This window comes from Mixophyes fleayi, chromosome 8 (genome assembly GCF_038048845.1).
Source record: "Mixophyes fleayi isolate aMixFle1 chromosome 8, aMixFle1.hap1, whole genome shotgun sequence".
Lineage (NCBI taxonomy): Eukaryota > Metazoa > Chordata > Amphibia > Anura > Limnodynastidae > Mixophyes > Mixophyes fleayi.
The window spans coordinates 88651245-88709856 of NC_134409.1; the positions used below are offsets into that span (position 1 = coordinate 88651245).

Here is a 58612-nt window from a genome sequence, read left to right on the forward strand (position 1 = left end):
GCCACTGTGTATGTTTCAGGGGCAAGCCCTGATTGGTTGCTCTAGGTATAAGAGGCAGGGAGGGCTTAGCCTCCCTGCCGGTTATAGTGTTCTGTCCACAATACTGCTGCCTGCTTCTTAACCCTGTTGGTGTTTAACCTCTGATTGTTCTCTTGTGTATGACCCCTTGCTTGGATATGGACCCTGCCTGTTTGCTCGTGACCCTGACCCTTCTTGCCTGTATCTTGGACCTGCTGCCGTGACTGTGCTCTCTGACCTCGGCCTGTTTATTGGATTTGCTGTCTGCTGCTGGCCCTCGACCCCTGCCTGGACTTCTCTACACTTTCCTAGGTTCTCCCCAGCCGGTGCACATTTCACGATCCTCTGTTAGTCTGCGGCCAAGTCTGTCGCCACCACTAGGGGCTCCAGTGAACACCAGGCTTTCAGAGCAGACTCCGGGTTTTGTTGTACCGGCTGAAGGGGTTCCTAACACTGACATCCGCAGGTATAGATGGCCACCAGACACTTCAGGAGATGATTTCAATAGTCTTGGTAATTCCAGGATGTCCAGAAATCTGGTTGTCATGTCACTCTGAGAGAACCGCTTTCCTGAGGTGGATAGGTACAAAAAGTTAGTCTGCAGGAGTTTAAGGCGGTGCCATTGACTGAACTTGTAGAAGAGTTTTCCCTAATTCTTGCGTGAAGGCAATCAATACAGATGAGGACGGGACAATAGGACACGGCTCTGAGACAGGAGTCTGGTAGGAGACAAAGCTATGAGATAGGGCACCCGCACTAAGGTTCTTCGAGCCAGGCCGGAAGGTGATAATGAAATGGAAATGGGAAAAGAAGAGGGACCACCGTGCTTGTCTAGAATTCAACCTTTTAGCTAATTCAATGTAAGACAAATTCTTATGGTCAGTGTATATTGTGACAACATGCCTTGCTCCTTCAAGCCAATGGCGTCACTATTCCAATGCCCACTTGATGGCCAGTAACTCTCAATTGCCCACATCGTAATGTTCCTCAGCAGAACAAAATCTTTGGGACAAATAAGCACAGGGATGAAGGCGATGGTCCCCCGGGTCTTTTTGAGAGAGCACAGCTCCTACTCCTACATCAGAAGCGCCAACTTCGACGATAAATGGAAGATCAGGATTAGGATGTTTCAGAACAGGAGCAGACACGAAAACACGTTTTAAGGCTTCAAAGGCAGATACTGCGGCAGGCAGCCAGACATTCGGATCAGCTTCCTTGCGAGTCAGAGCTGTAATGGGAGCAACAAGGATAGAAAAAGAACTAATAAATTTCCTGTAATAGTTAGCGAATCCTAAGAACCTTTGAATGGCTTTAAGATTTGAGGGTTGCACCCAGTCGAGGATAGCCTGTACTTTTGTCGGATCCATAGCAAAGCCTTCAGGATAAATAACATATCCCAGAAAAGTGACTTTAAAGCCTTAAAATTCGCACTTTTCTAATTTGGCATATAGGTGATGATGACGCACATGCTCTCGATGATGCTTTAAGGAGCGGGACTAAATCAGTATGTCATCCAAATAGACAACTACAAAGGAGCCCAAGAACTCTCGAAGAACATCATTAATCAAATCTTGGAAGACAGCTGGAGCGTTGCTGAGGCCGAAGGGCATGACGAGGTATTCATAGTGGCCTGATTGTGTATTAAAGGCCGTTTTCTATTTGTCACCACTTCGGATTCGTATCAAACTGTATGCTCCACGCAGATCTATTTTAGAGTAATTTTTTGCTCCTCTAAGTTGGTTGAAGATAACTGAGAAGTGACAAGGGGTAAGTATTTTTGATGGCTATTTTATTTAACCCCCTGTAATCAATACAAGGCCTCAGCCCACCATCCTTTTTGGCCACAAAGAAGAAGCCTGCCCCGGCAGGTGTCTTGGAAGGTCTAATGAAACCTTTCTGTAGGTTTTCTTTTACATACAATTCCATGGCTTGGGTCTCCGGTATAGATAATGCGTATAATCTTTCCTTGGGTAATTTGGAACCTGGGACAAGATAGATCGCACAGTCGTACTCCCGGTGAGGAGGGAGAATATCTGCTTCCTTCTTGGAAAAAATGTCAAGAAATTCCCGGTAAGGAAAGGGTAGCTGCTCTGAGCAAGCATGAGTAACCCTGAGCGGAAAGGAAAAACAAGAGGAGGAGCACCGGGAGCTCTACCTGGTTATCTCACCTTTAGTCCAATCGATACTGGGATTATGGAGGGCCAACCACAGATAACCCAGGATAAGAGGTACCGAAGGATAATGAATTAGGTACAGAGAGATGGTCTCGGAGTGAAGAGCACCCATCTTCAGCTGTAGAGGAGGTGAGCAATGATGGATCTAACCTTTGTTCAGACGATTCCCATCTAGCCCGTGCACAGCGATAGTAGTTTCCAGAGGAACAGCTGAGAAACCCAGGGACCGGGCAAGTGTCAAGTCTAAAAAAGTTTCCAACGGCACCACTATCCACAAATGCAGGAACAGAGATTTCCTGTCCACCGTACAAGAGTTGGGCAGCTATTAGTAGGGAATCCTTCGGAGAGATTACCTGTAGGCCTAAGTGCACTCTCTCCATGTTCACTTGGCCTGGTCTTTTCCCAGTCTGATGGGGCAGGGTACAGAGCAAATGGCCCTTCTCTCCGCAGTATAAGCAGAGGCCCAGATTGCATCTCCGGGTGCGTTCTTCCGAAGACAACCGATATACTCCCAGTTGCATAAGTTCCGCTTGATCAATGGGAGAGGTTTGAGAAGGCACAGGAGAAAAGGCCGAAGGATTTTCCTTCTCAGCTCTCCTTTCTCTGTATCTTCTGTCTATTCGAATGGCTAATTGCATGAGTTCCTCAAGCGATCCAGCAGTAGGATACTGGACAAGCGCGTCCTTAATTTGTTCGGAAAGACCCAACCGGAACCGACTACGAAGAGCTGGGTCATTCCATTCACAGTCCGAGGACCAAAGCCTGAAGTTGGAGCAGTAATCTTCAGCGGAACGTCGTCCTTGCGTTAAGGACCGCAGCTGTGCTTCTGCAGAAGCCATTCGATCCGGGTCATCGTAGATCAAGCCAAGAGCTTGAAAGAATGCATCCACAGATTGCAGCTGAGGACTGTTAGGATCCAGGCTGAATGCCCAAGATTGAGGATCCCCTTGTAGAAGGGAGATTATTATTTCCACTCTTTGCTGAGGTGATCCAGACGAAAGTGGCCTTAGTTTGAAATAGAGCTTGCAGCTTTCGCAAAAGTTGCGGAAGAGTCTGCGGTCTCCCGAAAAGCACTCTGGTAGGTTAATTTTGGGTTCCACCACAGAAGGCTGAGCGGTTTGTGAGGCTCTTGACACTTGTTCTTGGGAGGCTTGCCACTGAGACAACTCTTGGACCATTTGGGACAAGGTCTGGATTTGTCCTGCCAACACTTGAGCCAGACTAGGTTCCATAGGACTGAATAGACAGTTCACTCACTTAAAGTGTAAATTTTTGGCCAGTTATAATGCTAGGAACCCCTCCAACCAGTACAGCAAAACTTGGAGTCTGCTCTAAAAGTCTGGTGTTCACTGTTGCCCCTAGTGGTGGGGACAGACTTGGCCGCAGACTAACAGAGGGTCGTGAGATGTGTACCGGCTGGGGAGAACCCAGGAAAGCAGAGTGAAGTCCAGGCAAGTGTCGAGGGCCGGCAGCAGACAGCGTATCCAACAAACAAGCCGAGGTCAGAGGGCACAGGCAAAACAGCAGCGTAAGAGTCCAGGCAAAAGATTAAGGGGCACAGGCAATCAATCGTAGTCAGATATCCAGGCAAGGGTCGGCGACAATAATCAGAATCCTAATGGTTAACAGAGAGCAAGGGATACAGCAGGCTAGTATGCAGCAAAGTAGGAACTATAACCGACAGGAAGGCTTTGTCCCTTCCTGCCTAAAATACCAGCATGGCCCAATGGGAGTAAAGCAGCCACAGGAGAAATAAATGAACCAGCTGGCCCCTTCTCTATTTGCGCGCGCGCCCATCTGTCCTGAAGGCCGGAGCGCGGCGCTGCACAGTGAAAGCGTCCCGACCGTTGCCTTGGCACGCGAGGGAAGAGATTCTCATGACAACCCTATGGACTAAAGATGGACAGGACACTGGATTGATGGCAAATGTAGCCCCTTTAGTGGTTCATCTAAAAGGTGGCAGGCAACCTCCAAAATTACCACAGTACTCATTAAATCCGGAGGTGGAATTAGGGATGTATCCTGTAATGGAAAGGCTGTTGCAACAAGGGACCTATAGGGGGTACACTATACTTGGACAAGATTTCCCCAGTATCTTCTCCCAGGCTTTACATGACTGTTTACAATCCTTCCAACTAAGCAATGGGTCTGTTCTAATTCAAAATGTAGATGATTGTATGCTGTGCTCTGATCCGTTTATGTCATCTGTGTATGATACTAAACTGTTGTTGCTCCATCTCTCACAAACACAAAGTTACAAAGGATAAATTACATTCATGTCAGACAAAGGCTAAATATTTGGGACACTGTCTGAGCCAGGGGCTAGGACACCTGACAACAAACAGGATTTAGGCCATATAAAACATGACCCTGCCGCAGAGCCAACAGCAGATCCGTACCTCCTTAGGGATGTGTGGGTATTGTAGATCATGGATTCCAGGTTTTTCTATTCTGGCATTGCCACTGCAGGAGATAGTGTCATCCTCAAAGCCTGAGCGTGTTACACATACCAAGGACTCTGTTAAATTCTGCTCAAACTAGACATGTCTCCTCAGCAAGGTTCACAAATTGGGAACTAGCTCTGATGACACCTGCAAATATTACCATTAAATGGTGCAATACAGTAAATCCAGTTACATAACTACCATATGTGCCTCAAGATGCACAAAGGGTGGAAGGAGAGGAGACTCTAGCTGAAGGTGAATTTTGCAAGTTTACTGATAAGCATGATTGTATGGAATATTTGAACCAGAATTTTCCTGTGAGGCCTGGCATACATGACACCCTCTGAGAAAATGTATATTTTACGTTTTACATGGATGTGAGTGAGACAGGAGAAATATGTATCGGTTATGCTCTAGTAGATGATGAGGATGTTATAGAAGCTGAGCCCCTTGGTCCACCTCACTGAGGCCAAGTGACTGAACTTGTGGCACTGAGAAGAGCGAGTGAGTTGGCAGAGGGTGTCAGCTAATATATACACTGACTCTAGTACATTTTTGGGGTTGTGCATGATTTTGGAGCTCTTTGGCATCTTAGAAACGTTATAACAGTGGCAGGCACACCAGTAGCACACTAACAGCACATAAAAGGACTTTTGACAGCAATACAATTACTTAAGGCGGTAGTCAGGATCAAGTGCAAAGCCGATACACATGGAGAAGACCCGCTATCAGTGGGCAATAGCAGGGCAGACAAAGCTGCCAAATGGGCAGCAGGGTTATCTGTAAATATGTCAACTGACAAGTTGATGGTTTCCCAAACGACAAGCAAACAAAAATTAATTGAAATGCAATATTTGTGTTCTCTACAGGAAAAGGCAGTCTGGAAGCCGAAGGGATGTGGTCAAGAGTCCTCTGAACTCAGGAGAGGTGGAGAGGCAGCACATAATCTGACTCATCTGGGTAAAGAAGGTATATGTAAGCTGGTGTGCACCAGCCTTTTCTTCTCATGCCAGTAAGAAGGCAATGTTTTGTCTTACTTGTTTGAGGAAAAATGTCGGGAAGACAATACCAATGGAGCTCTCCCATATACCTTTCCAGGTAATACAAATTGACTTCATCCAATTACCACCTTGCAGGAATCTCAAATATGTATTAGTATGTACTGATATATTTTCAAAATGGGTAGATGCATTTCCAGCTGTCACTAATACTACTGATTTTACTGCTAGAAAAATTGTTCAAGAATTTGTATGCAGATATGGTATCCCTAGAATTATAGCAAGCGATAGAGGTACTGATTTTACTGGTGATATCTTTCAGATCATGTGTAAGCTCATGGGAATTGATAGCAAACTCCTTTCTGACCACAAGGCAGTGGTAAGGTGGAAAGGGTAAATGGTACCATTTAGAACAAACTGAGTAAGTCAATGGCTGAAACGAGAGTGGTGTGGCCAGACGTTTTCTCACTAGTCCTCCATAGCATCAGAACCACTCCCAGACCTCCTCTTAATTTGTTCCCCTTTGAGATACATTATGGAAGACAACCTCATTTGATAATAGGTCCACAGGATGATTTAAAATGCAACAATGAAGTGACTTTTCAATATCTCCTAAAAATGAGCAAGCAGCTAAGACAACAGCAACAGTAACTGAAAATGCTATCACCTGGTATACCAGACAGAAACTGTTATGATGTTGAACCTGGGGAATATGTCATGAGCTGCAATTTCTTAGGCTCAGGTTGTTTAACAGAAAGGTGGGAAGGCCCATACCAAGTGTTGATGACCAGCACCACATCTCTGAAAGTAGCAGAAAGAGACACTTGGGTCCATTCTACTCACTGCAGGCAAGAAAACAATCCGGAGAAGGTAAAAAAAACTTGTAAACCTGTTCCGGGAGACCTAAAGACTGCAATTACTGACACCTGAGCCAAGTATGTTGTACAGACTATCATCCCAGCATGAAGTGGCGGTTCTTCTACTCTTCTTTTTCCAGGATTTTTCTTATTTGTATTCTTATCATTACATTCTACTCTTGCGATGGTTGACAGATGATGGAGAATGGGTCCAGTAGTGATACTGATGAAGTGGAATTGGAGGAGAAGTCGTTACAAAAATCAGTACAGCTTGTGCCAAACTCAGTTCAGGGGTAATGAAAAGGTCTACTAACTCTGGAACTCGAAGACAGTGTGAGGGGCTATTGTCTGAGGAATATTGTATCTGTAAGTACTGTGACTCCCTAGTTGAAGAGAGGTGCATCCAGCAAAGCCAGTCCAATAGTAATTTTGATTTGGGTGGGCATCCATTAGATGATTATCACTCCCTAGTGGGTAAAGACTTAAACCAAACTGAATGCTGGGTGTGCTCTCATGTGCCTCAGGAACAATATAATGTAGGATTAGTACCATTAAACTAAACATCTCTGAGGTCCTCAAATTACGGGGAGGCAGGCCCATAGAAGGGAAATATAATATCACTAGGTCCCCTAGTCTGAAGCTTCGCAATACTCTTTAGAATGGTCATTGTTATGTCTGAATTTTTCACATGTAAAGATACTGGAGAATTAGGAAGCTGAACTACCTGATCAGACAATAGCTAGCCACATCGGTATTGATGGGAGACTTTCAAGAATACCAATAACCAGAAAAACTGATGGACATTATAGACAGGGGCATGTCAACAAACATAAGAGCGTATTCATTGAGAAAGTTCCTTTAGGTTATTTTCAGAATGTTATATATGCCGAAACTTGCCTTGAACAAATGGAGACACTAGGCATGGGGAGTTTTGGCAAGATTTTATGCAATGTTATCAATGATCATACTGTACCTTATGTCCTCCCAGATTATGTATATTTTGTTTGTGGAAGAAGGGCTTACACCTGGTTAACACTGAGTTCCAAGGGTTTATGCTTTCTAGGTAAATTGGTTCCTGAGGTTATGACCATAACACATGATAAAATGATTGATATCCATAGAACAACATCACCCCCATAGGTACATACACAGTACGAACATCGTGGCAAAAGAAACATGATTCCAGGTGAAGAACCTGTAGCCACAAAGTTAATTAGTGAAGCTATAGGATTTAAAATTATGGTTGCATTTGTCCCCACCAAAATCGCTCGGGAAACTCTAAATTTTAAGTACATACAAGACCTGGCTATATTAACTGACAATATCACCGAGATGTATGACGACACTTTCAGGAATACAGATAAGGAGCTACAGGTTTACAAAAAGGAGTTAGTTCAACATAGGTTGGTGTTAAATTATCTCACATCTATTATTGGTGGATACTGTGTGACGTTAGCCACCCAATTTGGTGTCATATGTTGCACATACATCACCAAAAATACAGATGACCCTAAAGAAGTAATTGGCTGGAAGATGGACAAAATTTTACAGTTAAAATGGTGTCAAAGTCGAATAATTGGATGAAAGTATATTATTTAATATTCGTCTACCGTGCAATTGCGATCAGTACGACACGTGTCATGGCGCAATCGTACAGTAAATAATGCACGCATACACTTACACATTCACTTGTATATAGTTCATTTTTATAATAGTTCCAATCCATAGTCGTTTATGATCAGATGTTGTTGAGTTTATAGTTAAATATTATAAGGTTATATGTACATGCTAGTGAGATCTAAGGTTCAGGTCACCGGAAACATATCATGTCTGGTATCATTCTAATCCCCTATTTATCTGTAGACGTCCGGTTCAATCGTCGAAAGGATCGCACCTTGCGTATGCTAGATATGGGTTATAGGGAACAAATGATAATGAATGGTATTGTGTGTGTAAGGTAAATAGACCAGTTTTAACTAGTTCTTCTGGAGAGCTGACCCCCACCCTTGGATGGCAACATTTGAACTGGCCAATGACCTGCATTACACTGGACCTTCCAGAAGCCTGAACCTACGGAAACATGCCAAATCATCTGTATTGTTTTCACTGTATCACTGACTCTATATAAGTAGGGGCTCAGGGACCAGCATCCAGTCACTTTGACCACAGACTTCAGGACTGAATGACTGTATAGCTGAATCCAGCAGAGCTCAGCTCAGTGCAGCGTATGCATCGCCTGTACTTATTTATTTCATTGTTATTCTTTTGCTTTTGCTAATAAATCGGTTTGTGCTTTGGAACCACACAAATCACATAGACAATGATTATTGGTAAACGATAAAATAACTTTAATAATGGGAATTCCTGGAAGAACCATAATTCTTCATTGTATGAAATAGGAGAAAAGGTAGCAGGATGGTTTTCATAGTTGAACCCTGCAATGGTTCTCAGGTATAGGGGAATGGGTACAAGAAATGATCACTAGCATAGGTAAGCACCTTATTATTATATTTGGTGTCATTATAATAATTAGCTTGCATGTCAGATGGGTTTTTACTGTGTTGAGGTATGGAAAATGTTCTACTGAGGTAAATACTGAAAATGAGAATGTAATGATGATGAGAGGTACAGGTACCACGGTTAATGATGAACTGCATTACAATCCTGAAATAGAAAGAATAATTAGGTGATAGCTTTGTGAAATTAAATATTTGGATGAAGTCATTTCAAATTAATAAATATCTATTTAATTGGGTTTATGATAAAATAAGCAAAGAGTACGCTACGGCGTGGTAGGGATAATTACGCAGTCATCCTAGCGAACACTTATAAATATATTTACACTCACTTCTACATTTTGTCACGGCTAACAGCTATTGACATAAGCTTGCAGAACAGGTAGTAGAGGTCTTCGCTTTTGGCAGCCGCCTTTCCCGTAGAGCTTGTTGCGCTCACAGGTACTCAGATGCCCCCAGGACTTATGCTTTGCGTAGTACAAGCTTATGGATATAACCGTAGCGCTGGCAAGGGGATGACGGCAGCAGGTAAGCGAAGTCAGAGACAGGCCGAGGTCATAGGGCACAAGCAGGCAGTGAGGTGTGGTTCAGACAAAGGGTCAGGTCTGGCAAAAAGACATGATATCTGAGTCACAGACAGAAGTCACGGTCACCAGCAAAGAATCACGGTCCAATAAACAAGCCAAAGGTCTTTCACAGAAGGGTCTATACAGGAGTACAGTAGCAGGTCAGCAGCCAAGGAATCGAACGCTATAACTGGCAGGGAGGCTAAGCCCTCCCTGCCTTAAATACTGATAGTGGCCATTCAGGAGCAAGCTATACAAACTAGATAATGGAACCCAGCTGCCACAAGGAACAAACTGCACATGCGCCCGAGTAACATCTTGCCGGGTCACAGCTCTTAATAAAATAATTATGTGAGGGAACAGTGTCTACCAAGGCTGAAAAGCCTACCGAGTTTCCCTGTACGTGGGTAAATATTTACACCCAGGCAGATATCCAACTTAACCAATCGTAGCTTATATTAATGGAACATCAACAACAGACACAAAACCAACAAGGAATAACAATTACAAATATGCACAATGGACAAGAGAGTAGTACATACAATACAATACCGGTCCTATTATGGCCATCTTGGGAAATCCAACTATAGGCTTAGGCTTTCCTGGGATTGCAAAGCCCCAGTGACTGCCAGCAGGGCAGCGATCCCGCTTTACTGTCTCCTCGCTTTTGGCAAGCACACGGAAGAGGAACAAGGGTCGTCACAGTCCTTCTCCCGAACTCTATCCTGCGTCAGCTGGCAGTATCCATACCTCCTACACCAGCCTTATCATTTCTCCATCAACACCCCCCTGACACTCCACTGCTCTTTCCACAGAATAGCTTCAGGCTGTAGGGGTGTGTTGACTGTCTGCTGTGTCTTAGGATATTAAGGCATAGGAATACAATAAACATTTACCTTAAGGTGCTTAAATTAGACACAGAAAGCCACCATGTCTGGCTTGTGAATACACTACTAAACATTATCTTGTTTGTCTACAGATGTAGCTAAAGCACAATATTACAGTTTCTAATTTTTAGCCAGTAACATGTGGTTAACTAGCAATGTAAATAGCAGGGCCAAATATACACAATCTATATAAATGGTTACAGCATAACAAGCAATGGTGACTATTCACTCCATTGTGTTTTAAACATAACACTTGCCTGACTAGATTTTAACAGAAGAGGTGACACTACCCCTAGCTAGATCTCCTGTTGTTTAGGTAACAAAGATAGCTTCTGTTAAACAATAGTCTGGTCTACCTGATAATATAATTATTTATGTATTGTTTCTGCAGACCTAGATTACACATATACTTACTCTTTTTGCATAAGTAAACAATACAAAGCCCTAGAAAAAGCATGAATACCTCCCCTACAGTGTAATAGATAATATGACACAATCTCATATATTACCAATCTTAAAGTTAATATTAAAACACATTATGGGAGTGAACACAGACATGCTATGGGAATGAAAACATACATATGGAATACACAGTCATAATGTGTGCTAGGACAGACACTCTTGGGGGACATTGGGATAAAAAGTACATGTTTAACGGTATTATGAAAAATTGTAACACACGTCTGGGACAGTCTGGGACTGAGAAGGCGTCCCGACTGTTGCCCTGGTTGAGGAGGAACGGACGTCCCGGTCGTTATGACGATGGCCGGACAAGGGGCAGTAAGCACAAGTGAGCAGCGGTTGCTTGTAGTAAAGCCGCGGCTCGTAACACATTTGTAAATAGTTCACTTTAATAAACTTCAGTGTCACAATTATCCACTTTTTACCATCAGAAATCTGCTACTATCGGTTAAGCGATCGCATCCCATGTATGCTAGTTATGGATGATAAAGGATTAATGCTCCAAATGATATTGTGTTTGGAATGCTAATAGGCTGGTTTGAACCAGTACTTTGGCGGGCTCCTGAGGGAAGACACATAGGCAACAGTTGGAGTGAGTTGTCCCCCACCCTTGGACAGCATCGTTTGAACCGAACTATGACTTGCAATGTACTGGACTTACCTATATCTTAAACCAATGGAGAATGCTTATACAATTGTCTTGTTTACTTTATGACATCATCACTGTTTTTTATGTACCACAAATTGTATATAAACCAGACACTCATTCAGTCTACTTTGACCACAGGCTTCAGGACTGAATGACTATTTGCTGAATCCAGTGCGTTTCATATGTATCGGCTGTACTTTATTTATTTTTTTTGTAATTTGTTACATCGTGCTATTAAATCTCTTTTGTGCATTGGAACCACATTAATCACAACGGACAATTATTATTTGGTTGCGACCATACAAACATTACATTCCCTTCACCACTAAGGGGATTAATTGTACCATTGTGATCATTACCTTCAATGTTGCCTTATGATTGCTTAAATTGTGTAGTGTATTTTAGATTATTGTGTAGTGTACAATATGTATAGTGGGTGATTCCTATTCATATAATTTTGGATGACGGTGCTAACTATTAGCCTCAGGTTTTTTTCATTGGATCAACAAGTCATGATATTTCTTCAATGAGTGACATCATTATGAGGTTCTCGCTTCTCTTCAGTGTATAAATAATAACCTAGTTCAGTGGTTCCCAAACTTTTGCAGTTCGCGGCACCCTTAGAGGCTCCAAATTTTTTCAAGGCACCCCTCCAAAATAATTATTGAGCAGTCCTGTTTTAGAAGTAGTTGGGTCAAAAATTGTAATAAGTATTTAGGTTAGGAAATACTTATTTAGTTGTATGCAAAAATGCCCCCTCTGCATCCAGACACTCTGCCCCCTCTGCATCCAGACACTCTGTCCCCTCTGCATCCTGACACTCTGCCCCCTCTGCATCCAGACACACTGCCCCCTCTGCATCCAGACACACTGCCCTCTCTCTCACTACCCTCTCTGCCCTCTGTCACGCTGTCCCACCTCCTCTGCTCTCTGTCATGCTGTCCCCCTCCTCTGCCTCTGCCCTCTCTCACGATGTCCCCCTCCTCTGCACTCTGTCACGCTGACCCCCTCCTCTGCACTCTGTCACGCTGTACCCCTCCTCTGCCCTCTCTCACGCTGTCCCCTCCTCTGCCCTCTATCTCGCTGTCCCCTCCTCTGCCCTCTGTCACACTGTCCCCCTCCTCTGCCCTCTGTCACGCTGTCCCCCTCCTCTGCCCTCTCACACGCTGTCCCCTTCTCTGCCCTCTCTCACGCTGTCCTCCTCCTCTGCCCTCTCTCACGCCGTGTCCCCCTCCACGTCCCTCTCACGCTGTGTCCCCCTCCACTGCCCCTCTTCTCTGCCTCACTGTGCCCCTCCTCTGCCCCGCTGTCACACTCCTCTGCCCCGCTGTCACTCTCCTCTGCCCTGGCTGTCACCCTCCTCTGCCCCGCTGTCGCTATCCTCTGCCCCGCTGTCACACTCCTCTGCCCTGCTGTCACCCTCCTCTGCCCCTGCTGTCACCCTCCTCTGCCCCTGCTGTCACCCTCCTCTGCCCCGCTGTCACACTCCTCTTTTTCTGCTGTCCCCCTCCTCTGCACTCTGTCACGCTGTCCCCCTCCTCTGCCCTCTCTCACACTGTCCCCTACTCTGCCCTCTCTCTCGCTGTCCCCTCCTCTGCCCACTGTCACACTGTCTCCCTCCTCTGCCCTCTGTCACGCTGTCCCCCTCCTCTGCCCTCTCACACACTGTCCCCTCCTCTGCCCTCTCTCACGCTGTCCCCTCCTCTGCCCTCTGTCACACTGTCCCCCTCCTCTGCCCTCTCACACGCTGTCCCCTCCTCTGCCCTCTCTCACACTGTCCTCCTCCTCTGCCCTCTCTCACGCTGTGTCCCCCTCCTCTGCCCTCTCCCACGCTGTCCCCTCCTCTGCCCTCTCTCACGCTGTCCTCCTCCTCTGCCCTCTCTCATGCTGTGTCCCCCTCCATGCCCCCTCACGCTGTGTCCCCCTCCACTGCCCCTCTTCTCTGCCTCACTGTGCCCCTCCTCTGCCCTGCTGTCACACTCCTCTGCCCCGCTGTCACTCTCCTCTGCCCCGGCTGTCACCCTCCTCTGCCCTCTGTCACTCTCCTCTGCCCCGCTGTCACACTCCTCTGCCCTGCTGTCACCCTCCTCTGCCCCCGCTGTCACACTCCTCTGCTTCTGCTGTAACTCTCCTCTGCTCTCTGTCCCCCTCCTCTGCCCCACTGTCAAACTCCTCTGCCCAGCTGTCACCCTCCTCTGCCCCGCTGTCACTCTCCTCTGCCCTGCTGTCACCCTCCTCTGCCCCGCTGTCACTCTCCTCTGCCCCGGCTGTCACCCTCCTCTGCCCTGCTGTCACCCTCCTCTGCCCCGCTGTCACTCTCCTCTGCCCCGGCTGTCACTCTCCTCTGCCCTGCTGTCACTCTCCTCTGCCCCACTGTGCCCCTCCTCTGCCCCGCTGTGCCCCTCCTCTGCCCCGCTGTTACTCTCCTCTGCCCCGCTGTCACCCTCCTCTGCCCTGCTGTCACCCTCCTCTGCCCCTTCTGTCACCCTCCTCTGCCCCGCTGTCTCTCTCCTCTGCCCCTGCTGTAACTCTCCTCTGCCCCTGCTGTCACCCTCCTCTGCCCCGCTGTCACTCTCCTCTGCCCTGCTGTCACCCTCCTCTGTCCCGCTGTCACTCTCCTCTGCCATGGCTGTCACCCTCCTCTGCCCTGCTGTCACTCTCCTCTGCCCCGCTGTCACACTCCTCTGCCCTGCTGTCACACTCCTCTGCCCCGCTGTGCCCCTCCTCTGCCCAGCTGTCACTCTCCTCTGCCCTGCTGTCACCCTCCTCTGCCCCTTCTGTTACCCTCCTCTGCCCCGCTGTCTCTCTCCTCTGCCCCTGCTGTAACTCTCCTCTGCCCCTGCTGTCACCCTCCTCTGCCCCGCTGTCATCCTCCTCTGCCCCGCTGTCCCTCTCCTATGCCCCGCTGTCACTCTCCTCTGCCCCGCTGTCACCCTCCTCTGCCCCGCTATCACCCTCCTTTGCCCCTGCTGTCACTCTCTTCTGCCCCTGCTGTAACTCTCCTCTGCCCCTGCTGTCACCGTCCTCTGCCTCTGCTGTCACTCTCCTCTGCCCCCGCTGTCACTCTCCTCTGCCCCTGCTGTAACTCTCCTCTGCCCCTCTGTCTGCCCCGCTGTCACGATCCCTGTCACTCCTCTGCCGCGGGCCAGCCATAAAAAAAAGAAAGAACACAGTAACTTACCAATCCGCAGCTGTCACTGAATATCGACGTCAGTGACAGCTGCGGGAGAGAGGAGGCTGCTGGGTCCCGGCGCCCGACGGATTGGTAAGTTACTGTGTTCTTTCTTTCTTTTTTATATGGCTGGCCCCCAAGTGGCAGGGCCGCGGCACCCCTAGAAGCCGTGGCGCACAGTTTGGGAACCACCGACCTAGTTAATTATCTACTTGCTGATAACTTTTGGAAACGCCAAAAAGAAAGCAAACTGTACAGTCATGGCCAAAAATTTTGAGAATGACACAAGTATTGGTTTTTGCAAAGTTTGCTGCTTCAGTGTTTTTAGACTATTTTGTCAAATGTTGCTATGGTATACGGAAGTAAAATAACAAGGATTTCATCAGTGTCAAAGGTTTTTATTGACAATTACATAAAGTTTCTGCAAAGAGTCAATATTTGAAGTGTTGGCCCTTCTTTTTGAGGACCTCTGCATTTTGCCCTGGCAAGCTGTTAATCAACTTCTGGGCCACATACTGACTAATGGCCGACCTATTCTTGTCTAATCAATGCTTGGTCTGGGGAGTTTCCTGGCCAGGGACCCAAAATTTCGATGTCTTGATCTCCGAGCCACATAGTTATCACTTTTGCCTTATGGAAAGGTGCTCCATCATGCTGGATAAGGCATCATTGTTTGTCACCAAACTGTTCTTGGATGGCTAGGAGAAGTTGCTCTTGGGGGATGTTTTGGTACCATTCTTTATTCATGGCTGTGTTTTTAGGCAAAATTGTGAGTGAGCCCACTCTCTTGGCTGAGAAGCAACCCCACACATGACACAGGACTGATGGTAGCGCTTACCTTTCCTTCTCCGCACAAGCGATTTTCCGGATGCCCCAAACAATCTGAAAGGGGATTCATCAGAGAAAATGACTTTACCACAGTCCTCAGCAGTCCAATCCCTGTACCTTTTGCAGAATATCAGTCTGTCCCTGATGTTTTTCCTGGACAGAAGTGGCTTCTTTGATATCCTTCTTGACACCGGGCCATCCTCCATTCACCTCACTATGCATGCATATGCACTCACACCTGCCTGTTCTCATTCCTGAGCAAGCTCTGCACTGGGGGTGCACCGATCCCACAGCTGGCAGTTCTGGTGCTTGCTGGACGTTCTTGGGAGCCCTGAAGCTTTCTTCACAACTATTGAACCTCACTCCTTGAAGTTCTTGATGGTCCGATAAATGGTTGATTTAGGTGCAATCTTATAAGCAGCAATATCATTGCCTGTGAAGCCCTTTTTGGGCAAAGCAATGATAACTGCACGTGTTTCCTTGCAAGTAACCATGGTTAACATAGGAAGAACAATGATTTCAAGCACCACCCTCTGTTTAAAGCTTCCAGTCTGTTATTCTAACTCAATCAGCATGACAGAGTGATCAGCCTTGTCCTCATCAACACTCTCACCTGCGTTAACGAGAGAATCACTGTCCTGATGTCAGCTGGTCCTTTTGTGGTAGGGCTGAAATTCAGTGGAAATGTTGTTTTTGCGATAAAATAAATTGTCATGGCAAAGAGGGACTTAGAAATTAATTGCAACTCATCTTATCACTCTTCATGACATTTTGGAGTATATGCAAATTGCCATCATAAAAAACTGAGGCAGTAGACTTTGTGAAAAATAATATTTGTCATTCTCAAAATTTTTGACCATGATTGTATATTAGACAGGCATTTGTTAGAATTGTTAAACCTTGTTACGAGTCACGGCGGTGCCTAGCCGCCGCGACTCTCTCCTCCGCGTCTCGGCCGTCGCTATGACGACCGGGACGTCACTTTCGGGTCCTGTCCCGGCCTAGGCAACGGTCGGGACGCTGCAGGGCATAGCACCGCGCCCCGGCATTAGGTGCAGCCGGGCGCGTGCGCTAATTCAGGTGGCGCTCAGGAGGACAGCCCCTAGGGCTAATTGTCCCTGCTTCCATTGGCCAGTTTTGCTGTATAAGGCAGGGAGGGCTTAGCCTCCCTGCCGGTTATAGTTCTGCCTGTCAGTTTATAGCCTGCTCCTGTACCTTTGTTCCTGTAGTACCTGTTTGATTGGATTACCCGTGTGTGACCCCTGGCCTGTTTCTGGATTTCGCTGTCTTGCCTGTGTCCCTGATCATTTGGCCTGTACCACGGATTCTGCTTACCTGCCTGTGACCCTGACCTTTTGGCGTGTTGACTATTCTCTCCTGCTAGTGACCCCTGACCTCGGCCCGTTCTCTGGATTACACTCTGCCATTACTCTCCGTTCTGGGTTCCCCGCAGCCAGTACCCATCTCACGACCCTCAGCTGTCTGCGGCCAAGTCTGTCCCCACCACTAGGAGCTCCAGTGAATACCAGACTCCTGAGTAGACTCCGGGTTTTGTGGTGCTGACTGCTGGGTTTCCTAACAAATCTATTGATATTTCCCCTATGTGTAAAAGTGCCATTGGAAAAACCTGTGGATTTATGAAACTCCGGTTAGTACTTAAGTTGTGTTCAAATTTGACCATCCCTAGACACATTTGATTATAGATACCCTAAGTACTAAATTGCTCCACTATCAGTATTTTGTTTATAATCTGTTTTTCCTTCATCAGTGACAGCATCTACTTTAAGCTACAAATGTTATAGTTTACTGCCATTGACAAAGTATCATTGGGAACTGAATTTTTGTTGTTGAATGTACTACATACTGTAAAGCACCCACTCCTTTTCTGCCAATGATGGTGACTTCAATCAGAGCCGGATTTACACCTCATGGGGCCCTAGGCAAGATATCGTTTTGGGCCCCCCCCTTCACACTCACAGTGGCCCCTCACACGCACAGTGGCCCCACACACGCACAGTGGCCCCTCACATGCACATAATACACACACACAGTGGCCCCTCACACACATAATACACGCACGCAGTGGCCCCTCACACACACAAACATAATACACGCACGCAGTGGTCCCTCACACACACACACACATAATACACGCACGCAGTGGCCCCTCTCACACACACACACACATAATACACGCATGCAGTGGCCCCCTCACACACACACACACATAATACAAGCACGCAGTGGCCCCTCACACACACACATAATACAAGCACGCAGTGGCCCCTCACACACACACATAATACACGCACGCAGTGGCCCCTCACACACACACATAATACACGCACGCAGTGGCCCCTCACACACACACATAATACACGCACACAGTGGCCCCTCACACACACATAATACACACAGACAGTGGCCCCTCACACACACACAATACACAAAGACAGTGGCCCCTCACACACTTAATACACACATACAGTGGCCCCTCACACACACACAATACACACAGACAGTGGCCCCTCACACACACATAATACACACAGACAATGGCCCCTCACACACACAGACAGTGGCCCCTCACACACACACACACAATACACACAGACAGTGGCCCCTCACACACATAATACACACAAACAGTGGCCCCTCACACACATAATACATACAGACAGTGGCCCCCTCACACACATAATACATACAGACAGTGGCCCCTCACACACATAATACATACAGACAGTGGCACCTCACACACATAATACATACAGACAGTGGCCCCTCACACACACACACACATAATATACACACAGTGGCCCTTCACACACACATAATACATACAGACAGTGGCCCCTCACACACACATAATACACACACTATTAATATACTACCCTACCCCTCCCCCAACTTACCTTTTTCCATCTAGGAGCTGTGGACTGGAGTCTTCATCCCCTTCACACATCGAACGAAACCTGTCATGTGGTGCATGTCCCATGTGACACAGAGCAAACCACCCACCACACTAGACCCGTGTGGCCCCTCCCCCGACTCTTCCTACCTAGCTGCACAATGACACATGTAGACCAGTAGGTACTTCCAAGGCCACGTAAACTTTTGGTTTATTTGTACACTTTAAAACTTCACAAACATTTTTAAATACTCATATGCAGATCTGACCCCAAACAATCAAGTAATTTTGCTGGCTAATAAAGACTGTGAATATGCCTTCTCCACCATTTTATCCAATTTAAAAAATACCGACCTGTGAAACAAAATCTAATTTTTACATGTTTTTGTTTACATGACTATTGCATTGTGTAAGTATAAAAAAAACCTTGAGCATTTGGGAGAGAGCATAGATAAATACTGCATGAGCAGTGACTGTGTTTTATGGTAATCCTACATTCTGCTTTACACTCAGACCAGAAAAGCACACAAAACATAAATAGGAGGCCGCTTGAGAGTAAATATAGTGGAAAATGCCGGATGACTCTGAAGCAGTGTTACAGCATTTGCATTCAATGAGCCTGATGCTGAATGGTATGTACGCCAATTTGTGTAGCATTAAATATGAAAATTGTTCTGTGCATCTCAGAAAACAAGTTGCACACATATATGCGCACAATTTAATGTACACTTACGCTTCCTTATGACTGAAAAGTTGGGACAGTGGATGGAAGGGGCAGTCTAATGTCAGCTGATTACAGTAATTTAAGTACAGTAAAGGCATGTTCACAAAAATTCGGCTGATGTAAACCAGCCCATATGCGCATATACACCAATTAGGACAGAGCCATAGCTCTTTCACTAATACTTCCTTCCTTGTTCACGGCTATATTACAAGATTTAGCAGACATTTGTCTATGTGAATTTGTTGTCTTTTGCTGGCAGATTGAAATTCTGTATAGGTATGTCAAATGTAATTATTTTTAGTATACTGAACAGCAATTGTGTATCTCGCTAGCAAACGTTGGCAAATGCTTCTGCTTAGGAAAATTATTGACACTTTTAAATTTTGTATTGTAAACACACTACTTTGTCTTGAAATGTTTATAAAAAGTTTTTTGTCCATTGTTCTCACCAGGCTAGTCCAGACAGGCCATCTAACAGGGGAGGTTTTGTGGAAGGACAGCTCATCTTCACTCCGCTCTCCAACCCCCCTAGTCCAGCACTGACCAATGGTTAAGGAGAATAGACCCAGGGGTTTGCAGAGGGAGGGGAAAGACTGTGGAAATTAGACCCAAGATATAAGGAGTCACTCAAAGGGGGAAGGGTGTTCATTCTGGGATTTCATTCATGAAGGTGCAAGATCGAGTTTTGAGTTGTCGTTCTCTAACTAGTCTATATATGTAGCTGAGAGAGATCCATGGGTCGTGAAGTCTGGACAGCCAGGTGACTATATCTCCTTAAGCTATTGGGGTAAGGGACAGATAATGTGGTAAACCTGCCTGGCATTTATTTACTGTGTGTACATAATATTCTAGTGTTGTTTGTATGACAATAAATATACTGTTGTATTTTTATAGCTGCATTTTGCCTGAGTGACCATACGAATCCTAGAAGGTACTGGGTAGACTTCCCTGGCATAGGAAGGCACCCGTGGGTGGCCAGCTAGCGTGAAGTGGGTAGCATTGGGCCAGATAAACCCGGTATCTTCACAGCTACGATGTAGATTGTGCAGACTGACCTCGAGCCTATGATCAGCATCCACACAGCAATACCAAAGCTGATTCAATTGTTGGCTGTGTTACATTTTTGTGCGTCAGAATCATTCCATCCACAGTAGTGGTGGCAGGAGATATGCCGCAGACTGCTTACAATTATGTACTCAAATGGGTACTACGCAGTGTCGGACTGGAACATCAACTGCCTACCGAGCGATACCATGGTAGGGGCCCACCAGAGGGGGTGTGGCCAACCACCTGAGTGTGTGACTAGACAGGGCATGGTCAGCCCACCGAGGACATGGCTAGTGCCATATTGTAGCATATAAAAATGCAGTATATGCAAGAAGTGCACAGTCTGGGTCCCAGCTTCTAGATCGGTACAAAGGGGAATAGTCACCCAAAATCAGGACTGTCCCACCAGAATCAGAACAGTTGGCAGCTATCCTGCTCTCCCTACCTGTTCTTTCACCTTTCACTTCCTGGTGTCTTAAGCTCAGTAGTTGCTTGTCTGGATCCTGGAATGTTGGGCTTCTGTTTGGGAAAAAAGGATAGGTACAAGAAATATGAAGAGTCGAGCCATGAGTGAACACTCTAGCCCCCCCCGTCCCAACCATCCCAGATGATAAATCAATAGCAACACACGGACACACACTAATACATTTCTCAAACGCATAGAGACACACTAATGTGGATTTTTCTATATACTGAATGCACGGACAAACACTAATACATTTCTCATGCACACTGATACATCCTAATGCATTTCTCATGCACACTAATACAATTCTTATACACACTGACTCACACCCCTTCTCGCATACACACATTTGTCATACACACTGACTCGCACTCTGATACACACAAACTGACTCACATCATCATCATCAATTTATATAGTGCCACCAATTCCACAGAGCTGTACAGTGATTATTTTGTCATTCACATCATTCCTGCCCTGATATTTGCCGATATTGTTGGTCAGATTTAAAACTGCAATTTAATTAAAGGTAGATGTTGTCTTAATCAAATCCTAAATCAGTGATTTGCCAGAATTGCACTTTGATACATTTACCCCCTACTTTTGCTCTCAGTCAATTTGACTGTCATTTAAATATATATAATAAACAGACAGCTTAACCTATAAGTAATAAATGATATAATGTAATACAAAACAATGAGTTAAAGCAAAGTTTAGAAAATTTGCAATTTTTGGAAAATTATAATGAAATCATTTGGATTACATGAGAACTTGGCAAAAATTTGGGCGTGTTGTAAGGGAATCTAAAACAATATGGCGCATGCCCAGTTCACATCACTGACCTCTTTAGGCTACACTATGTAGCTCCCAAGTAGAATTATTCTCCTCTGATGATGACACTTGGAATTTGTACATTATTCTAGGGACAATAAAAGCTTTATCACCTGGATAACATCAGTGTGATGAATGTTACTATAAATCAGAACAAGTATTATATTTAATATTATTTATTTAGTACATGTTCTACTGCATATGAGTCTTCTTTTACAATCACAGTATGTCTGCTTAAATCATATTAATAATATCCTCAGAATATATCTGCCTTGGCAATATTTTGCTTTTATAGTATTACTGTTGTAATCACGTGCATTTTGTGATGCCAGACATTAAATTAAGTTTCCCCCATATGGCATTGGATGATTCTTTGCACATTTACTCTCATGCACACTGACACACATTCTCTCACTTATACACAATACACAGTCATACATACTAATACACACTGACACACATTCTCTGACTCATACACACAGACACATACACACAGACACATACTTACCTCTTGCTGCAGTGCTACCTCCAGCTTTCTTAATGACAGAATGGGTAGGGGGCATGTCTGTGCTCTGATTGGCTGACACAGTCACTAAGCTAATCAGACTGCTGCAGAGACGGTGAGGAGTCTCCTGTGCATTACCAAGCAGCACAGGCTGCTCTTACAATGCTACATCTATGGGGGCCCTGGTGATCGCATTCTTGCTCTGCCCCCTAGCGAAAGTGGGTGGGGCCATGGGGCAGTGGAGCCCACCAGGGATCTCTCCGGGACCCCGTTGGGCCAGTCCGACACTGGTACTATGGGCATTCCTGTGTAGCAACAGACAATTTATTTGCCATTGGATGAGGAGCCCCTTTTGCCCATAAAACAGCAGGTTTTTTTTAACTTGTTTACTGATTGTCAAATGGGCAGTGGATGGTACTCCTAGTAGCCCTAGTACCATAGGGAGCAAATTAATCCATTTTTTTGGAATAGTAAACATTTTCATTCCATCAATGTCCTGGATATATGTGATGCATCTTTTGTCATCCACAGCATTGGTGACAAACTGCCAGTAAGTACCCATGACTCCTTTATGAGACAACAATTAGCAGAAATTATCACAAAAGCAAGGTGAACACATAGCTATTAAGTAATAATGTTTATTTTCATAACATTAGTGGACATAACTTTGGTCACATAAGTATTACTGGTCATATATTATAGTTGTCACAATGCTATGTATTTTAAGCTCCTTTTCACAATGCACCTAACCTTTTGAGAATCATGTTCTTTTCAAATATATTGCACATAATTTTTTCCATCACTAAAGCTACACATTTCTAAAACTGTAAAGTGTCTAGGGCAATATACCATTCATCCACATACATTGGTTTGTTTTTTTGTAAAGTGTGTTTTTTTCTAGTTTTAGGAGACAGCGCATACCCTTACAATCTTGGCACCTCACCTCTATATTAAATCCACCCACAGACAAAAAAGTTGCATACAATTCTGCATATACCTCCACCAGGTTGGTCATTGAATGGACATTTGGCCTTCTCAAAGCCTGTTTTTATTGCCTTGAAAGATTTGTTCATGTCAATTAGACCTTTTGACTTGCTAGTAGATCTCCTGCCTCTGAAATAAGGTGCAGGAAATCACAGCAAGGTTTTTAAGATATCACAGATAAGTGTAAATATTGTTAGCTTTGCAATGCAAGTAAATCTATGTTTTGGTAAACAGGTTACATTCTGATTCTAAAAATAGCCTGTGTCCAAATCTGTATAAAATGCACTGTCATGTACACTGAAATGTATCATTCTGATGTTCCATCTGACCTGACCACCTGGTAATTTCAACCAATGTGAGAGCAAATAAACATCACTTGCTTCAAAGACCTGTTTGAAAACATCTTCAATATTGCTGTATTCCTGTGACCTACAGATTAGACCCGAAATCTAATCCATCCTCTGGCTGTTTCTGAGGTTGGACCCAGCTCTCCAGTACCACCGCTCTGCCGCTACCCAGCAGCTGGCCAGTGTGATAGGCCAGGGGGATCCATCCACAGCACCCTGATCCATAGTAAGCGGTCAGGGGTACCAGCCCAAGTGTACCAGCACAAGAGTACACTAGCAGTTATAATTACCCAGAAGGAACGTGATTCTGGGCGCCTTAGAGGAGCCCAGTGGTGGCAGCAGGCTCCTCCTACTGCAGCAGGAGGGACGTATTCGGAATAACGAAAGGGGACGGTGGCAAAGTAAGCCCAGCCAGTTCCCAGCAACAACAGACAGGGTGGTATAGGCGGTCCATCCTGTCACTTATATATTGTCCCATTTTCTGTTAGTAGTTTAAACATGTAATTGTTGGTTCCTTAAATCATTTTACTTTGGGGTTAACATTTTATACAATTATGTATACATGGGCATAGAGTACATGAAAATGTGATTGAAATGTGTTTAAAAACATTTTGACACTTTTTTTTAATATATTATTTATTGACGGACTCAACACATATTTCAACATGCAGCATATATTTTCAGACCCAACCAAATGTATTTCCCATCTTTACTTAACCGAACCTCGCTAAGTGTAGCCCAAGCACTGAAGAGTGTGTCATCAAAGGCAGGTTGTTGAGCCATTTGCTCCCTCAGGCTCAATGGGAGCAGATGTGTCCTGGGTCCACAGGGACCATCCGATTAAGGAGGGCCACCAGAGCTGTGTCAACCCCTTCTATTGATGTTACAATCCATTCATGCTGACCCTTCATCTCCTAGAGGCATTCAGGCATGGTTTTCGGGAGCTCTTAGGCTTATTTTGAATTCTCTTTTATTGCCTCCAGTAGGCGCAGTTGGTGACAGTGCAGAACCAGCAGGCAGAGAAGCTGGCATTCCTCGAAGCTCCTACTTCTGCTCCTCTCCCATGATGGTTGGTTGCACCCCATCTAGAAAAATGAGAGAAACAAAAATTTAAAGTTAGCCCAAGGTTTAATGTAAGCTATGTAAGAGGTGACGAAGGAGGGGCCCGAGGAAGCCCAGAAGTGGAGAAGAAAATGGCTGTTGTGGATGAAGGTAAATAAGTGTAGCATATTATCATATTTGCAAACAATGTTTGTTTATGCAGGCATGACACTGTAGGCCTTAGATGATGTCCATGTTGGCCAAGGCAATTAATTGTGTAGGTATATCGTCACAGAGTATTTAGATGTTTGCATTAAATGAACTGTATTATCTTCTGTTTGCACCTTTTAAACCCACTCCCCAAAATAAATCTGCTTATAGAAACAAGTTGGGGAGAAATGTAAATGTTTGTGAAGTGCACTCTTATGGCATTCTGTCAGAGACATGTACATCGAACAAAGAGCTTTACACCTATGCTGGGAGCAGGACGAGTCTTAATGGCTTCTGATCTAAGAAGTACAGCTCTAATTGCTGGTGTGCTGCAAAAGCCTATATACCTTGATGAATGTATAATGCAAAAGATTATAGACAATAAAAAATAAATAAAAAACAAACCCCTGCTCACCAAAATCTTATGAAATGTTTAATACGTTACAATAAATGTTTATTGCAACACTAATAGGTTACCTTTCTATTATCCACAGATGCTACTGTTAAACTCTTTCAATACACAGATGCTTCCTTATGAAATCAGGACAGTGAATGGAAAGGACAGTCTAAAATAGGTAAGTACAGTACTATAAGTACAGTAAGGGCATGTTCACAAAAATGCAACTGATGCCGCATTTTACATGGATCTGCAGAAAGAAAGCATGTTAAAAGTTGCATCATAAAAATAAATAATTTATTTTTGATCACATATGGTTGTTCCCATGAACATAATTTGTAAGGTTTTCTTCAAAGGAATTGAATGCTTTATGTTTATACAGTGTGATTAATGCAGGGTCTTAGTGTTGCTGTTAGAGTAGAGTACACATCATCATCATCATCACCATTTATTTATATAGCGCCACTGATTCCGCAGCGCTGTACAGAGAACTCACTCACATCAGTCCCTGCCCCATTGGAGCTTACAGTCTAAATTCCCTAACATACACACACAGACAGAGAGAGACTAGGGTCAATTTTGTTAGCAACCATTTAACCTACTAGTATGTTTTTGGAGTGTGGGAAGAAACCGGAGCACCTGGAGGAAACCCACGCAAGCATGGGGAGAACATACAAACTCCACACAGATAAGGCCATGGTTGGGAATTGAACTCATGACCCCAGCGCTGTGAGGCAGAAGTGCTAACCACTACGCCACCGTGCTGCCCACCTGCTACACATCTACCTAATAAGGTGTTAAGTGTGAAGAGTAAAATGTATTTATACTTTACAAATGGGTAAGTCACATAACATCGTCCATACACCAGACTGACATGGTCATGGACGTAATTTACATTTGAGATAGCATAGAAAATGTTATTGTTTTACTCTTGCATAATGAACTATGCAACATAATGCTATGTAAAAAAACTAATTATATTAAAACTTACTTTTTTTTATAATAACAAGAGATAAGCCTACAGTACTCCATGCTTCATAAATCCAATTAAACCTTAAGCAATATAAACCACAAAACCGTCAAAATTTACAAAGGAGACAATAATTAAAACCCCAAATGGGGGACTCTCCGTCAATGTCCTGAAAACTTGTAAATATTGTTGTCTCTCAAAACAAACAATTTCATGTACAAATTCTAACAATGATGACAAAAGTTCACTCAAGACTCAATCAAGGCTGAATTGGGTCAAAAAATGTCTTATTACTCTGAAATCCAATTCAGATGTAATATCTGTGCATAACCATGAAGTTTCAGGAGTGACCAAATACCAAAATCTTCGAACATTAGTTAGGAAGAGATTCAATTAGGAGCATGGCGCTGCCAAACATCGCCTAGAAAGTCAGATGCGCACATTTCCACACATTATGGTAAGGAATCGCCGCTCATTTTTAAGCAACACAAGAGATAAAATCCTCAACATTGTGTTTGTCTATAGCAACCAATCAGATTCTAGTTAGCATTTATTTTGCACATTCTCCAAAATTACAGCTAGAATCTGATTGGTTGCTATAGGCAACATCTCCATTTTTTCAAACCTGCAGTTTAGTAAATATACCCCCAAGTAACTGTTTTGGTATGTCTGGCCTAAAATTACCAATGTTAAATTCTGCCCATGGTAGTAGAGATGACCAATTGTCGTGGAATTCTGAGGTGTACAAATGTAAAAACTGTTCCAGGGATTGATTAACCCTCTCCGTCTGACGTTAGATTGAGAGTGGTATGTGGATGAGAGGCTGATGTTGATCCCGAGGAGGCTACAGAAAGATTTCCAAAACTGCGCAACAAATTGGGAGCCACAATCAGAGACAATATCAGTAGGGAGCCCATGGAGCCGAAACACATGTTGAGTAAAAAGAATAGCTAGACCTTGTGCACTGGGAAGTCTAGTTAACGGCATGAATTGAGACATTTTACTAAATCGGTCCACAACCACCCATATAGTGTTATGCCCTGCAGAAGATGGAAGATCAATGATAAAATCCATTGATAAGTGCGTCCAAGGTTTCGAAGGACCGGATAAGGGAAAATCTGTCAGGAAGGGCAGTTCCTGGGGATCTTACTCCTTGCACAACTTTCACAAGACAGAACAAAGTTCATTATATCTGAGGATAATGAGGACCACCACAGGGAATGTAAAAGGATGTCCACTGTCTTAGAGATACCAGGATGCCCAGTGGTCTTGCTGTCATGAGCTTCAGAAAGGACCACTTTTCTTAAGTGGACTGGAACAAACAAACGGTTCACCTGAGTTTCTGCTGGTGCTATCTTTTGAAATCTACGGAGAGTGACACCCAAGTCTTGAGTTAATCCGGCATTAATGATAGATGGTGGAATAATAGGCAGTGGTTCAGAAACAGGCACATGTTGCGACATGAAGCTTCTTGATAACATATCCGCCCTGATGTTTTTGGAACCGGGTCTGTAGGTAATAATGAACTTAAAACGGGTAAAGAAGAGTGCCCAGCGGGCCTGTCTAGGATTCAACCTTTTGGCAGACTCAATGTACTGAAGATTCTTGTGATCGTTTATCACGGAGATTACATGAATGGCTCTTCCAGCCAATGCTGCCATTTTTCAAAGGCCCATTTGATGGCCAAAAGTTTTGGGTTACCTACATCATAGTTAGTTTCAGGGACAGAAAATTTACAGGAGAAATATGCACAAGGATGTAAACGGTGAGTAAACAGTGAGTATGATGGTCCTTCTCCTACATCAGAGGTATCAACCTCCAGTACAAAGCTATATCTGGATTAGGGTGTCTGAGAACCTGAGCAGAGACAAATGCCTTTTTGAGGGTTTCAAATGCGGTTACCGCCTGAAGGGGCTAATTCGTGGGATCCATTCCCTTATGGGTAAGGGCAACAATAAGGGGCCACTGGATCTGGAAATACATGGATAAATCTTCTATAATAGTTTGCGAAACCCAAGAATCTCTAGACAGCTTTGAGGTTATTGGGTTGTACCCGATCTAGAATGGCTTGGACTTTAGTTGGATCCATGGAAAAACCAGCAGAGGAGATTATGTACCCCACGAATGACACCTTCTGTACCTCAAATTCACATTTCTTCAACTTGGTGATCACAAAGTTTTTTACCCAATCCACTACAGGGTTGTGGAGGGAGAGCCAGGGATGGCCAAAAATTAATGGAACAGATGGGCAATCGATGAGGTAAAAGGACAGGGCTTTAGAGTGGAGAGCACCCATGGTTAACTGCAGCAGAGGAGTCTCATAAACAATTTTACCGCCAGGCAACGGACTACCATCCAGGCCACAAACAGAGTTAAACTTCACCGAAGGATTCCCAGAGGAATGAGCGATCTGCATTTATGGAGGAAATGATTTGCAAACCCATTGCGAACTTCCCCCTCCTTCCCTAGGCATGCTCTTTTCCTGGTTTATTAGGACAGGAGCGGGAAAAGTGGCCCTTGATGCCACAGTAGAAACAAAGACCTTGAGTCCGTCTTCTAATCTTTTCTTCAAATGAAAGACGGTATGCTCCTAATTGCATGGGTTCTTCAAGGTTCATTGATATGGGGGCAAAGGCAGATGAGAAAGATGGTGACTCCTTTTCCGCCTTCCTCTCCTTGATCCTTCTGTCAATTTTGATGGTGAGCTGCATAAGGGTCTCCAGAGATGTTGGAGAAGGGTACTGTACAAGAGTGTTTTTGATCTGTTCTGACTGCCCTAGGTGCCGGGTCATTCCATTCGCTGTCCGCAGACCATCGTTTAAATTCAGCACAGTACTCCTCTACAGAGCACCGACCTTGCTTCAAGGCCCTCAGATGAGACTCAGCGGAGGCCACTCAATCTGGGTCATCATAGAGCAGACCCAAGGCATTGAAGAAGGCATCCACAGACTGCATAATTGGACTTGTTGGAGCCAGACTAAAGGCTCATGACTGAGGATCACCCTGGAGACAGGAGATGATGATACCAACCCTTTTCTGTTCGGAACCGGAAGACCAAAGACTGCAGTTTTCCTTTAAATTCCGGAACAGTGCTCTGTCCCATGGAAAACCGGTCCGGCAAATTTAATTTGGGTTCTCCCACAGGTGCCGAGGTGACTTTTGAAGTCCTAGAGGCTTCCTCTTGTGCAGAGAGACGATGCGATAATCCCTGAACCATCTGATACAGGGTCTGAATTTTACCAGCCAGGACTTGGGCTGGAGATGGTTTGATTCCATTTTCTTCCATCCTGAAGAGTTCCTCCTGGAAATTTTATGGCCGGTTATAATGTTAGGCTGCCGGTCTGAAAACAAATTTACAGAACTGATGAAAGAGGTCTTCGCCTATAGCAGCCGCCTTTCCCATAGAGCTTTATATGCTCACAGGTACTCAGATGCCCCCAGAACTTAACTCTTAGCGTAGTGCAAGTTTGTTAACAACACCGCAGCGGCAGGGCCGGAGGAGGCTGAGTAGATGGTAACGGATGGTCAGATGTAAGCCAAGGTCAGGGGTCACAAGCAAGTAGAATAGTCAAAGAACACACCAAAGGGTCAGGGCCACCAGCATGAGAGCAGAATTCAGAGACAAGCACTAGGGTCACTACAGGAGGTCCAATAGTAAACGGGCAGAGTATACACAGGAACACTAGGACAAAAAGGAACAGGACAGGAGCAGGTCAGCAACAGACAGAATCCACGCTATAACCGGCAGGGAGGCTAAGCCCTCCCTGCCTTAAATACTGGAGGTAGCCAATCAGAGGTTTGCCCTGTAATTACCCCCAGGCAGTGATATTTAATGCCCTGTTAATTAGTTCGCAGGCTTGGTGGTGCGCGCGCCTGGCTGTCCTGTGTTGTCATCATGGAGATGGCTGGGATGCCAGGAGGAGACTGTGTTATGGAACATTGTGTTATGAGCCGCAGCGGCCACGGGCACCGCCGCAGCTTATAACACAATGTTCAATAACACAGTATATAATATATAATATGTGAAAAACAAAATAATACAACTAATAGACATACTGATTAAATTAAATATATACAGATAATATGTTTATGCAAATCAAATTATTTACGGGACAGTGAGTGAGAGTGATGAAGTAGGCTTGAGATCAAAACAACAGGTCAAGGGGAGCAAACCTAGAAGTACAGAGGATGATAGAATAGTAGAAGGAGAACACGAGGAAAGAAGGCCCTGTTCGTGAAAGCCTACATCCTAAAGGAAAGGGGAAGAAACAAATAGGGTGTAACTGAGTGGGGGAGTGGAGATGATAGCCGATACAAAAGAGTTAGGAGAAGAGCTGATAGACTTGAATAAAGAAATGAGTTTTAATAAAGACAAGCTTGAAGCCTTGGAGACTAGAAGCTAACCTGATAAGGTGTGCGGGATCATTCCACAACTGGGAAGGAGCTATTGCAAAAATCCTGGAGTCAGAAATGGGGAGAGGTAATCAGTGAAATAGTGAGGTTGTGGTCGTTGGCAGAGTGAGAAGTAGCAAGGTTGGAGAATAGGGGGGTATTGGTTGAAAGCTTTGTAGGTGAGGGTGCAGAATTTAAATTTAAATCTGTAAGATATGAGGAATCAATGTAGTGACTGGCGGAGAGGGACGGCAGAAATAGAGCATTGGTAGAGAAAAATAAGGTGGGCAGCAGCATTGAGGAAAGAGTTAAGATTATAGCCATCAAGGTTAGACATAACAAAAGAGTGAATAAGAGTTTTCATGGCTTTCATGCTGAGAAAGGGAGGGATCTTGGAAATATTCCAGAAATAGAGGTGGCAAGGATCTGGATAGGGGCAAAATGTGAGGTTTGAAGGAAAGGGAGGAGTTAAGGATGACCCGTAGGCAGCATACTTGAGGTACAGAACTATATAGCATAGCGAGAGTTGCACAAGAGTTCAGTTCTATATCAGAAAAGAGAGTAGCATAATTTACTAATTTCTTTATCCTCTGCTTCCTCTACAGGTAAATATTTTACACCATCTTAAAAGGATCAGATGTGCTGTTTTGCTATTTTGATATATGTTATGCTTACTCCTCTATTTATTTGCTTAACAATTTTATTACTTTATTACTATATTTGTAGTGTGAGATTATTATTATCAAGAAAGTGATCACATGACTCTGTGACCCTACTTAATCAACAGGGAGAGGCTGTGTTAGCCAGTGTTGGGATGTGGCTGGATCACTTATAAATAACTTGTGGTATAATTTATTTAAAGGAAATAGTGCAGGGCTTTTATTATATATAATTGCAAATGTACTTATCTTTGATATTGTGTGTATTTTGGTATTGGAAATGTCTTGTTTGGGGTTTTGTAACTTTGCTAGAGGAAATCTCCAATTAGGCATATATGGGGAGGCAGTCTGTTTTGCTGATAACAGGAAATGCTAACTAAGTCTTTTGATGTGAAGTGTCAAAAGCCTGCTCTGGTATGAAAGCCCAGCAGGGAGCCGTTATCTGTTATCTGGTTAAAGTGAAAGGAAATCTCTGATCAATGTGATTTAGGATATCACAGATTACTGCAAATTTTGTTAATTATACATTGCATTTAAATCCATGCTTTGGAAAACACACTGCATCCTGATACTAAAAATAACTTAGACTTCAGGGGGCTGGCTTACTCTCTGTGAGGCTCTATAAAACAGCACTGGTTTATACTGAAATGTACCATTCTTGTTTCTCCAGACCTCTTGACTTCACTGGTACCTTAAACCAGTGTGAACTGTCCTTCAGGGCACTTGAACAAATAAACATCACTTGCTTCAAAGACCTCCTTGACAAATTGTTCTATGCTGAAATTCTTGTGACCTACAGATTAGACTCAACTCTAATTTGTTCCCAGCTGTAATGAGGTTTGGACCCAGCTTTCCGGTACCACCTTTCTGCCTGTTACCCAGCAGCTCTGGCCACTGTAATAGGCCAGGGGGGATCCATCCACAGCAACCCTGATCCATAGGAAGAGATCAGGGGTACAAGCCTAGGTGCAACAGCAACGGGGTACGCTAGCAGCGATAGTTACCCAGAAGGAATGCCTTTCTGAATGCCGTGAAGAAGTCCAGTGGTGGCAGCAGCTTAATCCCCTCCTACTGCAGTTAGAGGGCGCATTTGGGATAACAAAAGGGAATGGTGGCAAAGTAAGCCCAGCCGGTTCCCAGCTACAACAGACAGGGTGGCATAGGCGGTCCATCCTGTCACATGGGGTATTTAGGAAGTGTGGATATGTTCTAAGTGTATACCATATATGCTGTTGCTCGTATTCCCACATTCAAAGCACACTTGCTTCTCCACTTACCCTGATTCTCTAACCGGTTCCCCAGCTCCACTTAGCCCAGTAATCATACACAGCCATCTAACTGCAGTTTCTATTTAGCCTAATGTTATTTGCCTAATGGTATATAGGCCTTCTCCACTCCTGCCAAATGTCAATGTCAAGTCCAGTCAAGTCCATCTATGTTTACTCACCCATCTCTCATCTCTGCTGTCCTAAGATTTCCCTCTTAGTGATCCTATTATCTCTTTTCTTTCACTTTTTCTCCTGTTACCTCTGCAGTCTCTCCCTTCACTCACTTTTTCCTTTATCACCATTGGCTTTTTACCTCTCACCGTCCATTCTTTCTGTCATACTCTCAATTTTATATTTCACACTTATCTCTAGCATTATTATGATTTGCTCCTCTCTCTTCTGTCATTTCCCTCTGTTCCTCTATTTCTCTTGTCCAACCTTCCTATATTCTCCCCTCACCCCCCCTTCCTTTTATTCTCCATATGCCTCTCGTCTCTTCATTCCTCTGCAGCTGATCTTAATCACTGCCCCCTCCCTCATCTTTAGTTCTCTCCTCCTATCGCCCCCCTGCCCCCTTCTCCCTTTAGTCCCCTTTGCTGCTCTTTTCACTGCTTCATTCTGTTCCTACTAACCCTCTGCCTCTTCTTCCCTCCTAGAAATCTGTTCCCTTGCATCACTCTTTCCTTCTCCTGCCTCTCTCTCCCAATAATACACCCCCCCAAATCAGCCCCATCTCCACTTCTCCAACCAGCTGTTCCCCTTCCCCATTTCCCTACTGTAAAAGTATTTTCCTTTTCTCCTTTTTGGGTTCCTAATATGGGAAGAAAAACAAAATACTCTTCTGGGAATTCTCCCTTCCGAGCATGGTTAGAATCCTATACCGTCCCCTCTGATGACTTACGAATTTCATTCCAGGTGTTACCATCATTATGGAATTGAAAAAAAACAAACAAACATTTTTCTGTCCTTTGCGAGTATTATGGACCAAACTTCACATATTTCTGACCACTAGGTGGCGCCAGGGATCTGTAGACTGACGTATCTTATTACAATACCATAAAAATTCCTTCAAAGTTTCCATGTACCTGGGAAACGCAAATTTTTATACCTTTCTTAGCATTACCATTATCCCCCTTTTTCTCATTTCCAATGATCTATGTATCAGTTGGGAAGGAGAAACAAAGGAATCCTGTTCTTAGTTACCTGTGGAGACAGAAAGAAATGTGAGTATACATAATACATTTATGCCACATAACGTCATCTTACCTAATCATATCTCCAAGGACACACGATGTTTAGAGATTTACCCATTTAGTATATTGGTAATGGCAATTTCCCTCTAAAGAACCTCTTTAAACACTTAAAAGCATTAGACATTTTGTACATAACCATCTTTGCTGGGTAGCGGATCTGTATATCCACTACTGATGTTCTCTCTCTAAGAAAGAAAACTGATTTAGGTGCGCTATTGCCCCTACTGGCCAGCAAAGATTAATGCAACAAAATCACTAAACTACTATTTTGTTTTAAAACTTTTACTGCAGTTGGTAAACAATCACTGCTTAATCTACTATAAGATCCATATCAGTCCCCCTGATCCTGGTGAATAAAACTACTACTCACTGGGGTTTATTTTATTTAACTCGGTTTTATGGGTATTTATGAACACAAACTTTAGAAATTTGTGTCTGTCATCAACAAGCACTAATATTCATGCCCTGGGTTTCTCCTTGACTCTAGTTTACCATGTCTACATACAATTGTGTGTTTCCCTACCTAGTCCTTATGTAATGATACAACAGTTCTGATGGCATTTATCAGTTGCTGTGTAACCTTACATAAGTGGAAATTTCATGTCACATTTTTGAGTGGCATATACCACCGTGCATTAGGATCCACCTTTTTATCCCTAGGCAATAAAACACATTACCATTATCCAGGGGTTTCATTAATTCTAATGCTTCATGTTGCCAAACACCTCCAAAATAATGACATGTAAAATGATCAGATCTATACTTTATCCCGCCCATTTCCAGAGTACAAACTCTGATGAAGGGGCTGCAATATATATTTGTAACCACTAGGTAGTGTGTCTGTTACCAATATTATTTGTTCTTTACAATATACCATTATAAATTACCTGTATATACCTGGGTTTTTAAAATGAGTAGGATTTTAAATACCACCTCTCTATTATCCAATATGTCCTCATATACAGTTTTAAAACAAATGCATATATATATATCTCAGACATTGCAAGGGCTAAATCAATTTTCATTTGTTGACCTAACAGCAAGGACGTCTCCTTGTATACATTCAACTATCTCCAATGACAAAACCCAAATTTTACTTATTATTCCCTATTACTTATGTTACAAGGGCAATTAAGTGTTCAATGCTGAGTACATATAATACCTTATTTCTCAGAATTTATAATGTAATATTTTTTTACCATCTAAAATCAAGTCTTTTGCAGCCATGTACATACCTACCTGTGGCCTGCTTTACTAAAAGACCTTGATTTAGACATACTACATCTGTGGCATCTTGAATAATATAAATATTCATATTTTACCTGCCGCGACCTGTGATACGGTCCACGTAATTACACCTAGCTTATCAATACATAACCCGATTATAAGCTTACTACTGGTGATCACTATACGTTTTAGCAGGGTTAAACACACAGGTTAAACATACCACACTTTGCGAGTTTCCAAAGTAATTAAAAAAATAAAATCCATATATTCCATGTTATAGACTTGTGTGTTAATAATTTGTGTGAGTATCCCCCTGTCTACTGAGTGGAAATGCTGTTCTCAATCGTATAATGATTGGTAAATTCGTCTTGCAGATCTGGTTGCGCCCAGCCAAAATAATGGCTTTACTGGGGAACCATTGCGCATGATCCGCTCATAATTTAAGTGTCGCCGTAGCCGTACCCACTAAACAACTGTCAAAGGCGTGTTTCTACAGAAGTTACATATCGGAATGCCTCTATGGATTACCTAGTATACTTAATCTACAAGATACAAGCAACTTGATCTATCCATATAACATAAAAATATTGTATCAACCCAAAGTAACTATCGGCGTATAATACAATTTGCGCCTTTTTCGCTATTTTCGTCACGTCGAATAATACGCACCCGTGACATCTCCGATGTACTTTAGAGACATCTTTCTACACAATCTTCCAAACAATCACCTCCTACCACTACAATACAGGACAGGGTGTCCCAGCTTTTACGCTTGTGCGTTCTTGCTAAGAATCCGTGAGCGCTACTCCCGCGATTCTTTTGTTTGACAGGGTTCTATATTACCCAGATATCACACACCCCTTGACAAAAACCGCCAAGTATCCAAAACTACCTCTCCAAACCTATTCTGTAGACAAGATGTAATTATTATGTGATTAAAATGATCCCTAATTATCACATAACTTGCAAATTTGGTTATGCAAAAAGTCCTAATTAAAATATAAATTTCCACAGGAGAAGTTATAACTAAATTTGATTCTGGGGATTAAAAAGGAAGGATTTTCTCCTGAGTATCTGTCCCCCCAGTCCACAGAATCAGATTTAAACTATAAATATAACCGCTAAGTAAACACAAGTCCTTCCAACTACCCTGTATTATAAGTGAAGACAAAGCAATAGCCATCTTAGTACACCTAAAAATACAGAATTGTTCAACAGATACATACAACTCCCGTTATTAAACGTCTATTTGCCAACACATTATGAAAATTAAAAATTAAAAATCATAATCTAGATTCGCTGTAATTAATTATATATCTTTCAGGACACAGATGAAACAATGTTACTTGTCAAAACCGCTTTCTAGAAAAGGCGTACGGTAATATCACACAAATATTACCACCTTCGTTCCCGCCCCTCTATCAAACAAAAAAAGTTTACAATATAACAGTAATTTCACCGCTATATCTTCAAAAAAATTATATAAAAAAAAAAAACAGTTCGGGCTGGGGCTCGCCATTGTAAAAGTATTTTCCTTTTCTCCTTTTTGGGTTACAATCTCCTTAATATACTGGCAAATATATGTATGACCATTTAATACCGTTAACAACTCCTCGCAAAAGGTATTTCTGAATTAACCCATGAAATATCATTTTTATATTTCTTTATATCGACAAGTTTCAAGAATAATCACAACAAGATATAGGATTTGTTTAAAGTGTGTTGTATTATATTATAGAACAATAAACAGCGTAACAATATTGTACACACAATATAGATTTAGTGCAATATATATCATACTTATTGCCTGTAATATAGATATATATGTAATTGTGTGTATTTTGACTATTGTTTAAAGGTGTGTGTGTGTGTGTGTGTGTGTGTGTATGTATGTATTGTGTAGTGACGGGGGAGGGGAAGAATCCATACAGACCACAAACATACCTCACTTAAAGTCTAGTGGCCATTTTCAAGCACATGGTTTCAACCAGTTCAAACTACTACACTTTCTATGCATAAACCAACATAACCTGCACTTTCTATGCATATCTAACAATCTGATCACTTCCTTAAACCAATACAAAACCACAATCTGATCACTTCCTATTCCATCACTTTCTATGCAATGTAGTCACCATCCAAAATGGCTGACTTGCCATGCTTGTAGGCCCACAAGGCCTACTAAACAATTACAGTTACTAAACAATGTGAACTCAGTACAGACCCATTACTCATTACAAGCAGGATTTAGCCAATCCACCACAAATTCAGCAGTAAACGCACAATGTCCATTGGCCAATTTTAACACATGATATTTTACACATATCACAAACGTCTCCATTACCAAAGCCTAACAAATCGTTCCAAATTCAAACACAAATGCTTTCATTTATCCCAACCAGGCATGCATTTATGTAACTCTGTCCATATAACTGTCCATATCAATCCAAACTTTTATTCTCACTTAAACTTTCATATCACTTACAACAAATAATCATTCATTCTTATGTCCTCCATTCAACAACACATTATAACATGCTCACACTCACCTTTCATGCCATGCACACTCCATACTAGTCAGGGCCTAAGTAGGCCTGTTCACCTAGGAGCTACATTACCTATCAGTCCGAAATCCAGCATGCAAAGCATGTCCAGGCTAATTTCTTTGTCTACTAAACACCTCTTGTGGGCGGAGTCTGGAAGCTTGCTATAGGCTTTCATATGTTAATTACTGGCCAACTGCTGAAATCCAGATTATTAAGTATTTAGTTACCACCCTTAGTCCCAATAGGTTATTTATGCACTCTTTATCACCTACCCACCAATGAATCCCCTGCTAGTTCTGTTTCCCATCCAAGTCCAACCATCTTTTCCTACTATGCCCCTTGCTCAAAATCATATCCACCTTTGCAGTCCAGCAACCCAACAACCTCATCCTCATCTTTCCTCTTCCCTCTTTTCCTCTATTCTGTGGTCTCTGGAATACCAGCTCAGTCTGTAAGAAACTGACTTCTATCTATGATCTCTTTATATCTAGATCTTTCAAGCTGCTTGCCATCACTGAAACCGGGCTATCCGCTAAGGACATTGCCTCTCCTGCTGATCTCTCTTTCAGGGGGCTTGTACTTCTCCCATACACATAGACCTGGGGGCCAGAAAGGTAGTGGAATTGGTATACTTCTTTCCCCCTGCTGCACTTTCGGGTTCTTCCCCTGAACCCTCTCTTTCTCCTCCTTTGAGGTATACTCCATCTGCCTTTTTCACCCATCCCACCTTTGTGTTGCTGTTATCTTCCATCCTTCTGGTCCCACCTCTCCATTCCTTGATCACTTCGCCACAAGGCTCCCTCAATTTCTCTCCTATGACCTTCCCTCCCTCATCTTGGGGGACTTTAATATCCCTGTAGACAATCCCTCAGAGCCTGCTGCTTTAAAACTTCTCTCCCTCTCCGCCTTCCTTGGTCTCTATTGACTTTGCTACCCACTTCACCTCCAAAATTGAGTCAATATGTCATGACATCTCCTAACATGCAAGGTGCTCAATCATGCTGGAAAAGGCATTGTTCATCACCAAACTGTTCTTGAATGGTTGGGAGAAGTAGTCCTTGGAGGATGTTTTGATACCATTCTTTATTCATGGCTGTGTTCTTAAGCAGAATTGTAAGTGAGCCCACTCCCTTGGCTGATAATTTTTACTTTATGAGTCTACTTTCTGGAGTCAAATTTCAAAAGATGTCCGTAATCTTCTCTTCCTTGAGGATTTGAGGAGGTGTATTCTCAAGCTAGTAACTCTTAAATGGTACAATCCTACAGGTCAGCTCTCTAAACATATTTTAAATATATGATAACATATGATTATATTGGTTTATGCAACTTCAATAGCATGTGAAAACTATTATGCACACTGTAAACATGATTGGTATTTTTCCATCCGAATATATTAACAGTTACTGAACCATAGACAGGATATAACCTCTTCTGACAGGTCTTATAATGCTAATGCTGAATGTCATTTTTATACCTATATTATGGATTAAACATCTTTTATGAGGATTAAGCATATTTTCTTGTATTATAATGTAACCTCTCTGTTACTACACTAAAGAATAATTGGCTCATGAACATTGGGCACTACATCACTTTTAGGTGACACACATAGCAGAATCTAAATCCAGCATGCACACTTGATGGATTCCAATTCATCCGGAACATTGAAAAAAAACATTTACAGTTTCTTTAAATTGTAGAATAATTAACAGAATCAGCTCCAGAGCTGATTAACCCTTAACCCACACATTGTTTTATTACAATACTCTTAACCTGCTATAATAATGATGAGTCCTCCTTCACCCAGACAGAGAGCTGGGACAAGGCAGAGAGGCTCCCTGTAATGTTGCTGATGTCTTGTAATTAATGATGTCACAATGCTGTCAATGGTGAGGAGTCGAAAGGAATCAGCTAGAGGAAGCAGATAAACTACTGACTTTAGATAATGTGGGAGGAGGAGGGAAATATTTGGTAGAGATCAATTTAAATATTGTACTAGGCTAACAAATTTTGATGGCAGCACTGCGTAAACGGCATAGTGGTTAGTATTTCTGCATCACAGTACTAGGGCCATGGAATGTTGGAGTTTGTATGCTCTAGCTGCATTTGCGTGGAGTTTCTCCAGGTCTACCAGTTTCCTTCCACATTCTAAAGACACATAGGGGCGCATTCAATTGACCGCGAGAATTTTAACACTGTTTTTTATCATTTTCGAGCGGGTTAACTGTACCCGCGATTCAATTCTATTTTTAATGCTCTGTTTTTTTTCATCAAACGGTCCTCTTGCGCTCCAGTAGAAGGTCTATTGAAAGTATAGGGTGTGCGAGAGGCAGCCGCGTTAAAAGCAATTCAATTGTTTATTAACGAGGCGCGTTAAACAGGCCAATATACTGTTTTATCTCGCACCTCTTTCGGGTGTGATAAAAATAAAAGGCCTCTGAAAATTATTTGAAATCATGTAATAATGAGAAAAAAAAGGAAAACTATGTTTATCACTAATGCCTAACATGTAAAAGTTAATTTTCTTGTGAAAATATAACAAAATAAAAAAAACATAAAAAAAAAATAAAGTAAAAATCAATAATTAAATATATTTATGTATGTATTTGGTACAAATATGTTTGTACTAATGTGTTTTGACATGGTATAGATGCTAGATTATATAGTAAAAAATTGTTCAATAAAAAAATATGCTAAAGAAAGTACTGTAATGTAGATACTATCAACTAGAATGGTTATGTAATGCAATAAAATGTATAAAAAATGTATGCCAATCCTTTTTTTTGTGTTATACATGACCGTGTTAAAACTTCCCTTTACTCCCCTAAAAACTCGCAAACACAATGACTAATGCGCAGGGGCAGCGTTCCCTCTTTTTCAATTGAATTGTACGAGTTTTCACACAAAAATCTCACGGTCAATTGAATATCCCCATATTGTAGATTAATTGTCTGCTGTCGAAAATGGACCCTAGTGTGTGTAAATTGTCTGTTGGCTAAAATGGACCCTAGTGTGTGTGGTTATGTGTTAGAGAAGTTCAACTGTAATCTCCATTGGTGCAGGGGCTGAGTTGAATTAGAAATGTTCTCTGTACAGCACTAAGTAATATGTTGGAGTGATATAAATAAATAAATGATTATAATAACAATAACAACAACAGTAAAATGGACAAAATGGGACACTTAAGATCAGTGTAAACAAGAGCCAGCTTAAGACTAAATGAGGCCATCCCTTCTTATTTTATCAGCAGAAAGTGCCATAAAAATAATTAGTCTTGCTCCTGCAGTGCACTTTGATTTGCAGGAGCCAAATTGCATATATTTTTCTGAAACAGATGGTGACATCTGCAGAGTAATACCATGTGCAAAAAGCCCCGACGACCCGGGTCGAGGCTCAGTGTGAACGGGTCCAGGTACATCTATGCAGGTCGGATGAATTAGACCCGGGTCTTTTGGAGGGTTATTCCCGGGTCTGACCCAGGTAGCCTCCAGTCTGAACGGCGAGACCCGGGTTTTTGAACCCGGGTCTCACCAAAACTTATTGAAAAGTAAAAAAAAAACACATCACAAAAGGAGCAAATCGAAGCTCCTCTTGTGATGTTGCCAAGGAGACCTGCACAGACCCGTGTTCAGTGTGAACACGGTCTACACGGGAATTTGCAGAGTTGTACTGCACTGTCACCCAGCAATATCCTGGGCTCATCAACCCAGGATATTGTCAGGGCGGCAGTGTGAAAGTGGCATAACAGATGTTAGCTATGCAAATGGGGAGGCGTTGGGCAGAATAAGCCCTGATCAGTAGTGATGCCATTATGCATACTATAACATGTGTTTGCAATCACAAGCAACTGTAAAAATGTATTTTATGCTCAGTAAATATTGAAAACATGCTAATAAATGTACTTCATATAAAAATAAATCAATAAATAAAAACTTGCGTGCCTTGATGAATCAGGCCCTCCATGTACAAACTGAGGTGCAAGAGGGTGTTACCCACATTGCATAAACAAAAAAACAGGGATACTCTGCAATCACCAAATATACAATTAATGCTCTTTTAACTAATTTTCTATATTAAAGACAGGGAATGTTCGTTCCACTTATGCCAATATACAATATGTTAAGCTGACCAACTTATGAAGAGTGCAGAGGATCAGTGTCTTTTTTGTTTATACAATGTAAGTCCCATTTTTAGTTCTTTACATTACTTAATGTCAACTTGAGTAAGGTGAGTCCCAGGTCTCTCATTGCTGCTAGTGCTTGGAAAAGACTTGCCTTTAAAAGCTGTATGATAAAAAAAAAAGCATAGCATTTGATCATGTTAGGACTGACCAGAATGGGAAGACTTTGGCGTGAGTTGGTCAGCTTAACATATATTTCAATGAGTGGAATTAGGATTTCCTGTTTTTAATACAGAAAAGTAGTTAGAACAGCATTAATTGTGTATTTGTTGAGTGCAAAGTATCCATGTTTTTTTTTTATATGTTTTGAATTACAGCACATCGAGAGTGTATAAATCCTAGGAATGAACAACTAAGTTCCAGGATTATTAACAATGTGATAATGTTTCATCATGTGTCATTGCTGTCTTACTGCAGCATAAGGAAATGTGGGTGTCACTTGAAATATGACCAAACAAAACTATAATTTTACATCTTTTCTTTATTACCCTTCAAAACTGGGTGGAAAATAGAATAATTCATCAATATTGCTATGGTATGCTTTGTGCAACTTTGTTCTATTTCTTTCAAACATTCATTGTCAATATACAGATGAAAAAAAAACAATTATCATATTGTTGTTTGAAAACTGGTCTTTGTGCTGTCATGACACAGGCTATTGATACATAGGTATACATTTCCAAAAAAAGTAACTCTGTAAAAAAGGTGATCTAACCCACAGCAATCAGTTTACAAAATTAAATCAACATTTTATGAGCTGAATTTAAGTACTGTAATGACAGTTACCTGTTCCTCGGGTTTCATAAATTTTACTTGGTATACTGGTGGGCTCTGCTGTCTGGCATCTAAAGGGTGTCATGTTCACAGGTGGGCTTTGGGGAAAAGTCTGGCATGAGAAAAGAGAAAGGCAGCATGATAGATTGGGAGAGAGAACAGGTGGTGTGGAGGAGGGTGAGAGAACAGTTTCATTTTTGGACAAAGCGGAGGAGTGGAAAAACACTGTAGAGAGGGATAGGAAGAGTGACTGAAGACAGGAGGAGCGGAGGAGGATTATGTTTCAGAAAGCCAGAGCAGAAGGAAAGGTTTAGGGGTGATAAAAGAGGATACTGTAATAATTTTATCATACAGTTTTTATACCTTTCTTTATTAACAATACTATATCAGGACTTGCATACTATAATAAAAAAGGATTTTGAATGTTATGCATAGATTAATGAGCAGTCAGTAGTCCATTTCCAATAGGTAGAAATATTACAAATCAAATCATAAAATATTTTAGGACATATTGTTTGCAATTCAGCCTTAAAACAAGATGGCAAATTATCGGTGTTGTATCATTTAAGGATACTTGCCATAGGGAAAGGTTAAATGGCAAGAGCCAGGGTGCAATTCCGCTACGCGTCATCGAACTGCGGTGAGCAAGACCAAAACTACACAATTTGCTAGGGAGCGGATGGGAGAAAGTTCAGCTCCCGTAGTAGTCCAGAACTACTGGACACTGGACATTCCGGTAGATTAGGCAATTATCTGTATGGAGTTTGTATGTTCTCCACATATTTGTGTGGGTTCCTCCCATACTCCAAAAAATATACTGGTAGGGTAATATGCTGCTGACAAAAGCTTTACACTAGTCTGTGTGTGTGGTAAATTATTTAGATATTAAGCTGTAAGATCCAATAGCACAGGGACTCATGTGAATGACAAACATTCTCTCTATACAGTGCTGTGGAAGGTGTAGTATATATCTATCATAATAAATATATATATATCTTTTGGTGTATTTATTGCTCACTGACAGCCTGTAGCTGGCTCAACCAGTTAATCATTCTTTAAAGTTGTTCTCCAGTTAAGTTGTCACATTTGAAAGCAATGGTGTATCGCGCCATCTAAAGCTTGTGGTATGGCATTGCAATACTTAAAGTTACTTTAAAGCGAAAAATATATTATTAACCTTTATTAAACTTCATACTGCAGATTCACTTCTTCCACACACAAAACCTCTCATCATGTATAGACTTAACTCTTAACCTCTAATGAAATAAATACACTGACAAGTTCTAGGTTTGGCTAAATAGGTCACAGTTTTATTAATTTTGTTATATAAAATTGGCAGTGGTGAGAGCATTCTTGAGAATGGAATGAAACTGGAATTTGTTCAAGGGTGACCCATCAACATAAAACAACCAGGGCTCAGCTCCATGGGGTCGAACCCCTTCAAATCTGGAACATAAAGCAACTGCACATATGCTCAGCTTCCCATGGACCAATATAGATAGCCATTATTCTCCGCTCAGTTGATCAGTCTTAGACCTTAAGATTTTACAAGACAACATGTTATCTGCAAGCATCATGTGCCTAGCCACTAATGTAGTATCAATTTCTTTTTTTGAAGGGGTCACTAGCTTGCTAACTCTAAATGCTATACAAAAAGTCAGCGAAAAGGCAGTGCTGAACAAAAGGTCTCTGGTACTCTGACTCTGTTACAGTTGCAAGTGCGTCTATCAAATGTCTTAGCAGATTGGGGTCGATAGGCCTCCTAACATCGTTTGTGGTCTTTTGGGATTTTGTCCACCCTTTAAGGGCCTTATATAGTAAGAACCACTTGGTCCAATCAGAAGAACCGTGTAAATTAGCCATGAATGATATGCCCATTAACAGTGAGGCCATAGTCGTTTTAGCAATGATCTCCTGGTATTGGGACCATAAAAAAAACAGCATATCGTCCCTCTGACCTGTGCCCCACTGGCCCCGTGACTTCAAAAAACCAAGCCACTGTTGCTAGGCCGCATTATACACTCTCCTGGTAGAAGGGGCCATGGATGTTTCCGCGAGACCTTCTATTCCTGATATTCTTGATCGACAATGCCAAACAGAACAAGGACACGGAACACCGATGAGCTTGGCCTGTGGCGCCAAGTTCCTAAATTGCGGCCATTGAAATTGTGATAGGGCGTCAGCAAAATCATTGTCTATGCCCGGAATGTGCTTGGTCTTGAATGTTATATCATGTTCTAAGCAGCGCATCACTAGGTGTCTTAACTATGCTATTGCCGGCCGTGATGAGGCACTTTTGATGCACTGAATCACGTCTAGGTTATCACACCAGAAAGCCACCTGTTTGCAGCACAATATTGGAAATAGCTCCAGAACCAGCGGGTTCTGGACTAGGCCGCTGTGGGCCAGATACATTGAGGAACTTAGGCAAGAAATTGAGTAAGTTTTCTTACTTAAGTTTTCTGGACAAAACCATGTTACAATGCAAGGGATGCAAATAAGTCTATTATTTTGCACATACGGAAAATAGTGGCTGTTTTTTCATGTAGCACACAAATACTTGATAACTAATTTGTACACCGAAACTTAAAGTTGATATGTGTGCTACATGAAAAAACAGCCAGTATTTAACATATGTGCAAAATAATAAACTAATTTGCACCCCTTGCATTGTTTTGTCCAGAAAACTTAACTTAATTAAAAGTTCCTTAATGAATCAGGCCCTCTGTCACCAGGACTCTGACCAGGGAGCGGTGTACCATTCCCCATTAAAGTAGGCCCCAAACCCCATGGCACCTGATGCATCAGTTGTAAGTTCAATCGTCCATTGGAAATCTGGAGCTTAGGCAATATACGAATTCTGTTGAAATTCGCCAGGAATGTCAACCAAATACACAAGTTCCCTTTAATCTCGCTTGGCAGCGACACTCAAGCATGCAGACATGTGACCCCTGCAATTGCCATCTGCAACTTTCTGCAAAACACTTTCCCCATTGGTATAATTCTGCAACCAAAATTAAAGGATCCCAAAAGTGCTGTATTTGTCACAACTGAAGGGAGCCAGTTGAATCAAGCGAACTCGTTTTTCAACTTTATCAGAGGGCAATCTACAGCATCCCATTGCTATGTCTATTTCTATACCTAGAAAAGATAGACAAGTCATGGGACCTTCCATTTTATAATGTGCGACTGAGACCCCTAAAATATAATGTCACGGCTCTGAGGGTTTTTTGCAGATCCCTTGCCTCTATTATAGAGGATGGTGGAGGCAAAACACAATGATATTCTCAGGATAAGTTAACGGCTTACAAGCATCAATAATAACACAGGAGAAAGTAGTAGTGCTGCAACGTAGTGTATTGAATGTTGGTACAACAGGAACGAAAGGAAATAGAAATATATATATATATATTGGCAGAGATGAATACACGGCAATTCGTTGTAATGCAGACACAAATCACATATGCTACTTCATAGTCGGTAACCCTTGGCAACAGCATGAGATGAGATGATATACAGTTCAACGCAATGATGATAAACAAGAACACTAGAATCCAATAGAGAACCACACAGCTGATGAATGTGAATCACTGGTACAGCTTACAGTCCAAACAGAGTAGTATATAGAACTTAGCTGATCCAAGAGTAGAGATGACTCAACATAGCAGGTGGTACTTGAATCGCTGTGATTCTTATTAAGTAGAGCAGTAAGCGTTAAACATCACCCAAGGACTTGGATGAACACTGACAAGTGCAGTAGAATGTTGCCTAGAAGTAGCAGAGACATGAATAGTATCTGAACCATGCATAAAACTACAGGTAGCAGGATTCGTTGTAACTGCAATGGTAAGTTCGCTGTAGTATGGAACAACTGAACAGAGACACGTAACTTGAGTACAAGTACTAGCCACCGGCACAACAAGTAGTTCACAATAACAGTCCAGTAAACAGGTAACAGCAGAGTAAGGATAACCCGTGTCAGACGTGGAACTACAGGTGACAGGTAACTTGATAGTAGCTCTACCAGCAATATGCAGCGATCTTAGCCAGCCAGAAGTAAAGTTGAACAAATAGATAAGGCACAGGTTTAGCAACAACTCACAATACTCGTTCAGCGTGCAGATGAATAGCGGAGAGGAGTCCCAGCTTGCAGGTGAACAGCGGTGTGGAGTTTGCAGCTTGCAGATGAACAACGGTAAGGAGTTACAACTTGCAGGTGAACAGCGGTAAGGAGTTTGCAGCTGGCAGGTGAACAGCGGTAAGGAGTTACAGCTTGCAGGTGAACAGCGGTAAGGAGTTACAGCTTGCAGGTGAACAGCGGTGAGGAGTATAGTCCAGCGAGCAGGTAACGGACACGGAATGAAAAGGTAAACAGCCAGATCCAAATGCAACCAGAGTAACACGAAGAACAGGCAATGAGCCCATAACCATGGGAGGTTAATATAGTGCTCCAGGACCAATGAGGTTCGGGAGGAGGTCCAGATCACAGTAGCCAGGAACACCTGGCTGAGGCAGAAGCAAGCAGAATCATGGTTCTTAAAGGGAAAGTCACAGCGACGGCACCTAACTATGGGACCGACGTGTGACACATAAGACTGTGCGTCGCTAGTGCATCCGCACAATTTGAGGAGCCTACTGGTCCAATAAACAGAAAGACCTCCAGGTAGTGAGTGATGCCCACATGACCTGTTCCTGGTTGTACACACCAATTCAGGAAGTCTCTTGAAGTACGCGCAGAAAATCAAACACTCCACAGATTGGCACAGCTCCATGTATATCCTGTCAGGGAGCCTGGAGCCCATGAGTCAGAAGTAATGCAGATGCAAAGGCAGTAGGCGAAACTTTAAGACGAATGTTCCGGGTAGATAACCAGACTTTATCACCCACTTTAAGAGCTGGTACGGCCCTGCGTTCCTTGTCTGCCGCTGTCTTATAGTGAGCAGAAGTTTTCTTGAGTTGGGATATAACTCTGCCCCAGGTAGAAGAAAAGTTCAGCAGGAGTTCTGTGGCAGCAGGAACATGGGTGGGGGGAGGTCTGAAAACTTGGGCAAATTAGGGTGTAACCCATATACAATAAAAAATGGAGTAGAAGAAGTAGATTCATGAAACAAGTTATTATGAGCAAACTCTGCCCATGGTAGGAGATCCATCCAGTTATCTTCTGAAGCAGAAGAGAACATACGAATAAAGGTCTCAAGGTCTTGATTTACTCTCTCTGCCCATTAGATTGTGGATGATATCCGGATGAGAAGTTGAGCTGGACTCTTAGTGCCTTACACAAAGCTCGCCAGAATTTGGAGGTAAATTGCACTCCTCTGTCAGAAACAATCTCTTCAGGGCACCCATGCAGTCGAAAAATTTCTTGAATGAAGTGTTGCGCCAGGATTGCGGAAGAAGGCAAGCCCACAAGTGGTACAAAATGAGCCATCTTTGAAAAGTGGTCCACCACGACCCAGACTGTATTATGACCTCTACTGGTAGGGAGATCGGTTATGAAACCCAGGTTGATGTGAGTCCATGGTTTGTAAGGTATGGAAAGGGGTAACAGAGGTCCCATAGGAGCCAGGCGAGAAGATTTGTGCTGTGCACAAACATCACAGGAAGCAACAAAGTCCTTAACATCACCACGAACGGATGGCCACCAATAGGAGCAGCATATTAACTCGTAGGTTTTCTGAAACCCTGCATGGCCAAAAAATTTAGAAGCATGGTACCAATGTAATAATTTCTTCCAGAGTGTTTTAGGAACTAAAGATTTACCAGGAGGAGGAGATTGAGACACAGTAGAAGCTAGCAAGCACTTAGGATCCAAGATGGGGGGTTTAGTAGATGGATCTGAATCTGCTGAAGTATCAAAGGCTCGAAACAAAACATCCGCTCTTTTATTCAAATGTCCAGGTTTAAAAGTGACATGGAGATTAAAACGAGACAAAAAGAGAGACCATCAAGCTTGCCGAGGATTGAGACATTGTGCCGTTTGTAGATACAGAAAATTTTTATGGTCAGTGAAAATCGTTACTACATGTTGAGCCCCATCCAAGAGGTATCCCCACACTTAGATAATGCCAACTTCATCGCTAGTAATTCTTTGTCACCGATGGTGTAATTTTGTTCTGCTGGTAAAAACTTTTGAGAGAAAAAAGCACACAGCAACAAGCGGTTGGTAGATGACCGTTGGGAGAGGACTGCTCCAACACCAACTGCTGATGCATCCACTTCCAGGAAGAATGGTTGTGAAAGATTTGGTTGTTGGAGAATGGGCACTGAAGAAAAAGCCTTTTTGAGATAAGAGAAAGCCTCTAAGGCCTCCACTGGCCACTTCTTTGGGTTGGCTCCTTTTTTGGTGAGGGCTGTAATGGGAGCCACTATGCTGGAGTAATTTAAGATGAACTGTCGGTAGTAACTTGCAAAGCCTAGAAAGCGTTGAATGGCTTTGAGTGTAGCTGGCAGAGGCCAGTCTGGAATAGACTGTACCTTTTCTGGATCCATCTGTAGACCCGATCCGGAAATAATGAAACCCAGAAAAAGCATAGAAGCTGCTTCAAACAAACATTTCTCCAACTTGCAGTACAGATGATTCCTGCGAAGCCTAGTTAGTACTTCGACCACATGCTCCCTATGAGTATCCAGGGTCTTAGAAAAAATGAGAATATCATCTAGATACACAACAATGTAGGAGTAGAGAAGATCCCGAAATATTTAATTAATAAAACTTTGAAAAACGGCTGGGGCATTACAAAGTCCAAATGGCATCACCAAATATTTGTAGTGGCCATCGCGGGTATTGAAAGCGGTTTTCCACTCATCTCCAGACCAAATACGAATTAGATTATAGGCGCCTCTGAAATCCAGCTTTGTGAAGATCTTAACTCCTTTAATTCGGTCGAATAGCTCGGTAATCAGAGGAAAAGGGATATCGATTCTTGATGGTCCCTAGATTAAGCCCGCGATAGTCAATGCAGGGACGAAGCAAGCCGTCTTTCTTTTTTACAAAAAAGAAGCCAGCCCCAGCCGGTGAGACAGAAGGTCTGATAAAGCCTCTTTGGAGGTTCTTTTTGACATAAATGGACATAGCTTCAGTTTCAGGTTGAGGGAGAGGATAAACTCGACCTCTAGGTGGAACTTTGTCAGGTATTAATTCTATGGGGCAATCCCATGAACGATGAGGTGGCAGAGTCTCTGCACAAACTTTATCAAAGATGTCAGCAAATGATTGATATTGAGGAGGTAACATAGAAGGATCTGACGGTGAAATGACCTTGGAGGAACGGAGTGGTCTCACTTTGGGTAAACATTCTGAATGGCACCGAGAACTCCAGGATAGGATCTCAGACGTATTCCAGTCTAGTTGTGGCGAGTGGAATTGGAGCCATGGAAGGCCCAGGATGACTGGGGATGTGGTACTGGGGATGTGGTATATTAGGAAGGAGATACTTTCAGAATGTAACGCTCCTACACCAAGGAGAAGAGGCTTGGTCCGGGTACGAATTACCCCTTTTGAAAGCTGAGATCCGTCAATAGCTGTAATGATGACAGGAGTTTCTAAAGGAACAAAGGGAATGGACCATTGAGTAACTATACCTTGTGAAATAAAGTTCCCAGCAGGACCAGAATCGATTAAAGCTTGGGTAGAGTGTCTTTTAGAGTCACATAGTAGAGAAACAGGAATTGTACAAGCAGCAGAAGAGGAGGTTTCTTCAAGCCCCAATCTGACCTCCCCAGAACAGATCAGGGTTTGGCGTTTCCCGGCCTCTTGTGACAAGAATTTAAGAAGTGACCCGAGTCACCACAATAGATACATAACTTGTCTCGACGTCTGCGGTCACGTTCTTCAGGGGTCAGCCGGGATCTTCCAACTTGCATGGGCTCATCAATTATAGAAGAATGTGAGACAGGATGTGGCACGGGCCTATGGATTAGGCAACGAGCTACCTCCTTCTCCACCGTTCTCTCTCTGAAGCGTAGATCCACTTTATTACATAACGATATTATGGCATCCAGGGTAGTAGGAAGTTCCTGGGAGGCTAATGCGTCTTTTATGCGGTCAGATAACCCCTGCCAGAAAGCAGCCACCAATGCTTCATCGTTCCAAAACAATTCAGAAGATAGAGTGCGGAATTCAATGACATATTGTGCCACTGAATGATTTCCTTGGCGTAAACGGAGTATAGCCATGGAGGCGGAGGAGAGTCGGCCAGGTTCATTGAAAATCCGACGGAACGTCAACAAAAAGGATGCATAAATAGAAAGAAGCGGATCATCCCTCTCCCACAGTGGGGAAGCCCAGGATAAGGCTTGGCCATTTAGTAGCGAGACCACATAGGCCACTTTAGCTCTATCAATGGGAAAATTTTGCGGTTGAAGCTCAAACTGAATTGAACACTGATTGAGAAAGCCACGACACAATTTAGGGTCCCCATCAAACTTGACTGGAGTAGGTAACCTGAGCTTAGAGGAAATCACAAGGTAGGGCTGATGTCCCGAAAGTTGCTCAGGAGGAGAAACAGGCACTGCTGGTTGATTTGTTTGAAGTGTGTCCAGACGCCCAGCAAGTGTCTGTAGACATTGTAGCAACTGACGCTGTGTGTGTTTCTGCTGTTCAACTCGAGCAACTAGATGCTGTAGCATATCCTTCGCAGAAGTCCCCACCGGGGGATCAGACATTTAGGCCTGTTCTTACTGTCACGGCTCAGGGTTTTTTGCAGATCCCGTGCCTCTACTATAGAGGATGGTGGAACTACAGGTAGCAGGATTCGTTGTAACTGCAATGGTAAGTTCGCTGTAGTGTGGAGCAACTGAACAGAGACACGTAACTTGAGTACAAGTACTAGCCACCGGCACAACAAGTAGTTCACAATAACAGTCCAGTAAACAGGTAACAGCAGAGTAAGAATAACCCGTGTCAGACGTGGAACTACAGGTGACAGGTAACTTGATAGTAGCTCTACCAGCGAGATGCAGCGATCTTAGCCAGCCAGACGTAAAGTTGAACCAATAGATAAGGCACAGGTTTAGCAACAACTCACGATACTCGTTCAGCGTGCAGATAATTAGCGGAGAGGAGTTCCAGCTTGCAGGTGAACAGCGGTGAGGAGTTTGCAGCTTGCAGATGAACAGCGGTAAGGAGTTACAACTTGCAGGTGAACAGCGGTGAGGAGTTTGCAGCTTGCAGGTGAACACCGGTAAGGAGTTACAGCTTGCAGGTGAACAGCGGTGAGGAGTTGCAGCTTTCAGGTGAACAGCGGTAAGGAGTATAATCCAGCGAGCAGGTAACGGACACACGGAAGGAAAAGGTACACAGCCAGATCCAAATGCAACCAGAGTAACACGAAGAACAGGCAATGAGCCCATAACCATGGGAGGTTAATATAGTGCTCCAGGACCAATGAGGTTCGGGAGGAGGTCCAGATCACAGTAGCCAGGAACACCTGTGAAAGTAATGTCTCGGAGGCAGAAGCAAGCAGAATCATGGTTCTTAAAGGGAAAGTCACAGCGCCGGCACCTAACTATGGGACCGGCGTGTGACACATAAGACTGTGCGTCTGTCACGGTTACAAACAGAAGTACAGCTAGGAGTCACGAATATGGTGAAAACACTCTGTTTATTTGCAGAAAAGTATAAATAGCAGGTAATCGAGAGCAGTAGTAAATACCAGGTGCAAGCTGATGCAGGAAATAATACGAATGTTCAGAAACCAGCAGGTAAAAAGCTAATGCAGGGAAGCAGGAGGTATGAACAGATTCCAAGCAGGCATGAACCAGAGGAGCAAGGCAGGAGGAAGAATCCACAGGTTGCAACAAGAATATGACATCACAGGATGGGACAACAATAACCAGCAATGTGTGCTGGGAGTGACAGGTATATAAAGGAAAAACCACACTCAGGTGCATGGGATAATTGGTGAACATGAAGGTTAACCCCTAATGCACACAATAAGGCACAATAGCAGCACCTCTGGTGAATGGAGGTACTGCCAATACAAATACAATAATAAGGACAAAAAGGCAGGAGCTGCCATGCAAAGCAGCATGTAATGCATAAGCTGTAGGCAGATCGTGACAGCGTCACTAGTGCATCCGCGCAATTTGAGGAGCCTACTGGTCCAATAAACAGAAAGACCTCCAGGTAGTGAGTGACGCCCACATGACCTGTTCCTGCTCGTACACACCAATTCAGGAAGTCTCTTGAAGTATGCGCAGGAAATCAAACACTCCACAGATAGGCACAGGTCCATGTATATCCTGTCAGGGAGCCTGGAGCCCATGAGTCAGAAGGAATGCAGATGCAAAGGCAGTAGGTGAAATGTTGACTCTATATCTAGCTTTGCTAACAATGCCCCTGCACCAAATGACCTAACCAATTGCAGAGCATCTTCAAATGACTGATAAGTCACCGAGCTGTCTTCCGGGGTTACAGCATTGTTAACCAAACCCACAGGAGGGTGCGACAGATGCTGTATCAAGCGAAATTTCCCATCTGATTTTTGGGAACTACCCCGACTGGGAATAAGACTAAACACTCCACCAGCAGGGTGGAAAATGGACTTGCTATGTGACCTATTTCAACCTCTTTGCGCCCCTTAGCCATCAGCAAAGCAGGGAAATTGTAAGTAGATTTCAGGTTCTTGACCGCATAGGCATACACACCACCAGGTATCGGTAAACGGAAGCTGCAGCTAAAGCAGTTAAATAGAAATTCTGTCTGCCTCTGGTTTGAAAAAAGGCAAAGCCATCTTGCCAATGCCTGCACTTTTACAGGTGAATGCATTTTATTGATTAAAACTTGCCACTGGCCGGCCTCTCCCTGGACCAGTTTTGGATCTGGGGCAGTTGTGCACAGGGTGCGGACATCACCAGAGCAAGCAGGCATGCTTATATTTGTAGGCAGTGCCTTGCATACATGCGCCTTTGTAGAAAGGTGAAGCACTTATTCTCGAGGGGGAGGGAGGTACTGTGCCTCCCCTGGACCGAAAACATGGTTACTGCGCTATTCTGTGGGGCCGAACCGACCATGCCCATCTATATTTCCACGTCTTTGTAGTTGAATGAGATGTATGTGTGCCCACTGACTTTGCGTCTAAAATGCTTGTCCTACTCCTGTAGCGCCTACGGGGAACAGGACAGACGCACACAGATGAACTTACTTTGCAAACGATGGTCACCTCCTGTCCGCTTCCGATGCCCCAGCCGCTGTCCGATCCCAGCAGATCAGCCACCACAATCCTTGTCACTTCCAACCACGTCCCTCTAAGAAAGAGACAGAGATTACAGCCGTGCCTACCAGGAAAGGGAAGTCCGAGACCACGGCAAACGAGCAAAGACACTCTTAATCAAAGCTCACTTCCCGCCTCCTCGCTTTGCTCTTGCCAAGGCGCGGGGGACTACAGGCACTTGAGACCAGGAACAGTCCCGCCTCAAGTACCTCGCACACCTCTCGGTGAGGGCCTAACCGAAACAGGGAATTGAGCGTGATACTCACCGGGACACTCCCACTTCTGGTCCTATTCTCCTGATCCACCCCAACACCTACGGATGATAAGGAACACACAGCCTTCCTCTGCGCTATCAGTGAGACTAAGGTATACACCCACGACACTAAACTAATTACAAGAAGCGACACGACCCTAACAACTCTATAATGGTCGGCTACGCAACTAGGTTAAACAACTAAAACACTAACTAGGTGTGGTGTACTAACGGGAACTACTCACTATACACTACGGTGAACACCAGCCGGTGTTCACGGACTACTCCGGAGGGCTGCTCCTAACCCCCTCACCCTGGTCGTATCAAGAAGACTGTCTTCTTAATATGGGTTCACCCACGGATCCTAAGGACCGGCTGCACAAGGCCCGACTGAGGCTCACTGGAACAGCACACTAACCTGGGAGTCGACTGCCGCACGGAACAGCCGATCGTAACTGAACCGCCCGACTGCCTCAACCCAGGTATTGAACACGTGTCCGTCCACCCGGAACCGCCAGAGAACCTACACGGAACTCTGGCTTGGGACACTCAACCAGAACCATGGGCCACCCCTGGAACTGAATCAAGCTGTGCTGCACTGCCACTGACTCACTCTGGAAACCAGCGTGACCCCAGGGACCTAAAGGACGGGAAGACTACGTGTGCTCTCCCCTAGCTATGTGTACAAGCTGGTAATTACACTTATCCCCACAGTGCAGGTTTGTACAGGACAACAACAAGTATAAGAGCCTACCTTTAATGGGGGCCAGACGTCTTGCACATGGAAAGAAATATGTAGCACACCAAAAATACAGTCTACAGGCAATACTCGCCGCACAGACAGAATAAAGACAGCAATACAGTATTTTGCAAGCTACTCACCAGAGTACACAGCTCCTAGCCAACCAGCCGGTTGCTACAGCACCAACAGGAGCCTTCTGCTCTACTTCACCTTCTACTCTCAGTGTACTCACCTCACTCTCACGGGACTGCACCCTACACTACTCAGGGCTCTCACGCCTCTGATTACACCAGGGCCTTATGCCCTGCACACCATGGGCCTCTCTCTCCCCTGCTACCTACAGAGCCTGGTGCTCTGTCTATGGGCCTTAGCCCCCTCTCTACCTCAGGGCTCTGAGCCCACTGACTTGGGCCTTGCGCCCTCCTGCTCAGGCCTCTAGGCCACTAACTTGGGCCTTGTGCCCATACAATGCTATTGGGCTCTTTGCCCACTACCTAATAGGGGCCTATTGCCCAGTTTCCTGGGAGCAGGTACAGTGTTGGTGGGAGGAATGCTCTGCAGGGATCTGTCAGGAGGGGGTAGTATGTTGAGTGTAAGGATGCTCTGCAGGGGTTTTTCAGCTGCAGGAAGTGTTTTGGGTGGAGGAATGCTCTGCAGGCATCTTTCGGGAGCAGATATTGTTTGGTGATTAGCTATATTCTGCAGGTATCTCTAATAAGCAGGCACAGTCTTGGAGGGAGAAATGCTCTGTAGGGATTTTGTAGTTTTAATTTTTTATGAAGTTGCTTTACTGCCTCTTTCTAAGACACCCAGGCCCTAAACTACGATAAAGCTAAACTAAGAAAATGTAATAGTACTGTATGTGTGTATTCCAGTGAACACACAAATCTGTGAATTAGCAGATCCACCATTTTGTGAGTGACAGCAATCTCACTACATGATAGTGCTGAATCTGCAGCTAACCGCAGGATGTGATGGCATTCCATGTCTGTATTGCTCAATGAACACGTCCATTAAGGCTTCTGCCTTAATCGTCGTAATTTCATCGCTTTTTGGAGTTTGAGAGGAAGAGTTTCAATAGTTTTTTTTATGTTTTAGATGGTGTGTAAGGAACCTTAATCGGACATGTTAAATCGTAAGGTTTTTTGTCTATGGAATTTCATGGCTTTTTGTAAAGTAAAAATATTGATAATTTTTAAATTCTATGTATCTAAATGTGAAATCACCCACCCTCTGCCCACCAACAATTCTCTATCACATGCCACGCTGCCCCCTAAATTATTACATGCCCCTCCCACTGCCAACCAGGTTCTCTCACATGACACCCACTTTTCTCACATGCGATCTCCTGCTCATCAGCCTTTAACACATATGGGCCCTTGCTGACCAGCTACTTTTTTATATGCCACCACCTATCAACTAGATTTGCTCTCACATGCCACTCCCTGACCATAAGCTTCTAATATCAGCCCTGCACACCAGCTATTCTATCACATGCCACCTCATAACCAACAGCTTTTCGCTCACGTTACCTCATGTCTACCAGCTTTTCCCTCAGATGCCAGCCATCTCACCAGCTATTCTCTCACATTCCAACCTCTGCTCCGCCAGTGACAACTTCACAATTCAAAGAGCCTTCTCCGATCTCTGTACAAAATAGAGCCTTTTAGTGAAACCTGCACCACACAAAAAATCTTCTAGTGACCCCTACACATGATAGAGAGTCCAATAATAAAGAGAATCTTCATCTGACCGTTGCACAATAGGTAGCGCTTTCACTTTTCCATATACAACACAAAGAGCCATCCTCTGGCCATGCAAAACACAGAGAGCCATCCTCTGACCCTGCACAAGACAGAGAGCCATCCTCTGACCCTGCACAATACAGAGAGCCATCCTCTGACCCTGCACAACACAGAGAGCCATCCTCTGACCCTGCACAACACAGAGAGCCATCCTCTGACCCTGCACAACCCAGAGAGTTATCCTCTGGCCCCTGCACAATACATAGAGCCTTGCTCTGACTCCTCCACATTACATAGAGCCATCCTCTGACCCCTCCACATTACATAGAGCATTCCTCTGACCCCTGGACAACACAGAGAGCCATCCTCTGGTCCCTGCACAATACAGAGAGCCATGCTCTGGTCCCTGCACAACACATAAAGCCATCCTCTGGTCCCTGCACAATACATAGAGCCATCCACTGACCCCTGCACAATACATAGAGCCATCCTCTGACCCCTCCACATTACATAGAGCCTTCCTCTGACACTTGCACAATATATAGAGCCATCCTCTGACCCTGCACAATACATAGAGCCATCCTCTGACCCTGCACAATACACAGAGCCAATCTCTGACCCCTGCACAAAACATAGTCATCCTCTGACCCCTTCACAGCACAGAGAGACTATAGTAGCAAACAATCGTGGGAATTACAAATATGGGCCCCCTTTCCTGGGTGAAGAACTGAAGACTTCAATCAACAATGGGTCCCCCCTGGACGAAGAAATGAACAGATTACAAGCATGGACTTTTGGAAGTATAAATTACTTTGGGACAGGGGCAAGCCAGGACATTTGGAATTACATATTTATTTTGAACTTGGTTTACAGCTATTTTTGGATTGAAAGCTGCAGACAAAAGGAGAAAATGTCATTGGTGAGTATTAGGGAATTTATTATTTTTAATAAAAATATGTGGTATCAATGAGGGTGTTTACTGTATTTAATGTGGGTTTATTATTTTTAATAAATCCTAGTGGTTGTAATGAGGGTGTGGTGGTTTTGTAAACATTTTCTTTTGTGGAACTACAGGTTCCAGCCTGCCCGGGGTGTCAGGGCATGTTGGCACTTGTGGTTATCCAAGTGCCAACATTCCCTGGCTGCCATGGGTATGGTGCCTGTAGTTATACAAGCAGCAGCATGGCCACACTTTTTTGGGAAACCTGGCTGACTGGGACTTGTAGTTCCACAAAACAAAATGGCGTCTGCTTAATTTTTTTCTCTATTTTTCGCTGTTATTACCCTACTACCAACAGCCCACGGGTGTAGGAAGAGCCCTTGTGCTATCAGCACTGGCCTGGGTGTCCCTAGGGTAGGGCGCTCATTTTTTTCGGCGTACTATACTCCATAGGGAATCCAGCCCAGCGCTGAACAGCCTGGGGTTGCTTAGTCATTATGGCAGGGGGACCCCTGCCGCGTGTCTCACTGCTATAGTGCCTCCAACCCCGGCTGGTTTGCCTAGTGCTGGTTCCGTGAAAATCGAGGGAACTCCGCGCAAATTTTTTCCCGATTTTCACGGAACCAGCAGAGGGCTGGCAGCACTAGGGTTAATAGTGAATAGAGGGGAGACCCTTTTTTTTTTTTTTTTTTTTTTAAATCTCCGTAGAAAAAATATATATATATATGGGGAAAGAATAACATGAGAACCCTATGGTCCCCATAGGGTTCTCATTTTTTTCTTTCCCCATATACATTTTTTTTTTCATTTCTGATATATAGTTTTCTTCAATATAAGAGACATCTGCCCATATACTAACATTAGGAGCTGTGGCTCAACTGATATATGCACTGTTCTGGTAACACAGAGTTGTGGGCTCGATTCCTGGTCCGGGCTAAGCTCATTGTGATAGTTCTATTTATAGTATTAGCGTGGGATAATACTAGAAATAGAACTATCGTAATGAGTTAAGCTCATTGCGTATCGGACCTCCTACAAGGTAGGAGGTGTTTGAGGCGGCTCCTCCATTTTTTTTTTCCTGCAATCAAGACAGAAGAATCGTGGGAATTACAAATATGGGGGCCCCCTGGGTGAAGAACTGAAGACTTCAATCAACAATGGGTCCCCCCTGGATGAAGAAATGAACAGATTGCAAGCATGGACTTTTGGAAGTAAAATATGTTTGGGACGGGGCAAGCATGGACTGTTGGATACAAATTTATTTTGGACTTGGTTTACAGCCATTTTTGGATTGAAAGCTGCGGACAAAAGGAGAAAACTTCATTGGTGAGTATTTTTGGAATGTATTATTTTTAATAATAAATCTGTGTACAGTGGAAAATCGTGGAAACATGCCAAGTATTTTTTTTATTATTT

General features: G+C 43.5%; 1 long non-coding RNA gene across 1 annotated transcript; it reads right to left on the reverse strand.

Moving 5' to 3' along the window:
* Window positions 1-22728: 22728 nt before the first annotated feature.
* On the reverse strand, window positions 22729-54650 carry LOC142100126 (uncharacterized). Its single transcript, XR_012678721.1, has 3 exons — window positions 53448-54650; window positions 42316-42415; window positions 22729-24471 (listed from the first exon to the last, which is right to left on the reverse strand). It is a non-coding gene; the product is annotated as an uncharacterized LOC142100126 (long non-coding RNA).
* Between the last annotated feature and the right edge of the window lie 3962 nt (window positions 54651-58612).